General features: G+C 38.3%; 8 protein-coding genes across 8 annotated transcripts in view; 3 read left to right on the plus strand and 5 right to left on the minus strand.

Moving 5' to 3' along the window:
- Positions 1–7723: 7723 nt before the first annotated feature.
- On the minus strand, positions 7724–11176 carry LOC104438421 (class V chitinase CHIT5b). The gene is made up of 3 exons (XM_039310001.1): positions 11126–11176; positions 8277–9354; positions 7724–8178 (listed from the first exon to the last, which is right to left on the minus strand). The coding sequence occupies exons 1-3, from the start codon at positions 11174–11176 to the stop codon at positions 8150–8152; spliced, it is 1158 nt and encodes a 385-aa protein (XP_039165935.1). The 3' UTR covers positions 7724–8149.
- Positions 11177–11285: 109 nt separating this feature from the next.
- LOC120292107 lies at positions 11286–11624 on the plus strand. The gene has a single exon (XM_039310002.1). The coding sequence runs from the start codon at positions 11286–11288 to the stop codon at positions 11622–11624; it is 339 nt and encodes a 112-aa protein (XP_039165936.1).
- Positions 11625–18334: 6710 nt separating this feature from the next.
- LOC120291107 (receptor-like protein EIX2) lies at positions 18335–21515 on the minus strand. Its single transcript, XM_039308059.1, has 2 exons — positions 18693–21515; positions 18335–18590 (listed from the first exon to the last, which is right to left on the minus strand). The coding sequence occupies exon 1, from the start codon at positions 20141–20143 to the stop codon at positions 18746–18748; it is 1398 nt and encodes a 465-aa protein (XP_039163993.1). The 5' UTR covers positions 20144–21515; the 3' UTR covers positions 18335–18590; positions 18693–18745.
- Positions 20174–21535, minus strand: LOC104428669 (receptor-like protein EIX1). The gene has a single exon (XM_018866307.2). The coding sequence runs from the start codon at positions 21533–21535 to the stop codon at positions 20174–20176; it is 1362 nt and encodes a 453-aa protein (XP_018721852.2).
- A 17525-nt stretch (positions 21536–39060) lies between these two features.
- LOC104438425 (nod factor hydrolase protein 1) lies at positions 39061–40694 on the minus strand. The gene is made up of 2 exons (XM_010051570.3): positions 39531–40694; positions 39061–39432 (listed from the first exon to the last, which is right to left on the minus strand). Exons 1-2 carry the CDS (start codon positions 40642–40644, stop codon positions 39404–39406), a joined length of 1143 nt encoding a protein of 380 aa, XP_010049872.2. The 5' UTR covers positions 40645–40694; the 3' UTR covers positions 39061–39403.
- Positions 40695–49768: 9074 nt separating this feature from the next.
- Positions 49769–53868, plus strand: LOC104438420 (two-component response regulator ARR12). Its single transcript, XM_039308383.1, has 6 exons — positions 49769–50204; positions 50619–50771; positions 50855–51259; positions 51372–51448; positions 51879–52985; positions 53497–53868. The coding sequence occupies exons 1-6, from the start codon at positions 50060–50062 to the stop codon at positions 53566–53568; spliced, it is 1959 nt and encodes a 652-aa protein (XP_039164317.1). The 5' UTR covers positions 49769–50059; the 3' UTR covers positions 53569–53868.
- A 313-nt stretch (positions 53869–54181) lies between these two features.
- Positions 54182–58435, minus strand: LOC104438419 (calmodulin-binding protein 60 E). Its single transcript, XM_010051565.3, has 7 exons — positions 58068–58435; positions 57390–57465; positions 57118–57176; positions 55954–56447; positions 55467–55627; positions 55150–55353; positions 54182–55033 (listed from the first exon to the last, which is right to left on the minus strand). Exons 1-7 carry the CDS (start codon positions 58178–58180, stop codon positions 54332–54334), a joined length of 1809 nt encoding a protein of 602 aa, XP_010049867.2. The 5' UTR covers positions 58181–58435; the 3' UTR covers positions 54182–54331.
- A 9971-nt stretch (positions 58436–68406) lies between these two features.
- LOC104438417 (receptor-like protein 3) overlaps positions 68407–70889 on the plus strand; it is a 2701-nt gene continuing 218 nt past the window's right edge. The window contains exons 1-2 of the mRNA XM_039308467.1: positions 68407–70094; positions 70209–70889. The exon at positions 70209–70889 is cut by the window's right edge and continues 218 nt beyond it. Coding sequence (XP_039164401.1) covers positions 68663–70094; positions 70209–70849 — 2073 coding nt within the window. The 5' untranslated portion in view covers positions 68407–68662 and the 3' untranslated portion in view covers positions 70850–70889. The remainder of the gene's footprint in view (positions 70095–70208) is intronic.

The following is a 70889-nucleotide window of genomic DNA, read 5'->3' on the forward strand; positions in this document are numbered from 1 at the left end:
AAAGTACGAGAAAGCAAACTCGATAGGAGTCGAGTAAAGAATGTACAAAGCATTGTTATTGAACCTCGAGATAAGAACCCCGTGAACTAAATTCGAAGTCAAATTTACGCCAGACTAAAGAGAGCTAATTTAATAAAAGAAAAATCACTAAATGATGTTTAAAACGAAGACATGCGTCCAAAGACTTATGTACTCATCATCAACACGCACTACCTGACACAAAAAAGAATGCAATTTAGAAGCATACAGCCCAGATTCACCTTCAAAGCATATATAAGCATGTAACTCGCAAATGATTAACAAAAGACCATTGGATCGAGGTCGGTCCGTGACACGCCGAGAGAATACAACGACAGTCAACACGATATGTCCGTATTCGGAATCAGCCTGTACTTAACGTTGATAACTCCGATGTCTGAAGCAATTATGACAGACAACTTACTGTGAATTTGTTTGCCGCTCCCAAGTTTTTCTTTGAATAAATCGCGGCGTGACACTTGCGAATATATTTTATTTAAAATAATTTTGATTTTCAAAACAGTAACTATACATAATAAGCTTTCTTGATTATTTTTCTTTTTTGGAACGAAGAAAGGAGATGGAGAAGGATAAAAAAAAATGGAATTACGAGAATTCGAATGATTAAGGGGTTAATTTACGGCTTAAGTTCCTTTTCCTCAAATGATCAAATTATAGGCAACCGAATAATAGAGGACCAAGATCAAGTCATATTACTGTTTTAACCTTAGTTTTATCCAAGTGCCATCTATTTAACAAAAAATAAAAATAAAAAAGGCGTGCTGCAACCTAAATATCTCTCACTCTGACATACGCAAAAGTTCTCCATGACCTATGAGTATGTTTACTTTACACAAAATTAGTAATTTGAAAAACATCCCTAAGATGATCACTTGTATTTCACATAAAAGTGAATTAACCAAAAATATTTGTTGATCTATAATGGATACATTTAGGGATCGATTGTTGCTGTTAATGAAATTATTTTCCATCAACTAATTTTTCATAACAACACAAACAATCATTTTAAGAAAACATCTCCAAATTATTAATTTTCCGAGATAGATATGCACTCACTTCCCGCTATTCTACCGATATAGCTCTGGGCACCATGTCAACAATGAATACAAAAGTTTTGTCACGTAAGTATTACTAAATTAACATGTTTATGATGGTGATAATAACAAGTGGCAAAATGACTTGATTGCACCGACTTGATTGCACGGACTAAATGAGTTAGAAGACTTAATTACGGATATTAAAATGATTATAAAAACTTGATGGTACAGAGAAGTTCGAACATCCAATTTCAGTTTCACAGGAGTTATGGAACCAAAATGGTACATCACCTAAGTTTTCTTTGGTCAATTATATCATCCTTTCTCTTTGTCACGATCAATGGCGGATTTAATCTGATGTGTCCTCCAAAAGTTCACAAATTTTCGTGATAGGTTTCATTAATGAAAATCGTCCCCTCACGTTGTCTGACGTCTTCCCAACACTTTATTTTGGGTGTGTTTAATAACGTTTCTATTCCCCGGAACAGTTTTTGTTCAAAAATATATAATTTTTATTTTTGTTTCCGAGAATAATTTCTGAGCATTTTAAGGCGTTTAGTAATTATACAAATTTTTTATTCCCGAAATAAAAAGTGTTTGATACGAGCCCAAATATTTTTGTGACTTAAAATTTATTTTAAATTATTAATAATTTTATTACATTTTTTCTTTTTTTTTTCTTTTTTCTTTTTCTTTCTCCTTTCTCTAGCTAGTTGCTAGCCTTGGCCATGGCCAGCTGAGGTCGCCGGTCTTGAGGGAGCCTCGTCAGCCACTAGCAAGGTTCCCCTGAGCCTCACTGAGGCTGGTGACCAGCTACGAGGAAGAAGAGAGGAAGAGAAAAAGAAGAAAAGAAAAGTGTTTGTTGCTTGAGTTGCTCCCGAGAATAAAAACAACTTGTATTTGTTTCTTTTTTATATTCCAAACATGTTCCCGGTAACAAAAAAACTACCAGACGTGTTTCTATTATACATTTGTTCCCGAGAACAAAAAATCAGAAACTCTTGTTCCCGAAAGCGTTACAAAACGCACTCTTTAAGTAGTAATTGCCCAATCCGGACTTTTATGCCACAAAAATGTTGATTCATAACTTACAATTTATCAAATATTTATCACTTTCAAGACATGAGTTTACAAAGCCATAGAAGAGATAGCACCACTTACCTGGATTTGTCCCAAATCAAATAACAAGGCTCACTCGATCCGATGAACTTGCATTCCTATCATATAAGTGAGAAATAGCATCAAAAACCAAATAAAATGCTATCTCAACTATGGCTAAGCTAAATTAAGCTTAAACGCTTATAAAATAACTCTCACACCTTAACTAAATGAGCTAGTATTATCACCTAGAGGGGGTGAATAGGTGTAAAAACAGATTTTATCAATAGAAACAGTAAAAAAGTTTTCTTCAAACTGAATTCGACTTATACTAGACTTCTGATATAGATTCAAAATAGCAACACTTAGAAAATATCACAACAATTAAATTAAAGGAGTTAAGGGAAGAGAAAATTGAAAACAAGATTTATAATAGTTTGGCTTAGATCAAGCCCACGTCTACTCTCTCACACTAACAGCCTTCTGGTTGAATTTCACTATGAATCGAAAGAGAATTACAACAGTATGAGTCTAATTGCTCAGTGAAGAGTTTTTTTTTTTCTCTCACTAAGTCACTACTTGTGTTTCTCTCTCTCGAGTATGAATATGAGCATTAGCGATGAAGAACAAGTGATTTGAGAAGTTTCAGATTTTAGAATTCTAATTTTTACGCATACTTCAAATAACCTGAATGACCTCCTTAAATATTCTTTCATGCCTTTATGACCGTTGGCATTATCCAAATGAATTATTCCAATCATCTCGTTAGACATAATCAATTAAAGAGATCTTGTAGCCGTTTGAAGATTGAGGTGAAAATATAATGATCATGGTCGCCCATACAATCAGAATCTAAGTTTCCATAAATATATTCTTTCCAAAAAAAAACTTGTATTCGAAATTGATTTCACTAATCCGTGATTAATTTTATCAATATTTATAAAAGATAAGTGACATTCTCAACCAGAGAGCCAAATATATCTCGTTTGTACTAAATCCTTGTTGAAGGATCAATAATCCTGAGTCCGATTATATCTTCGTTCTTCACTTGGGTTTAGTCCGAATCTTCATCAGAGTGGGACAGACTTCTGATGTAAAATAGATTTTGATAAATTTCCACAAAAGTCTAGTATTCTTCAGAATAAGAATAAGAGAATGAAAGTTTTGTCAATCTTCAAAATCTAATAGGAGTTTTCTCAACATTAACAAATCGCATATCCAAAGTGATTATTCAACCTGTCCACAATGTGGAGCTTGAGCACGAAATTTGATCATGCCATAACTCTTTCCACCGAACCTCATTTCAAACGTTCTTACAGTTAATAAAAAGTTCTTTCAACACACTATAAGGACCCCAACTTGACCATTCCAAAATCGAGCTAAAAACTAACAAAATATGGCCTCAAATTGGCTAGGCGTGCACTATTCATAACATGTGTTCAAAATTTTATTTCGGGTAAATCATAAGCTCAAATCAAGAGCCGTAAAATTCTATGACTCCACAACACCCTAAACTACCATTTCTATATATATATACGTAGCTCAACGACTCAAAAATCAGACTATGCAACTCAAATTTCCTAGAATTTTTTAATGTTAGCCCAAAATCCAAAAACTACTTTGATTGAATGAACGACTGGTGCGAGTACTTACCGAGCATTGTGGATCAGAGTAATTCCGGCTTGGCGAGGCTCTGGTAGTGTAGACATGCAAACTCTTTTTCCTTTCTTCCTTCTCCTTCTTTCTTTCTTGCTTTTCCTTTCTCTTTTTTCTTTTATTTTCCCCCTACCCATGCGTGTGCTCTCGGCCTTATAGAAGGGCTTAAGCATATCACTGTTCTCTTTTTGCTTTTCTTTTGTTGACCTTTTCAACATTTCTCTCTTTTTCCTTTTCCTTTTCCTGCCTTTCCTTGCTTTTCCCGTTCATTGACGGAGCCCTTCTTTCTTTTAAGCAGCTCCCAATCGTCCATTTTGAGGCAGTGGTTTTTTTTTTTTTTTTAAACTCTTTGATTGGTCATCTCCCACAACTATTACATTTTGGGTAATTCTCCGCAAATTATGTCGATGACTTGGATTGATCGAGGTCCCTAATAGGTTATGTGTCCGGTTTTGCGAGTTGTGCAGTCGGTGAAAAGTGCAATTACAATTGGTAAGTTGCTTTATCGAGGATTGAAGCAAAGTTAATGGAGCAACTAAGGAAGTTATTTTGGCTTAGAGATGGGATTGTGACAAGAGAAGATTGGGGGTATTGCCACAATCAAAGTGCAATAAATTTGATTGTAATCAAATGTATCACGACCGGATGAAAAACATTGATGCCACACACCACTTTATTTGTCATATTATGTCACAAAAAACCACATCCATTGAAAAAATGAATATGTTAGATATTATGGGATACAAGAAAATGAATCATATCCTATTGAACAAGTGACGACATTGTTCAAATTACGCAAGCGTTTGTAGAGGGTGAAGAACCCCGAGGGGCTCAGGAGAGACAACAATTAATAGGGATGGAGTTAGACTTCTCGCCAAGGTGGAGATTTGTCGATTATAGCTCAAAGTCAATCCTGATTGATTTAAAATGCAAGCCATAGCTAAATTGTAAGGAAACCCGGCCATATAAGGAAAGTCCAAATTTGACCCTTGCCAATAGGATTGTGGGTGGTGCTAGAAAGGACGATTAATTTCTCATGAGACTTCTTTTCCTCATGGAAAATGAAGTCCATGTTGAGGGCTCATGGTATTTTTGCATATAAACATGTTGTCCTTAAGTTTGGTCTTGTGTGCACGGTGAGTTTGTTTATTATGTGTGAAAACTTGGGAGAGACACGTAGGGGCAATGTGAGTCGTCACCCATGATAGTTGAGAATGTGAGAATACTTCTTTTTTGTAATTGATTCTTATGGGTTCCAGTTTAATCTACAATTGAAAAACACTATAAGTGGATTGAGCGATTATAGTTCATGGTGCAAGAAAACAAATTTGATATAAAAATTAAACATGATAGCACTAGATTCCACAATTAATCTTGAAGAACTGAACGACTAGATGGATACAAAAATATCAAAAAATATTCGAGAGTTTAGCTAAATGATATGTTTAAGTTAACGGCTTGTGAATGTACCTAAGCCTCTAGCCAGTAGTAAGTGGCTTTTTGTGTCTGGCACCTTGCATTGGAGTAAAATTCATGATCTGAAAATGGACAAGCAAAAGGTTCAAATAGTGCAAATACAAAGGGATGATGTAGTGTTCTTCTTTCTTTTTTTCAATCAAGTCCTTGTACTTTTATTTTTCTTTTAGTCAAGTTCTTCTACTCGTATAAATCATTTAATCGATTTCCTCGGACACTACATTTGTCAAATCCCGCAAGCATGGCTGTCGGCAACACTTGAGGGTAACGGGAATAACATTTTGCTGTCATGAGCACTATCATGGAAAGGGAAAAGCTAAAAGAAAAATAATCTTCTTCTTCCACTCATAATCTCTCTCTCTCTCTCTCTCTCATGCACTTCTTTTTTGACCTAAAAATATTATCCATGTCACCCTTGGGCATCATCCAATGACCAGGCCTCAGTAAGGTCCCGACAACGATGTTGAGATTTCACGAGAGAGAGAGAGGTCATGTCTTTATGGTGGCGATGGTAGCGGCAACGGAGGTGGAGGTGAGCGATGGTTGCATAATTGGTAATATTAATGCAAAGCATATAGATAAGGGTTTATTTGTTTAATGGAAAACAAATAATTTGGAAAATATTTTCCTAAAATTAATTGCTTGAAATAATTAATCAATAGAATTTTTTTCATCATTTACAACATTTTATGTCCAAATATTTTCATGGACAATGAAAATACATTTCATTTTCTCATTTCATTTTTAGTAAAATGTTTATGAAATCAATTATTATTCGCAACCAGAGCCCAAACAAACAACAATTTGTCCATCTGCTTCGTGGGCTTATCTTTTGTAGCTATTGTAGGCCCGATCAACCAGCCCATAAAGTCCATGATCCCCTCAAAAGTGTTTGTCCATGTCCCCCTCAAGTCTTAAAGCCCCATGCAGTATAATAATTACTAGCAAGTTACACACGTGAATCATGAAATGCAATCTTCACATCTAACCAAGAAAATCATGATTGCGCCCTGCTGAGAAAGTCGTGCTTTCTCCACGGACGGATTCTTCAAGCCATTGGAATTTCGGTTAGGTCGACCCTTGACTTGTAGACCACCAATTTCCCACGAAAAGTGGAAGGATAATGAGGGCCTCTTTTTGCCTTTCCTAGCGCTTTAGCAGCTGGCAAGCCTCAAAGCCTTCTTCAGTTTTGTGCCAATTTTGCCTAGACCAGAGCCACTGGATGCCCCCTCTCCATCACCAATACATCTCCTATTCTGCCTCCTTCCCAAGGAATCAAAGGTGGGTATTAGAGCGGAGGATTTTCCGCCCTCGGCGATTCAAACTTCCTACTTCACTCATTTTCTACGCTTTTGTCCAGCTCGACCTGTCGAGTTACGAAGTTGTAATCACAGACGTGGACAAGAAATGGACGAAGAACTTCATCGCCACTCTTCACGCCAATAACCCCCCGGCAAAGGCCCACCTGTCGGTCGGTGGTATTGCTTCAAACTTGAGCATATTTGCCGCCTTAACCGTGAATTTCAAGAATTACAAGGGGCCTTCCCTAGGTCCGTCATTGGTGTGGCTCGGGACTACAATTTCGATGGCATCGATTCCGATTGGGAATTCCCCACCAGCCCACAAAACATGTCGAACCTATCCCACCTCTTGGAGGAGCTGCAAATCTCCCTAGAGAAGGAGCACATAGCTTCGGGCAGGCAAAAGCTCCTCCTGATGGCTGCCGTGCACTTCTCCGCGGAATTCTTCCTATCCAATGACCCGACAATGTCTTACCCAGGTGAAGCGGTGAGGGATTACTCGGACTTCTGAATGTAATATGCTTCGACTACCATGGGACCTGGGACAGGACGGCCATGGCCGAGCACGCGCTGCTCTACGACAAGGCAAGCAACGTAAGCACAAGCAATGGGATATCGACGTAGGATATCCACCGTGGTGTATGATCCTGAGACCATGTCCACCTATTTCTATGCTGGAACGAGCAGGATTGGACATGATGGCCCGACCTCAATAGAGAACAAGGTCAAGTTCGCTAAGGAGCAGGGTCTTGGAGGCTACCTTTTGTGGGCAGTTGGGTATGATGACCAAGATTGGACTCTTTCTCGGACAGATAATTAGTATAGTGCATTAAAATTCTTTGCGGAACCGAGATTAATGCTGCCAGAGGACTCAAATAAAGCAATCGGATAGCTTCTTTCTCATCATGGAGAGCATAGTTATGTGCCTTGCCATTTTATATTGTTGGGAAGTCGATTGACTTGTATCATGTTTCATATTTTGCAGCTTCAACTACAGGGGGAAGTGGCAATTGACAGACTACAATGTCTACGGGCGGGGTACATGGACGGCGATCGATATTGATAAGCTTCATCCTGAAGCCTGTACTCTCTTATTTACAGGATATGACTACGCAATACCGAGAAATGCCATGTATTAATCATTTTTGCTGGAAGTTGCTTACTGAACAACCGGATAAGCTGAAACGCGGAACTTTTAATTGACCATCATGAGCGTTACCATGCCATTTAACATACATGTTCTGTTGCTCGATCAATAGTTTTATTTTACAAAGATGTCTTAAGATCAGAATGATAGTCATCCTTACAAGTGCATTCACGTAGTCGTAATGACTATACAGAATAATCTTCATAAGATCAATTTATTATATCCTCTCTATCCATTCCGTTATTTCAATAGACATAATCAACATTACCTAAAACTTAAACTAATGATTCTAAATGCATTATGATAGGGAGGTTCTGTCCTATGTTGAGCTCCCACTAGACATTAGTCTGTCCCAAGCTCCAGTGAGGCCTCCGCACTGTCTTTCAATTTCCAATTCATTTTCTATAGATCCAAGCCCTAGAAGCTGCAAAATACAAATCGAATGAGCTTAGCATATTTTTGTAGAGCGTTTCCACTAATAAACTTTCAAATGTAGTCAACTCCTTGGAGAGAGTAAATTACCTTGGGTCGATATCTTCCATCCTTCGTCATAACTGAGAGCCCAAAAGAAGTACCCTCTTATCCCAAGGGCCTGAGCGAGCCGAACCTTAGTGGCCGTCGAGACAACACCGTCGTACCCCACCCACGACGTCCCTTGGAAAGAGTAGGTCGACACAGTGGTCGCATCATACTTCACGGTGGCATTGTTCTCCTTGTTGAACGTCTCCACTTGGGAATAGAGGAGCACGCCATCATCTCCCGGGCCGAGCCCGACAGCCAGCGCACCGATGCCATGAACGTTCGGATCCTTGAGCTTCCAAGTCCTTCCGTAAAGTGGCAAGCCCATGACCAACTTCTTTCTCTGCAACCCGGCCTTGATCCATGACCTGAGGCCATAGTTTGAGCTGATGTTGCTATTCGGGTCGAAGAATGCGGCTTGCGCCCCCGTGGCCGATGTGTCCCAGGAGCCGTGATAGTCGTAGCACATGGCGTTGATAAAGTCCAAGTTCTGATTGATCGAAGCCACGGGATACATGCGATACGTTCCCGAGAGGAAGAAGTCAACGGCGAAGTATACGGCCGCCGTGAGAAGCAGCGGAGGCCGAGCCGTGGCCTTGGCCTCCCTATTTATCGTGCTCCGCCACTCTTGGAACAACAAGCCCAAGTCCGCCATCTGTTTCGGGTTCTCGGGCATTTCCCAATCGAGATCGAGCCCATCAAAACCGTACTTCCTCGCGACCTCAATGGAGGAGTCTATGAAGAGCTTCCGCGTCGAAGCACTCGATGCAATGGTGGCAAACAGAGTAGGGCCATCACTCGCGCCGCCGATGGATATAAGGGTCTTCACGGGCGGGTTCTTCCGGCGGAGAGAGGCAGTGAAGTTCGAGAGCAGCGGGGCTGTCGAGTCTGAGATTTCGAACTTGTAAGTCGAATTGCTTGGGGAGAGGAAAGCGTAGAGGATGTGAGTGAAGAGCGATGTCTCTATGGACGACGGAGGGAAAGAACTCGCGACCCACGAAGGATAATAAGCGCCTTTTAACAGCTGCTGCCGGAGTCGAAGCCGCGACAGCGACTTCCACGGCTGCCGCTGAGAAAAGAACTATGAAGAGCAAATTCCAGAAGCTGAAATTTGCCATGCTTTGCAGGAAAAGGGTTCAAAATGTCTAAGGCATGTGTGCAATTAAAAGGGTTGGAGCCTTGCTTATATACAAATCAGATGTCTCTTAGGCATTATTCAGATCAGGTTATTGAAAAGAAAATTCTTGGGACCGCAGAAATGATTGATTTTGTCCACAAGTTGCGTGCTTTTGGAACCATATTCTAGAGAGGATAAGGAAATGGAGGACATGTTAGTGAGTGGTGGTTTTTGTTTTAGTTGAGAGTCGCCGGCCTTATTGGTAAAAGAGCATTAAATTATGAATTTGGGAATATATCTAGAGGGCTGCCTTTCTTGACCAGCTCCATTATTTGGGCCAAAGGGATCTGTCCATTCTGTCTGGAGCTGAGTTGATTGGCATCATGCTCATCCCACACAATTCACTTATCCAATGCGTAATTGAACTCAACGCTAATGTGATTTGAACTCAAACGGTAATGTGATGAATTACTATTTCATTTGTGTAATTGAGTCGAACTAAATGGAATTAGTGAATTAATTGAAGTACTTTCGAACAACATCAGGGGCCATTCGTGTTATAGCTGGGTTAATTTTGCGCATATAATTTCGAAGACTGCATCGTCAATGGAACATTCAAAAAGGCGAAGATTGACTTTGCCCAGTAGATAGGAAGAAGTCAATGATTTTGTAGCTTTCAACTTGAGAGTTAAATGCGCTCAAGCCTCAAGGTCAAACCAGAACACGTAGAAAGTTGGCCACTCAATTGATGTTGCTAAGTACCTAATTGCATATTTGATTTGGCTTGCAATCTGGAAAGCGGTGCATGCCGTAATCGATGCTCAAAGGATCAAAACCGCAAGTGGCTCGACTTCATGAGTTGTTTACGTCACGTTACTATGTAGGTTCATGCAATTGGTATATTTTGACAATTTTATATTAATTATCATATGACTCGCCTAGGTAAATATCTCCTTAATTTAAAATTAAAGTAAAACTTTAAAATAAATATGTTATTAAGTTAAAAATACGAACAAATAAATAATATAAATATTGTCAAGCTCATAGCATGGTGATACTTTTAACAATTTTTTAGAATGTGAATAAATATAAGATATCATAATTGATAGTTTTTACCAAAATTCTAACAATTGTATGCTTCTAATATATAATTTGAAACTTTATGGAATTATTTTCCTCACAAGGACTCACCCACCTTCTCGTGTTCCCCGCCTGTGCTCATGAGTGAGAAAGAGAGAGAGGTTTAAGACTGAATTAACAAAAAAAAAAAAAGATTTATAATTGAATATTTAAGACTTTTTGGTAATTCTCCTCAAGTTTAGGGATGATATTAAATAAATTAAAAATCCATGGACTACATTGCACATTGGGTTAAAATTCAATGATCATATTGAACAAATCAAAAGTTCAAGAATCAAATTGCATATCGAGTTAAAGTTTATAAACTGTTTGTGTTATTATCTTTTTTGTTTTCAACGCCACTAAAGGCTATGATAGCATTCTTTTGGAGTGACAACTTGGAAGATATCAAATGCTGAAGTAATATCCTACATCCCTCGACAGCATGAACATATCTCTATACCTTAAGTTTAAGTTTTTAGGTTGGAATTTTTAACATGATATTAAGGATTTCATTTCTTAATTTTTAATCTCAGGTCATTATCTTGAAAAAAGAGACCAAAAAAAGTAACAATAATAATTGGTCCCACGACCCGAGTATCTGATAGCGGCTTACTGATTCAGCGATCCAACGTAGCACGCCCTTTTGCTCCTTTGTTTTGGCCATGCATGCCTCAAGTTATAAATAGACGGCCTCATAAATCGCTTCCTGAAATCTCTCCAAAAGAAAAATGGGCAAAAATTTTCAAGTTTCGATCTTTATGCTTTTGTTCGTCATGACGGCATTGGCGACTGGCTTCATTCAGGAAGCGAGCGCTGTGGGAGAATGCGGGAGGATCCCGATCAGGTCAGCGTTCGCCAAGCTGAGTCCATGCCTGGGGGCAGCTAAAGACCCCCAGGCTAAGGTTCCACCCGCCTGCTGCGCCAGAGTCGGCGAGCTCGTTGGTGCCGGTGATCGATGCCTGTGCGCTGTCCTTCTCTCCCCTGCAGCGAAGGAGGTCCGGATCATCCCTGCCGCGGCTATCTCGATTCCCAAGAGATGCCACATGAGGAAATCTAGAAGCGAATGCCGTCGTGAGTACAATCTTTCCACTTCGCCGTCCCCGAGGCCCTAAAGCAAAGGAGCAGGAGGAGGATGGCGACACGAGGATGGCGAAGCAATGCCCGGAAATGTCTGCCCATCAATAGGAGACCGTTCTTCCTTGTCTTTTTGAATTAATTTGCACTTCCGGTCCTGTTGTGATATCTGGTGATTCTATCTTTCGTCTGATTTTACATTTCATCCAATTATTCCCCTTTGTCGAAAAAGTATCATGTCTCCAACTGCCTCACATCTATTCTTGTGAAAAGAAGGACAAGCGATCGAATAAAAATAAATGGGATTAAAAATCAAACAATTGCATGGCAGCCAATTAAGTCTTAAACTTTTCAATTTGCTGAATGTAGTCTTAAACCTTTTGATGATTTTTAAATTTAATTTATCAGGTCAATTTAAATCGAAAATTGTTGACATGACAATCGAGTCGGTATCAAATACCCTATGTAGAACAACCGGCAATTGACGTGGATGATCTTAAATGACACAATTTCATTTTGCAATTTTTCTTTTTATGGATTCTTTGATTCTTTTTGTTTTGATGGACTATTCATCTTTTTTGTTCTTCGGTCATCAAAGCCTTGGCGATGGTTTGCGAAGGTCATTGGGCACAAGCGAGGCCAACCCTGGCATTGGCCACCCCTGGCAAGGGCATCACGACCTCGCCAAATCTAGCAAGGATTACCTTACCTTATGGTCGGCAGCTTTGCCCAGATCTGGCAAGGGCTATGACCCTCACTTGTGATCGGTAGAGGATAAAGATGAACAATAGAATAGGAACAATAAAAAGCTAAAAATATTGAAAAGAAAAGAAAAGAAAATTCAGATATCCTTGGTTCAATGTAAAGCGATGTTGTTTCATATAAAATTGTCCATGTCAACTATCGGCCGGGTTTTAATAAAACCGTTATGTCGCGATTTCTAACCTAAGGTTTAGGACTACATTAATTAAAATTGGCAAGTTTAGGAATGGATTTATTGTCGTATAATGAACTTATGACTTTTTAGATAATTTTGGTGTTGATTAAGTGGTGTACTAGACATGAACTTATCATGTCAATAAAATTATTGATTACGTGGATGGCGATAATATCTTTTAATATTGCAAATGGAGATAATGATCTCGCCTAATAATTGCAGGTGGTATGACGTAGTAGGTGATTGTGCGCCCGTACGTGACCGCAGCACCTTATCATACCATAAAGATTCAACGCTTTCTAGGACCCAAAGTCACTTTTGATCACGTGACCACATTCGTTGAACTAAAGTTAATATCGCCTAAATGGAATTTGGATAAAAGGATTTTAATGTGCTAATTATACTAAAATTGATTGACGTAATTGATATATTAAGTGATGTAATATTATATTTATCCATTGTGTCCCACTTATTTAAATGCATACTTACAATTTGCTATGTCATTTGGTATATCAATTTTGCATATCACATTTTCATATAGTTTAGTCGTACAAATATCAATTCGATACACCTATGATGATATATTTAATCAATGTGAAAGGAATTAATTAGGGGACAACATAGGTCACTAATCAACATATGTTTCGGTATATGAGGGCCACAAGTTGGCAAAGTGCGTGTCAAACACTCCTAAGTGTAATTCAATCACACACAACCTCATCGTAAAGTAAGTGGCTTTTGTATTTTCTATTATTGAGTATGATAGCGTACCTTGTTGTCCATGCCTTTAATGAAAAATTACTAAAAAAGGTCTAAATATGTTGTACTAGTACTAATTTAGTCGTAAATCTTTTAATTGGATCAATTTAATCATAAATATTTTCATATTTGTACTAATTTAATCCATTTGGCCAATTTAGTTAAAAAATTACTGATGTGGATGCTAGTCAGCAAACATGGTACATGGACATTTTTAATGATATTTTAACAATTTTCTTGCATTTATTGAAATTTCAAACTATTTATTGGATTTTGTTTCCTTTTTTTTTTTTTCTCTCTCATTCCCCCTTTCTCTTCCTTTTTCTTTTTCTGGTGGCCATCATTGGCCATCAGCCATAGCCATGGCCGGCGAGGTCACACTTGCCGGCCATAGGCAAGGATTGGCCTCACCAAGTCAAGGCCAAGCATCGGCCGTCTAGGCGTGACTAGGCAAGGGGACTAGGCAAGGCCCCCCTTGCCAAATCTGGCAAGGTTGATCCTTGCCTAGGTTGGAGCTACCTTGTCATGCCTTGCCAGTCCTTGCCTAGGCAAGGGCGAGATCTGATGAGCCCTGATAAGCCTCGCCTTGGCCTTGGTGAGGTAAGTCTCACGTCGAGAAGGTTGACCCTTGCCCAGGCATAATATCGATTTTCCTTCCTATTATCGTTGTTTTATTGCTAGAGATTGATTATATATTGATTTTCTATATAGACATGTCTTCATCCGCATTAATTATTTATTGATGTTATATATTAATATGTCTTCATTGACATGGCAATCTTAGATAGCTAGAAAAAGTTAAACTAAACAGGGTGTAGCTTACATTTCTACTTGAGTGATAAGTTAAAAGGGAAAAAGTAATTTACAACACTTTATACAATCATCTAGCCATCTAGAAAAGAATAATTTAGTCAAAATAATAGAGGGGCAAGTTTATTGAAAGCACCAAAACTTGTCACAAAAGTATAATAAAGTTTTAAAACTTTCAAAAAGTACAATCCACTCTTAAAATTTATCAAATTAGTCTAATTAAATCATTTCGCTAATTGCACATTTTAAAAATTTTAGAACTTGATTATATTTTTTTAATATATTTTAGAAATTTTCATGCACTAATCGTGATTATTAATCAATATGAAGTGAGAATAAAAACGAAATTTGCGATAGTAGCATATTGAACTTAGTATTTAAGTAAGTAAAGCTAAATTTGCTGCGAAGAAAATTTGACTCTAGACATTAGATAAAAGCGAAGACATATAACAGGGAAAATTTCTTCTGACCCTTACCTGTACCAAGAAGCTATGTTCTAGGAGCAATTACACGACTCTCTGTTGGTCATCAGGATATGTCGAATGTATTAGCTTATGCTAAATTAAAGAGCCTGGTACATTCTATGAAGATCTCGGGTGGAGCGATGCATACTCTAAATGTCGAAGGATTGGGATGAGTCGGTTCACAGCTAGATCTCCACTTGGCCAATTTGGGCAATCCTACAGATGTCAAGGGGATAACCATCGATCCATCTATTCATGGAGTGACCTCTTGCCATCCCCCACCCCATCTTTTTCACACACCCCTCCGCCAAAAATGGGGGACAGGTGGTTTCAGATCGATCCGCGTATCCCTTTTCCGCTGTAAATGCCAACATTTCGGGTCTTTATATCGTTTCCTATGGCTAATCAAGGCTTTAATTTAATGATATGGTTGCGCTTTATAGAGTAGCCCTTTCTTGACCGTGATATCAGCATTAACCTTATCGCAGATTGCATGCGTTCCTAACATGCGTCTCATACGAGAACATGCGAGTAGTGTACCCTCGACATCTAAACTCTCCTCCCAGATTCGTTCGATGGTATTTGCAATTGAAATTTCGTGCGCCAAATTGCTGGAGAGCTCTCGATGTGAGCAGGCTCGGTTCGAGGTCGATTGTTGAATTATAATATGAGATGGCCACTTGATGGGAAAAGAGCTGATAAGAGCCTCTAACAATTATCCGGCAACTGTGGAATCATTGGTGTTGCTATATATTGTATTAGCAATTGGTATATGCTTCGCTTTTGGCTTTAGTTATTTATGTGATCTCTTTCTATAGCGGGAGAAAATTGTTCATAAAATCTTAAGTCTATTACACTTTACCTAATTCAATTTTAAATCTTTTAATTTTATCAGTTAAGTTGTATAATTTTTCTGATAATTTGATTATTGAGTCTATTTGGCCAATTTTCGTATGTGGCACCGCTAGCATGAAAGTGGACAACTTTCACAATTTTTTATTTTTCTTTTTCTTTTCATTTTTTCATTTGCTACTTGTGCAACTTTTTGACAATTTGCTAGTTGAATCTATTTTGGCATCGTGGTTGCCCACCTAGATTTGGCGAGGGCCTTCGCACCCTCACCCGCAGTTGACAAGGTGATGGCCTTGAGTGAAGCCTTCATAGTGGGCGAGGGTTGCTGGTGACCCTCGAAGATATAGGGAAAAAAAGCAAAGAAAAATAAAAAATAAAAAGTAATTATTTTTTAAAATATTACAAAAATTGTCTATGTTGGCATCACGCTGGATGACTAGTATCTATGTCAAAGAATAACCCGGTTGGCCAAATGAACTTAATTGTTAATCAAAAGTTTAAATTCAACTAGCAAAATTGTCTAGACCGAAATAATATTAGCAAAATCAAAATGTTTAATTGTTTGGTCCATGAAAATCCTTTAAGTCTTGATGGTAAAAAATGTCGTCTTGTTATTATCGATGATTTTTCTATATACACAGTTTTCTTTCTTGCTGATAAAGCTGAAGCTTTTCATGAATTTGCCCATTAACAAAAAGGTTCAAAAAGAGAAAAATAATCAAAAAGAGAAAAATATCTCATTTAAATTCTATTCGAAGTACCGACCAAAAAAAAAATTCTATTCGAAGTGACCAAGGCAGTCAATTTGAAAACCAACTTTTGTAGCACAATTGCAAAGATCATGGTCTTGATCACAAATTTTGGCCCCCAAAAGTCCTCAACAAAATAGAGTAACAGAAAGGAAAAACCACACTCTTTAAGAAATTGCGTGAACAGTACTTTGTGAAATTCTTTGCCAAATTGTTTGGAACCAAATCTGTAAAAAACCGCTGGTTATATTTTTGATCGTGTTTTTATAGACCTGTTTTGGAGAGAACCCCTATGAACTCTTTAAAGAAAAGAAATCTAATTTTGCTTATTTTCATGCTTTTACTTGTACCAGCTTTATTCTTAACAATGGGGAAAAGAACTTTATTAGTTTGATGCTGAGAGTGATGAAGATATGTTTCTTGGTGAATCTTTGCATAATAATGAACTTCGGTTATTGAGGAATATACTAATGTTATATTTGATGAATCTATTTCTATTTAACAAAAGCATTGATGATGATATAGATCTTTTGGAGCATGCCTTTATGGATTTCCCCATCTACATCAAGAGATTTGCCTAAAGATCAAAGGTACGTGAAATATCATCCAAAAGATCTTTTATCGGAGATCCATCAAATGGAATAATTACTAAGTGTTTGTCCATACATTGTTTTTATTTCAGAAATAGAACTTAAAAATGTTCGTGACACCCTAGATGATGATGATGAGTGGATTATAGCTATGCAAAAATGGCTGCTTCAATTGGAGAGAATAAGGTATGAAAATTGGTTCATAGACCTATGAATTGTATGGTTAGATCTAAACGGTCTTTAGGAAAAAACTGGATGATCATGGTGATGTGATTAGAAACAAGGCTAGGCCAATTACTAAGGGATACTTTCAAGAGGATGGAATTGATTTTGATGAGAGAATTAACGCTATTCCCTTGTTGCTTGGTTTTGATTGTTCTAAAAATATTAAACTTCACCAAATAGATGACAAAAGTATATTTCTAAATGGTTATATTCAAAAAGAGATTTATGTTGAACAACTTCCCAAGGTTGAGAATCCAAAATTTCCTAGTCATGTTCAACCTTGAAAATGTACTTTCATGATTTGAAACAAGTATCGTGAGTTTGGTATGACCATCTCATCTCTTTTCTCATTTAAAATGTTTCAACTAAAGGTTAATACTACTCTTTGTCAAATGCAAAGATATGGATAAGTTGGTTATGCATATATATGGAGAAAGACATAATTTTTTGTTTTCCGACGAGTTAATGTGTGAAGAATTTGCCAAAATTATGAAAGGTGAATTTGAAATGAATGGCCTCGCTCAATCTCAGCATGCGTTGACTTCGCCGAGAGAGCGAGACAGAACGAGCCATGGACAGATGGGTTATTGTGTTAAATAAATGGGCTTTCTTTGTTTTTCACTTGGATGGGCTCTTTTTGTTGAAAATTCCAAGTCAGAGTTCAAATGGGCTGTGAACTCATTTGAGTTTTTCTTTCGGACCAAACAGACTGAGTCTCTATTTGGGCCTGAGTAGTATGGGCCGCCTGAGCTAAATAGCTGGGAATCGCATGAATGGACCGAAATGCAAATTCACATTATTGACAAAAATTCAAGTGTCAATAGTCACCCATCAAGCTTCCTTTCAAAGACAAAATATACCAAGATTTTGTTGACAAATGCAAAGGGCGAAGTAAAAAAATTTGAAATATTGTTTGTCAAAAAGAAACCTGCATTTTTTTTTTTTATCCCCAAGACTTTTTTCTTTGGTTCTACATTCCTATCCCAAAATAATAAATTGAGTTCGTATAAGCATTTCGGACGCCGCTATTAAAATAGCCTTTCTGGCTATATTTTCTGCTACTCCACCCATTTCATAAAGTATTCGACCTGGTTTAACGACAGCTAATGATATTTTCACTTCCGTCCCCTGTATCATTTGACACACTAGCAAACACCTTGCTAATGGTTTAACTTTTCTTCCTTTTGTCTTTTTTTTTTTGGATTTTTTCAATGCTTATGTGTCGACAAAAATTTAAGGGTCAACAAAGTTACCAACTAAAATTTTTGTTGTTAAACACGTTTTGATAGTTATCAACGGTTTTCACATGCTAGTAGCACCAAGCGGTGTTTCAAATATGGAATAGTAGGCTTGTCTAATTTCACATAATCTGCTCATTTCACATTAAACATATACATATTATTTTATAGGACAAAAGCAAGAGAATTTTTTTTTTTTAATCACCAAACGGAAAGAAAGAGAGAAATGTTGGACAATAATGAGCACAACTTCTTTATTACTTGACGCTTCAATAGCAATCTTCCATCATAAAGAAAGGAACTATCAGTTTCATAGCAATTGTAGTGGCACATGTCTCCAGAATTGGATTAATCAACCTGTACTTTCATAAAGGTGTCACCTGCGGCTCACAAATGTGAGGACAAAATATAGAAATAATTAACAACATGTATAAAAAAAAAATGAGTATAAGGAAAAGAAAATATAGATCATGAGAGATAACCTCTTAATTGCATAGTTGAAATTGAAAGACTCTCTTGAACCAAAGCATAGTAATCATCCTCGAGAGCAAATTTTTTGAATAATCATATCCACTCTCTGAAAATAGGAGGTCCTCCAAGTTTGATTGATATGTAATATACCACAGAATCCCATTAATGCCATCGCAAAACCCCATCCCAATCCTGAGTAAAACCAATTAAGAACGAAGTTACCTTCGTTAGATTCATCTTCACTTGTATTGTGACCATATGGTCTATCCATATTATTATCCTCATCACCTGGACAAACTTTCAAAAGAGGAGCTCCGCAAAGTCCATTGTTGCCACGATAAATAGATTGACCCTCCAGAGTGCGTAGTTGATTGCTCGATGGAATGGGACCAGACAAATTGTTATATGAAAGATTCAAACGGCTTAAAAAGTCTAAATTGGATATGCTAGGAGGGATTTCACCCAATAGCTTGTTATTGGATAAATCCAATGATTCTAAATCTCTCAATTTGCCAATATCTGAAGGGATTTTTCCAATCGGCTTATTTTGAGAGAGATTCAAATTCTGAAGTCGAGCAAGCCTAGTCAATCCTTCTGGTATTTGTCCGTCTAATGCATTGCTTGAAAGATCAATGGAAAATAAATATAGGAGTGTCTTGGTGAATTCTAGGCTTCTTCCTTTTATATTAACCATAATAGAAACCCCCAACACAAATCCCCCATATGGATAAAAGGTGGAATTAGCCCACATCTGCAAGAAGTTGTTGAAACAACGAGGAATGCCTCCAGAAAGGTTGTTATGTGCTAGGCTTAATTGCTGGAGGATAGGAAGATGGCATAGCTCCAAAGGAATGTCTCCAGTGAAGTAATTTTTCTCAAGATCGATTATCCTAAATGATTGAGAGTGTTGTCCAAACTGAGGTATTCTACCAGTGAATTGATTATCACTAAGATCGAGGACTTCTAAATTTAGCTTCAGTAAACATTTTGGAATCACTCCATTCAAGCCATTTCCATGGAGGCTTAGAAGTTCTAATCCCTCTAGATAGCATAGAGAGTTTGGAATTTGACCATTTAACCGGTTGTCTCCCAATAAAATCCAATGCAAATCTACTTGCGACTTCCTCCAACATTGTGGAAGTTTCCCAGATAGTTGGTTCTTAGAGAGATCAAGAAAAGACAAAAAATCTGACATGCATAATGAATTTGGAAAGCCACCGCTAAGGTTATTTCTAGAAAGTGACATTAGTGTTAATAGTGGCATCTTTTTCCCTATAATTTGGGAAATTTTTCCTCTGAGCATATTGCTTGAGAGATACAACTCTTCAATGTCAGATAAAACGTTAGATAACCAATAGGGAACTTCATCCGAGATGCTAGCATTTGACATGTCTAATGCTGAAAGGGTCCTTTGTGTTCGAAGCCAGTTTGGGAATTTCGGTCCCACTTTGCAACTTGACATAACAATTTCTTAAATTTGGAAAGGAGGAACCTAAGATGCACTAACATTTATAACAAGCTCATTCCCCCAAAAGTACAACGAGGTCAAGCTGGTGAGACTAGAAAAGTGAAGCTCGTTGACAACTCCATCTAATTGATTATCACCAATGTCCATTACCTCTAGATTGGATAGTTGCCCAATACTTTTTAGAATATTTCCGCTCAATTTGTTAGAAGAGAGCTGCAACTCTCTTAGAGATAATAGTTGGCCCACATTAGTGGGAATTGGACTTGAAATTGAGTTCCATGAAAGATCAAGGATTTCAAGATATTTGAGATTCCCAAATTGATTGGGCAAGTGACCATTGAAATTGTTGTTGGAAACATCAATAGTCTTCAAGTTGCTTTGTCCACAAATCAAAGCATCACCTTTGATGTCAAAAATCCTCCCACTAAATTTGTTATAACCCAAGCGCAGTACTTGTAGATTGCAGAAAATGCTCAAATTTTTCAAAAGTTCACCTTCTAGCTTATTTCCAGAGACATCAAAGAATCTAAGCCACGGACTATTTTCAAGGATGACAGCAGGGAATATACCTTGGAGATCATTATTACTTAAATCAAGATGCTCGAGTTTGCTGAAGTTTTGAAACCAAAGAGGAATAGATGAATTCAAGGAGTTGTAACTTAGATCAAGGAATCTAAGAGAAGTGAAATTGACATGCTGGGAGGCTGGAACATCTTCCAAACCACATCCACTCAATCTTAAAAACTCCAAGGAGGAAAGCATGTTGATAGGACTTAACCATTCTTTGGTATCTAGACCATATGTATTAGAGAGATCCAAGTACTTTAAGTTAGAAAATGTGGATAGCCATTGAGGATTCTCTATTTTTTGCACCAACCACCCACTACTAAGATCCAAGTACCGTAAATTGGAAAGATTACTCAGCCGATGAGGAATATCTCCATAGAAACCTCCATTTGAGAGGTTGAGATACTCTAGCTTTTTAAGAGAAGCTAAAGATTCTGGAATTTGTTGGGTTGAAAAATTGTTGAAGCTGAGGTCTAGATACTTCAAATGTTTCAGTTTGTTTGGAGCAATATGTATCTTACCTCCCAAAATGCACTTCTCTAAGTCATCACAAGGATTATGGAGATCGAGCTTCGAGACGTGACCAGTCTTCTCATTGCATGTAACTCCTTGCCACTTGCAACAATCCTCACCAATCCATGACCATAGACGTCTGGAAGGATCGGTGAGCTCCTGCTTGAACTTGATAAGAGCTTTCCTCTCAGCATCAATACAACTTACATTTGTTGAGACCTTGGAGTGACTAAACTCCGAGGCCTGAATGACAAAGAGTGCACACAAAAGTATGGGCACAAAGCTAATGTAGAAGTAGGTAGCCATTGTTTTTAAAAATCAACCTGAGAACTTCTGTTTATATAACGGCAGAAAAGTACACATTCCTTAAGGAAGATAAAATTTTCGATGTTTTAGTTATACGAACTTTGACCTTGATTCACAAAAAAGAAAAAGAACAAAAAAAGAGGACATTGATGTATCGTTAAATTTCTTTTCTCTGATCACTGGTCACCTAAAGCCACTCAATATCAAGTCATGCCTTGCATGACCCGTTATCAAATGGTCAAGACGTCAAATGCAACCAATAATAACTGAGTCCATCGCGTCAGGAGCACAAAGGCAGTGTAAATGCAAATTCATTTCCATGGTTTGACAGCGAGATGGATCTCGGGGGGGCTTGATTGATTTTCACCGGAAAAAGGATATTAATCATTCCTCACTTATCTTAATGGCTGAGAATGGGTTTAAGGCTTTGTTCATTTTACGAAAAACATAACATCTCTAAAATTTGTTTTCTAGAAAGCTATTTTCTGGGAAAATAACCATATTTTTCAATGTTCCAGTTAAAATTTAAAAATGGATTAGAAAATATTTTTTACCATTTGGTAAGGAAAATCTTTTTTTGCATACACTTTTTCAATAAATTTTTATAATTTTAAAATCAATTTTTCATTTTTTAATTTTTCTTTTTTTTCTTTATTTCTTTTTCTTCATTGGTCTTGGCCGATCACCGACTAAGGTGACAACCGGCAATTGGCCATTGGCGAGCTCCGGCCTCACCCCAAGCCGGGCAAGGCCGCCTAGCTTGGGCCTCGCCAAATTCGAGGAGCTAAGGGGGCCTTGAGCCTTGGTCCGGAGGTCGACGAGGCTCTAGCGACCTCGGGCGAGGCCCAAGCCTCACCTAGCTCCCCGGATTTGGTGAGGCCCGAGCTTGTTGACCTCGGGTGACCTCAACTTCGCCAAATCAAGCGAGGCTTGACCTCATAGAAATCCGGCGAGCTTGAACCTCTTTGACCTATGGCGAGGCTCGAGCTGGCTTGTGGCTAGTTGTTGGCCATTGCCATGGTCGGCGACCATCCAAGGAAGAAGAAAAAAAATTAAAAACTTGATTTTTCAAAAAAGAAAAAAAAAATACAACATAAAAATAAAAGAAAATATGTTTGGTGAAAGAAAGTGAGGTGGAAGAAGTAATGAAAAATAAGTGAAAACTTTTGCCCCACTTTTGAAGGTTTCATAACAAAAATGTTTCTTTGACTGATTCATTTTCCAACAAACGCTAGAAAATTTGGAAAACGTTTTTGTGAATTTTTTTTTTTTCATCATGAAACGAGCGGGATTCTTGTTTTTCTTTCTCACTCTTATATGCTTTTTCTACGAACCTTCCTTAACAGCTCCAAGTAACAACTTCCAAAAAGTTGTGTTGTTGTCGTCGTCGTCATCGTCGTTTTTTTCTTTCTTTTTTTTCTTTTTTTCGTGTGTGTATATTTTGCGGTTGACTTGTCATTGTCACCCTTTCGCAGGATATCTAGAGTCACTGAACATTCAAAGGAAGCCATGAAAATCATAGTCTGCAAGTATGTTATTTTCCTACCATCTTCATATATACCATATCATATTTCACATAATTTTATTGCGAATAAATTGCTTACGAAGTTGCTTTTATGATACTAGGGCTGTTAACGTTTTTTTTTTCTTTCTTTCTTCTAGAGATGAGCAATGAATTGAAAGTGATTAAAGTTGATTTTAGGAAACTCTGAAAAAAAAATTACCAAAATACTTGATTTACCAAAGCCTCTACATGACTAACATCTCGAAGATGGCAAGTGTCATGCTTTTCCAACAAATCGAATGTCCTAATTACGATTATGCAATTATCCACCGCTGGGTTATCTAGCTCACGGAAAAAAGAAAAGAAAAGAAAAGAAAAGAAAAGAAATCAGAAGCTAAAGAAGCGGCTAAACTTGGTGTCGAGTAACTGAAATGGCAGGACGGTGTCGGCGTTAATGCTGTCAATTATAGCGAAATGCAACTGTACCGAGATAACTTTCATCGTCTTACTGCTGAATGAAACTTCAAGATATGTATGATGAACTTCGGAGAAGCCAGGCCATCAAAATCAGTTCGTCGGAGGATAAGAACGTGGAAGATTAAACATGTTACATTAGCTATCTTGTTTTCTGAAAGGGGTCATGAGATGCAAATACGCACTTTTTGTTGGAAAAATATTAGAATACATAAAAATAATATAACTATTGGAAATACATTGCAAAAGATTAAAAAATAATAATAAATGTTTGAGGCATGTAAACATTGTCCTTAAGGATAATTCCGCCATTTGGAGTACGGAATTTAGTGAGTAAGGTTTCAGTGGCTATCCTCCCAAGATATAATAAATTTCTTCTATACAACAGACTTTCTCCTATACTCCGTACTAAATATTAAAAGGAAACAAAAGAACGTTATGTGTATAAAAAAAAAAAAAACATAAAGAGAAACAAGAATATTGTTGTTTTGGTATATTGATATTTAAGAAGATAGGAAAAGAGAAGTAATGATATTCTGGTTTTGGTATGTTGATATTACTTTTCAATTACGCTCAAAGTAATTATTTATCTGTAAAAGAAAGAGAGAGCCATTTAGAAACCGTTATAAATTCGTTGATAATTAATACATGACCGTTACAAATAATGGGGGTTTATAAATAAATCAAATGTTACAAACATAGGGCCATTATAAAATGTTACAAAACCATTATTTATTAATGATGGATAAAAACGGTTACAAATTGATGATGATAGAAAACGGTTTCAAAAATAACAGCATTTGAAATTTCAAAAACTATTGAAATATCCAACACTTTTAGCAACTCTGGGTGGTGTCGGGAATGAGTGGATGATGTTTATGATATGTAAGAAAAACACAACATTATGTAATGCGCATACGATATGTATTTTATTATGATCAAAATGTTCTATTTGCAATTATGATGTTCTTATTCGGACTTTAGGGAAATTTCAAATCAGAAACTGTTCATTTATGTAACTAAAAAGAAAGGGAAGAGAATCATCTAACCAACGTAGTTCGTTAAGTCCGGCTTTTATCTTATCCTTGAAGTATAATAGAAAAAGACTACAATCGGTCGGAAAGAACCGAAGAAATTTCTATCCTCCCGCCTTGTTTGGAATTACTTTCAACTCTAAAGTCTGAAATGTCGGACAAATGCCAGTTTCAGTTCAGCAAGTAAAAAAATGATTAATAAATATAATAGAATAAAAGATTATGTACTCTTGATCATTGACGTAAGGAAGACAAGTCAAGAAATAAATTGAAATTATTACTGGACATCAAATGTTAAATCTATATGAATTTGAAATGTGAAGACTATATAGATCGCATGTAAATTATCTTGAGATTTTCAATTCAAAAGGTTTTTCTGTAATGTAGAAATATTTATTAAAATACATATAGAAAGCATTAGTCTTCATGAGATTCTTGTGCAAAAGTATATTGTTGAAAATCCCCATTGAATTTGCCTCATAAATAACAGATATAAGTTTAGCCATGAGCCATTCAAATATATCAACTAAAAGGGTAATTGACTGTCATTGACCATGTAACGAAGAGAATAGCTAAGAAAATTTACGCTATACAAGTAGCAGCGGTATTACACTGATAGCGGCTATAAATGGGAAATTCCTCAATTTTTTTTTAAAAAAAAGGACAATTTTCTATTTTTTAGACATCCACTATTTAAGTGTTTAGTATTTTAGGTTCAAGTAAGTGGGGTGGGAAACTCTCCTTGTTCCGTGTTATGAAAGCTAGGATTGGATGAGGAGGTCCAAGTGGAACATATATTGGCCATGGCAAGAGTTGGTCTGGGATATATGCCAGTCGATGCGATGCGATGAGTGCCATTTCCATGAACGACGACCAATATGGTCTTTGTTTTGTAAGAAAAAGAGTACCCTACAATCTTTTGCTATTTTGTCTAAATAGGTCTTCTTTCTCCATCTATCAACCTAAGTCGAGGTACATGCAAATTGTTCAAAACTAGCCAAATTTGGGAAGACTACTTTTCAGGTACATTAAATAAGGTTGACATGAAGACAAGGTACATCAGATAAAGTTGGTTGAATGGAAAAGGGCAACCACCAATTTTCCCATTTTTTCCACCATGACTTTTGACTTACTGAACCTATAAGCAATTATGGTACCATCAAATTCCATGTTCAATACTAGCCACTGAATTTGGGAAGACAATAGATCCAATTTCTGCAAAAAATTTAGAAATAGCTGTCATAGGACATGACTCTTTTTGTAAGAATTGACTCTAGAGGAACTTTCTCAACACGAACAAGAGGACAACGATGACATTGTATCATCCGAATCATGATAAGAGACATGGCACCAAAGATACCAAATTTATTAGACATTCTATTTTTGTGTAGTTTCTGCAAAATCATTATTAGAGCACCATCACGAATAGTTTCTTTTAATTAAGTGAAGTTACACTATATTTTGATTTGGTTTAGTTTAATGAGGTTTCAATGCAAACCCAAATGTAATCATATTTTCCATGAATTTTTAATTTTAAGTAGATTATTAGTTGTATGCTGTACTTACTTTATTCTATTTTTAATTAAAGTGAGCCGTGAACTTCATGATGGAGGTGTGATATGTTTCATTTACTTGAATAAAAACTTCGGAAATATTAACGTGATGATCAAGCAAATCATTGATTAATTAATTGGTTAGGAGTGTCATATGAATATATTAGGAAGACTTACTTTTAGAATTCAAAATAGTCTACCTTGGATGGCGATAGGATTTTTTAGTTAATGCGTTGGAAATTCTTTCTAACAAGAAAGAACGCTTTTGGTGGTGGATAGGCCATGGGAGCCCAGGGTTGGGGAGCCCAGGCCATGGAAATTTCCCTACATCGATGCACTAATATAAAATCATTTTTACTACAACAAACACACCATAATTTATAGTTCCATCACATCTGTTAACAACAATGTAATTTTCATGATAATAGTCGTCCATAAATATTAACTCCATTGAAATCGTATAGAAGGCCTTTAGTTCCGTAAATCCTGTCCCTTAAAGTATAATGTAAAAACTATCCTGGTGGGTTGGCTAAGTTATTCAATTCGTTGTGGAAGAAAATGATTCCAACTTCTCTATTTTCAGTTTATATATCTGCTTCAAGCCTCTGTTAGTAAATTAAACTCATATCTTTGCTAAAAATACCCATATGTATGTAATTGAAAGAGCAATTGACTGTTATTGATCACGTAACATAAAGAACAGCGGAAAATATATGTTGCGCAAGTAGCACTGGTGTCAGAACAATAGTGGCCAAGAAGGCAAAATTCATCAAATATTGAAAGATTATTCCGCCTGTTCGTTTGACATTCATTGTTTTGGATTTGAGGTTCAACTTGGAGAGGCTCAAACTCTCCTTATTCCTCACCAAGAAAATTTGAGACTGGGAGAGGAGGTCTAAGTGGAGCAAATGTTGGCAATGGTGATGAATTGGTTTTGAAATACGTATGCTGCACACGTCAGTCGATTCGATACCACGAGTTCCACCAACGTACAGAGATCACATCTTCATCGAGTAATGTCTAGAAACATATTTTGGTCTTTATTTCATAAGAAGAACGCTCGACAACCACCGAAGAAGAACGCTCCACAACCTGTCGGTGGTTCTTCTTCATCTACCAATGAGTCGGAGGCGTACCTGGAAAAATTATTCCAAGTACATTGATAAAGTTAGCCAATGCGACATTACCGTTCTAAAAATGATGGAAAAGGAGATCCACAAATTTTCCTATTCTTTTCACCATGGGTCATGACTTATTGACACCATCACAATTACTAAAGGGAGAAAAGCAAGATAATTTTTTTCTTTTATAATCAAATAAAAAGAAAGAGCACAAGTTCTTTATTCCTTGAAGCTTTAGTAGCTATCTTCCATTATTATGAAGAAAGGAGGAACTATAATTTCATAGCAGTTGTTGTGATGAATGTCTTTGAAATTAGATTTTCTAGAATGAGAGTGTTAGTACCCATGTTTACCAAACGTAGTTTTAAGAGGTGTTTAATGGGTAGAGGTGGCAAAATGGGTCTTAGACCCATATATAACCCATTTAAATCATAAATTGGTCATATATGAGTCACTTATTTTTTGAAGAAACTAATTAAATGGGTTTAACAATTAAAAAATTAAGATAAATGGGTCTTAAGTGGGTCTTCAATGGGTTTGATTTAGAACCAATTTTCAACCAAAACCTCACAATCTCTATCTTCCCTCTTTAACTTTAGAAAAATATTTTTTTTTTATAAAAATCAAAATTATAATTATTTTTTATTATAATTTTCTTTTCTTTCTTTTTTTTTCCTTTTTTTCCTTTCTTCCTCCTCCTTCCACGGTGATGGCCGGCAGTTAGGTGAGCCTCAAGTTCGCCGGATTTGGCGAGGCGGAGGCCTTGCCGACGTCCGACAAGGCTTGAGCCTCGCCGATCTAGCGAGACTCGAACTCGCCGGAGTTGGGCAAGGCTCGAGCCTCACCAGATCCGACAAGGGGCAAGCTTGAGTCTCGTTGATCTAGTAAGCCTTGAGCTCATCGATGTCCGGCAAGGCTTGAGCTTCATTGATCTAACGAGCCTTGAGCTCGCTAAGCTTGAGGCTCACTTGTGGTCAATCGCCGACCGTCGTCTTGGCCGGTGGCTGGCCAATGAAGAAGAAGAACAAAAAAAAAAAAATTAGATTCTTTAAAAATTAAAATAAAATAAAAATTTAAAAAATAAAAAATAATTAAAATTTGATTTTTTAAAAATAATTATTTTAAAATTATAAATTAAATTTGTCCATTAAATTTTTTAACAATACCATTTTTTGAATATATATATAATAAGAAATAAGCTTTCTTAGGTTTAATTAAGTTGGTCGGGTATGGGTCAAATATAGGTCCGATCAGGTATGTGTCAAAAAATTTGCACTGCAATAAATGGGTCATAAACGGGTTAAATGGGTTAATTTGGGTTGGACCATTTATGACCCAACCCAAACCTAACTCGACCCACCCGTTTAATGAGGGAAAGTACCCAAAAAATTCCCAAACCTATTTCTTTAATATTGATTCAATTATGAACCTTTCAATTGTGCCAATTTAATATCAAATCCTTTCATATTGGTACCAATTTAGTCAATTCAATCAATTTAAGCTGAAAACCATTGACGCGGACTCTAATTATCTTATGTGGCATAGCCAATGTTAACATGTATGTTTTTAAATTTTTTTATTTTATAAATTTTTTCTTTCCTTTTTTTCCCCTTCATACTAGTGACTCTCGTCAGTCATAGGGTGAGAGCCAACAAGCCCTCGCCAGCCACCCTTGCCAACTTGGGGTGAGGTGACCCTTGCCCAAATTAGGTGCGAGCCTTCGCACTCTCACCCACAAACAGTGAGGCCAAGGCAACCCTCACCCAAATCTAGCAAGGGAGGCTGCCCTCATCAGCACTCAGTGAGGGCCAAGAGGCCTCGCCGGCCAACATGAAAGAAAAAAGAGAAAAGAAAAGAAAAAGAAGAAAAAGAAGAAAAAAAAGAAAAGAAAACAACAGAAAATTCAAATATATTATGAAAAGTGTTGGTTATGTCACATAAGACAACGTGTCTACGTAGCAATTTTTTGCCTAAATTGACTGGATGGACTATACTTGGTATCGATGTGAAAATATTTAAAACTAAATTGTCTCAACTAAAAGGTTTACGAATAAATTAATGCTACTACAATAGGTTTAGGGTTTTTATTTTTATTTTTTGTATTTTTCTCAGCGTTTAATGTAAATGTGAGTAACATTTAATATATATATATATATATATATATATATATATATATATAACTCACGTCTTTATATTAAAGTACAATAAATCAAAGATGGATCAAAGCAAAGTTGCACTTAAAAAATGCAAAGCTAGGTCGAAGAGAAAGGAAAGTGAAAACAGAGGAGAAGGTCGAGGTCGAGGCAACAAATTTACAAGCCTGCAACATAATTGGGGAAGTTGTCACTCCAATACTTTTTAATTTCATCGTAATTTACATTTCTTGGAACTTGGATTCATAGATTCATCACTCTATCTAAGCCTCATTCACATATTTCTTGTCCAAGGGTGGAGTCACGGATATCCTTTAACTTGGGTAAAGAATATACAAAGCCGAGAATGTAAACAATCACAACCAATCCGAGTTAAAGGTAAAGTATGAGAAAGCAAACTCGATAGGAGTCGAGTAAAGAATGTACAAAGCATTGTTATTGAACCTCGAGATAAGAACCCCGTGAACTAAATTCAAAGTCAAATTTACGCCAGACTAAAGAGAGCTAATTTAATAAAAGAAAAATCACTAAATGATATTTAAAACGAAGACATGCGTCCAAAGACTTATGTACTCATCATCAACACGCACTACCTGACACAAAAAAGATTGCAATTTAGAAACATACAGCCCAGATTCACCTTCAAAGCATTATAAGCATGTAACTCGCAAATGATTAACAAAAGACCATTGGATCGAGGTCGGTCCGTGACACGCCGAGATAATTCAACGAAGTCAACACGATATGTCCGTATTGGGAATCAGCCTGTACTTAACGTTGATAACTCCGATGTCTGAAGCAATTATGAGAGACAACTTATTATGAATTTCTTTGCCGCTCCCAATTTTTTCTTTTGAATATATGCGGCTTGACACTTGCGGATTATTTTATTTAAAATAATTTTGATTTTCAAAACAGTAACTATACATAATAAGATTTCTTGATTATTTTTCTTTTTGGAACGAAGAAAGGGGATGGAAACGGATAAAGAAAAATGGAATTACGAGAATTCGAATGATTAAGGGGCTAATTTACAGCTTAAGTTCATTTTCCTCAAATGATCAAATTATAGGTAACCGAATAATAGAGGACCAAGATCAAGTCATATTACTGTTTTAACCTTAGTTTTATCGAGGTGCCATCATATTTAACAAAACATAAAAATAAAAAAGGCGTGCTGCAACCTAAATACCTCTCTCTCTCTGACATACGCAAAAGTTTTCCATGACCTATGAGTATGTTTACTTTACAGAAAATTAGTAATTTGAAAAACATCCCTAAGATGATCGCTTGTATTACGCATAAAAGTGAATTAACCAAAAATATTTGTTGATCAATAATGGATACATTTAGGGATCGATTGTTGCTGTTGATGAAATTATTTACCATCAACTAATTTTTCATAACAACACAAACAATCATTATAAGAAAACATCTCCAAATTATTAATTCTCCGAGATAGATATGCACTCACTTCCCGCTATTCTACTGATATAGCTCTGGGCACCATGTCAACAATGAATACAAAAGTTTTGTCATGTAAGTATTACTAAATTAACATGTTTATAATGATGATAATAACAAGTGGCAAAATGACTTGATTGCACCAACTTGATTGCACGGACTAAATGAGTTAGAAGACTTAATTACAGATATTAAAATGATTATAAAAACTTGATGGTACAAAGAAGTTCGAACATCCAATTTCAGTTTCACAAGAGTTATGGAACCAAAATGGTACATCACCTAAGTTTTCTTTGGTCAATTATATCATCCTTTCTCTTTGTCACGCAAGCAATGGCGGATTTAATCTGATGTGTCCTCCAAAAGTTCACAAATTCTCGTTATAGGTTTCATTAATGAAAATCGTCCCCTCACTTTGTCTGACGTCTTCCCAACACTTTCTCTGCATGAGGATGGAAATGTCTTCTTATGAAATTTGATTTAGCACGTGTTTATTACTATGCTTAATCTTTGTTGCGGTCCCTAATCAGATGATCACCCATTTTCCCCTTAGAAATGGGAATGATCAAAGGTAAGTTTTTTTTATTTTGGGTGTCTTTGATAACGTTTCTATTCCCGAACGGTTTTTTTTTAGAAATATATATATATATATATATATATATATATATATATATATATATATTAATTTTGTTTCCGAGAATAATTTCTGAGCATTTTAAGGCGTTTAGTAACTATACAAAATTTATATTCCCGTAACAAAAATGTTTTTGATACGAGCCCAAATATTTTTGTGACTTAGAATTAATTTTAAATTATTACTAATTTTATTACATTTTTCTTTTTCTTTTCTTTTTCTTTTTCTTTCTCCTTTCTCTAGCCAGTTGCCAGTCTTGGCCATGGTCAGCCGGTGAGGTCGCCAGTCTCAAGGGAGATTCGTTAGCCACCAGCAAGGTCCCCCTAAGCCTCACTAAGGCTGGTGACCAACTACGAGGAAGAAGAGAGGAAGAGAAAAAGAAGAAAAGAAAAAGTGTTTGTTGCTTGAGTTGTTCTCGAGAATAAAAAGCAACTTTTATTTGTTTTTTATTTATGTTCCAAATATGTTCCTGGTAACAAAAAAAACTACCAGACGTGTTTCTATTCTATTTCTATTCCCGAGAACAAAAATTCAGAAACTCTTGTTCTTGAAAACTTACCAAACGCTAGTATTATCACCCTTTATTACCAATTAGGATTGGAGTTTGTTGAGTTAAGTAGAAATTGCCCAATCCAGACTTTTATGCCACAAAAATGCTTATTCATAACTTACAATTTATCAAATATTTATCACTTTCAAGACATGAGTTTACAAATCCATAGAAGAGATAACACCACTTACCTGGATTTGTCCCAAATCAAATAACAAGGCTCACTCGATTCGATAAACTTGCATTCCTATCATATAAGTGAGAAATATCAAAAACCAAATAAAATGCTATCTCAACTATGGCTAAGTTAAATTAAGCTTAAACGCTTATAAAATAACTCTCACGCCTTAACCAAGGAGCCAGTATTATCACCTAGAGAGGGGTGAATAGGTGTAAAAACAGATTTTATCAATAGAAATAGTAAAAAGTTTTCTTCAAACGAGTCGACGATACCAGACTTCTAATATAGATTCAAAATAGCAACACTTAGAAAATATCACAACAATTAAATTAAAGGAGTTAAGGGAAGAGAAAATTGAAATAAGATTTATAGTAGTTTGGCTTAAATCAAGCCTACATCTTCTCTCTCACGTTAACAGCTTTTTGGCTGAATTTCACTATGAATCAAAAGAGAATTACAACAGTATGAGTCTAATTGCTCAGTGAAGAGTTTTTTTTTTTCTCACTAAGTCACTACTTTGTGTTTCTCTCTCTCTCTCTCGAGTATGAATATGAGCATTATCGATGAAGAACAAGTGATTTGAGAAGTTTTAGACTTTGAAATTCTAATATTTACGCACACTTCAAATAACCAAAATGCCTGCTTAAATACTTCTTCATGCCTTTATGATCGTTGGCACTATCTAGAGAAATTCTTCCAATCATCCCATTAGGCAGAATCAATCAAAGAGATCTTGTAGCCGTTTGAAGATTGAGGTGAAAATCCGATGATCCTGGTCACCCATACAATTAGAATCTAAGGACGCACATAACAAAATTTCTATTTCTTGATTTCTTTGTTTCTCTGTTCCCGGAACAGTTTGAAATAGAAATCCGTTTGGTAATACATTTGATTTCTCTATTTCTGAAACAGAATTCTATTCCGAAAATAGAGAAATCAAAGAAATCGAAGCTGAAATTTTTAGCTTATCGTTTTAAATAGAAATCGAACCTGAAATCAAACCATATAAAAGAACCTTGCACTTTCTTGCTAACTTAATTCACTCATAACCACAACTTCACAAATTATTGCTAATTTTCTTTTTCTTATTTTGCTCGTGTTTTTTATTATTATTTTTTCAATTTTTTTTTTTTGATAACTTCCTCATTAGGATGAAAAGCAATCTAATGGGTTCCCAATTTTCAAAAATGACCAAAGTTCTTAAGTGCTTACCTAAAAACAATGGGGCTATTTCCTCCTAGAAAGGACATGCGCATGGCCAGTTGAAGAAAAAGTTTTTACGCAATGGATGAATAAAAAATGTGCCTAGAAAATTTAACCTTGTTTCTTTATGGATTCAAAAGTCTTGCAAAATCAAAATAATTAGATTGTTACACAATCTTGAATTTTAATTCGAAGGCAAGAGATTCGAGAGAATCTCTCTTTGCAATGCAAGGGCCATTAAAGGTTCATTGAGCAACAATAAAGAAATTAGGGATGAGCAACTAGACTGATTCAATTCAAGAATCAAAATAAACCAACCTTCCCCCAATTGGTTCCAAACCATAAACGTTACTCCAAGGTAGAATTTCCATATATTTCTTTACCCTATCAATTTTATTTTGTTGATAATCTTGTATAATACTAGTCTTTGATAAAATGACAGGGCTATATAGGCGCCATTGATGGCACTCATATTCATGCTTCCATAGTACTTGTCTGAACCTACACAGAATGAGCTTGCAAACGATATATTGACCAAGGAGGGAAACCAAATAAACACGTTTAGGAAAACCATTGGCAAGGGATAATAATATGCTGGAAATTCCATGAAATTGTATCTTCAACTTTTGTAATGTATTAGTATTATTTCGACTATTATTTTGTATATGAGGATTTCCTAAGTTGTTTTAATATTATTTCGACTATTATTTTGTATTTGAGGATTTCTTATATTGTTATCTAATCAATTTCTATTCCTAGAAATAGAAATTTTATTATGTTATCAAATGGATTTCTGTTCCAAAAATAAAAATTTTGAGTCGTTATCAAATGGGTTTTTGTGCTCGAAACCTGTTCGGGAATAGAAATTGAGAAACCAATTTTTGGCCAGAAATCAATTTCTGGAATAGAAATTTTGTCATGCACGCCCTAATTCTCCATAAGTTGATTCTTTCAAAAAAAAAACTTGTCTTCGAAAATCCGTGATTGATTTATCAATATTTATAAAAGATAAGTGAGATTCTCAACCAAAGAGCTAGATATATCTTGTTTGTACTGAATCCTTGTATTGATCCTTGTTGAAGGATCAATAATTCTTCACTTGGGTTCAGTCTGAATCTTCGTCAAAGTGGGACAGACTTCTGATGTGAAATAGATTTTGACAAATTTCCACATAAGTCTAGTATTCCTTAGAATAAGAATAAGAGAATGAAAGTTTTGTTAATCTTCAAAATCTAATAGGAGTTTTCTTAACATTAACAAATCGCATATCCAAAGTGATTATTCAACCCGTCCACAACATGGAGCTTAAGCACGAAATTTGGTCATGCCATAACTCATTCCACCGAACCTCATTTCAAATGTTCTTACAGTTAATAAAAAGTTATTTCAACACACTATAAGGACCCCAACTTGACCATTTCAAAATCAAGCTAAAACAGACAAAATATGGCCTCGAATTGGCTGGGCATGCACTATTCATAACGCGCGTTCGAAATTTTATTTCGGGTAAATTATAAGCTCAAATCAAGATCCGTAAAATTCTATGACTTCACAATACCCTAAACTATCATTTATATATATACGTAGCTTAACGACTCAAAAATCATATTACGCAACTCAAATTTCCCAGAATTTCTTAATGTTAGCCCTAAATCCGAAAACTACTCTGATTGGACGAACGACCGGCGCGAGTACTTACCGAGCATTGTGGATCGGAGTAATTCCGGCTTGGCGAGGCTCCGGTAGTGTAGACATGAAAACTCTTTTTCCTTTCTTCCTTCTCCTTCTTTCTTTCTTTCTTTCTTTCTTTTCCTTTCCCTTTTTTTCTTTTCTTTTCCCCCAACCCATGCATGTGCTCTCTGCCTTATAAAAGGGCTTAAGCATATCCCCGTTCTCTTTTTGCTTTTCTTTTGTTGACTTTTTCAACATATCGGTACCAATTTAGTCAATTACAATTGGTAAGTTGCTTTATCGAGGATTGAAGCAAATTTAATGGACCAACTAAGGAAGTTATTTTGGCTTAGAGATGGGATTGCGACAAGAGAAGATTGGGGGGTATTGCCGCAATCAAAGTGCAATAAATTTGATTGTAATCAAATGTATCACGACTAGATGAAAAGCATCGATGCCAGACACCACTTTATTTGTCATATTATGTCACAAAAAACCACATCCATTGACAAAAGGAATAAGTTAGATATTATGGGATACAAGAAAATGAATCATATCCTATTGAGCAAGTGACGTCATTGTTCAAATTACGCCAAGCGTCTATAGAGGGTGAACAACCCCGAGGGGCTCAGGAGAGACAGCGATTAATAGGGATGGAGTTAGACATCTCGCCAAGTTGGAGATTTGTTGATTATAGCTCAAAGTCAATCCTGATTGATTTAAAATGCAAGCCATAGCTAAATTGTAAGGAAACCCGGCCATATAAGGAAAGTCCAAATTTGACCCTTGCCAATAGGATTGTGGGTGGTGCTAGAAAGGACGATTAATTTCTCGTGAGACTGCTTTTCCTCATGGAAAATGAAGTCCGTGTTGACGTCGGAGAAGGGCTCATGGTATTTTTGCATATAAACATGTTGTCCTTAAGTTTGGTCTTGTGTGCACGGTGAGTTTGTTTAATATGTGTGAAAACTTGGAAGAGACGCGTAGAGCAATGTGAGTCGTCACCCATGATAGTTGAGAATGTGAGAGTACTTTTTTGTAATTGATTCTTATGGGTTCCAGTTTAATCTACAATTGAAAAACACTATAAGTGGATTGAGCGATTATAGTTCATGGGGCAAGAAAACAAATTTGATATAAAAATTAAACATGATAGCACTAGATTCCACAATTAATCTTGAAGAACTGAACGACCAGATGGATACAAAAATATCAAAAAATATTCCAGAGTTTAGCTAAATGATATGTTTAAGTTAACTGCTTGTGAATGTACCTAAGCCTCTAGCCAGTAGTAAGTGGCTTTTTGTGTCTGGCACCTTGCCTTGGAGTAAAATTCATGATCTGAAAATGGACAAGCGAAAGGTTCAAATAGTGCAAATACAAAGGGATGATGTAGTGTTCTTCTTTCTTTTTTTTTAATCAAGTCCTTGTACTTTTATTTTCTTTTAGTCAAGTTCTTCTACTCGTACAAATCATTTAATCGATTTCCTCGGACACTACATTTTGTCAAATCCCGCCAGCATGGCTGTCGGCAACACTTGAGGGTAACGGGAATAACATTTTGATGTCATGAGCACTATCATGGAAAGGGAAAAGCTAAAAGAAAAATAATCTTCTTCTTCCACTCATAATCTCTCTCTCTCTCTCTCTCTCTCTCTCTCTCTCTCTCTCTCTCTCTCTCTCTCTCTCTCACATGCACTTCTTTTTTGACCTAAAAATATTATCCATGTCACCCTTGGGCATCATCCAATGACCAGGCCTCAGTAAGGTCCCGACAACGATGTTGAGATTTCACGAGAGAGAGAGAGGTCATGTCTTTATGGTGGCGATGGTAGCGGCAACGGAGGTGGAGGAGCGATGGTTGCAGACTTGGTAATATTAATGCTAGAGAGACAGAGAGGGGCTGTGTCTTTATGGTGGCGAGGGCAGTGGCAACGGAGGTGGAGGTGGGCGGTGGTTGCATAATTGGTAATATTAATGCAAAGCATATAGATAAGGGTTTATTTGTTTAATGGAAAATGAATAATTTGGAAAATATTTTCCTAAAATTAATTGCTTGAAGTAATTAATCAATAGAAATTTTTTTTCATCATTTACAACATTTTATGCCCAAATATTTTCATGGACAATGAAAATACATTTCATTTTCTCATTTTAATTTTAGTAAAATGTTTATGAAATCAATTACCATTCGCAAAACAACCAGAGCCCAGACAGACAACAATTTGTCCATCTGCTTCGTGGGCTTATCTTTTGTAGCTCAGGGCTTTGTAGGCCCGATCGACCAGCCCATAAAGTCCATGATCCCCTAAAAAATGTTTTTCCATGTCCCGCTCAAGTCTTAAAGCACCATGGAGTATAATAATTACTAGCAAGTTACACACATGAATCATGAAATGCAATCTTCACATCTAACCACGAAAATCATGATTGCGCCCTGCTGAGAAAGTCGTGCTTTCTCCACGGACGGATTCTTCAAGCCATTGGAATTTCGGTTAGGTCGACCCTTGACTTGTAGACCAACAATTTTCCACGAAAAGTGGAATGATAATGAGGGCCTCTTTTTGCCTTTCCTAGCGCTTTAGCAGCTGGCAAGCCTCAAAGCCTTCTTCAGTTTTTGTGCCAAATTTGCCTAGACCAGAGCCACCGGATGCCCCCTCTCCATGTCCATCACCAATGCATCTCCTTTTCTGCCTCCTTCCCAAGGAATCAAAGGTGGGTATTAAAGCGGAGGATTTTCCGCCCTCGGCGATTCAAACTTCCTACTTCACTCATTTTCTACGCTTTTGTCCAGCTCGACCTGTCGAGTTACGAAGTCGTAATCACAGACGTCGACAAGAAATGGATGAAGAACTTCATCGCCACTCTTCACGCCAATAACCCCCCGGCGAAGGCCCACCTGTCGGTCGGTGGTATTGCTTCAAACTTGAGCATATTTGCCGCCTTAACCGTGAATTTCAAAAATTACTGGGGGGCCTTCCCTAGGTCCGTCATTGGTGTGGCTCGGGACTACAATTTCGACGGCATCGATTCCGATTGGGAATTCCCCACCAGCCCACAAAACATGTCGAACCTATCCCCACCTCTTGGAGGAGCTGCAAATCTCCCTAGAGAAGGAGCACCGGGAGGCAAAAGCTCCTCCTGATGGCTGCCGTGTACTTCTCCGCGGAATTCTTCCTATCCAATGACCCGACAATGTCTTCCCCAGGTGAAGCGATGAGGGATCACTCGGACTTCTGAATGTGATATGCTTCGACTACCATGGGACCTGGGACAGGACGGCCATGGCGAAGCACGCGCTGCTCTACGACAAGGCAAGCAACGTAAGCACAAGCAATGGACAGGTAAGGAGCAGGGTCTTAGAGGCTAAGGAGCAGGGTCTTAGATATGATGGCCCGACCTATTTCTATGCTGAGACCATGTCCACCTATTTCTATGCTGGAACGAGCAGGATTGGATATGATGGCCCGACCTCAATAGAGAACAAGGTCAAGTTCGCTAAGGAGCAGGGTCTTAGAGGCTACCTTTTGTGGGCAGTTGGGTATGATGACCACGGTTGGACTCTTTCTTGGACAGGTAATTAGTATAGTGCATTAAATTTAATTTGTGGAACTGAGATTAATGCTGCCAGAGGACTCAAATAAAGCAATCGGATAGCTTCTTTCTCATCATGTAGAGCATAGTTACGTGCCATGCCATTTTATACTGTTGGGAAGTCGATTGACTTGTATCATCTTTCATATTTTGCAGCTTCAACTACGGGAGGAAGTGGCAATTGACAGACTACAATGTCTACGGGCGGGGTACATGGACAGCAATCGATATTGATAAGCTGCATCCTGAAGCCTGTACTATCTTATTTACAATATATGAATACGCAATACCGAGAAATGCCATGTATTAATCATTTTTGCTGAAAGTTGCTTACCGAACAACAGGATAAGCTAGCCTGGACATCTCAAGTTGAAACGTGGAACTTTTAATCAACCGTCATGAGCGTTACCGTGCCATTTAACATACATGTTCTACTCCTCGATCAATAGTTTTATTTTACAGAGATGTCTTAAGATCAGAATGATAGTCATCCTTGCAAGTGCATTCATGTAGTCATAATGACTATACAGAATAATCTTCAGAAGATCAATTTATTTCATCCTCTCTATCCATTCCATTATTTCAATAACATAATCAACATTACCTAAAACTTAAACTAATGATTCTAAATGCATTATGATAGGTAAGGTTCTGTCCTATGTTGAGCTCCCACTAGGCATTAGAATGTCCCAAGCTCCAGTGAGGCCTCCGCATTGTCTTTCAATTTCCAATTCATTTTCCATAGATCCAAGCCCTGGAAGCTGCAAAATACAAATCGAATGAGCTTAGCATATTCTTGTAGAGCGTTTCCACTAATAAACTTTCAAATGTAGTCAACTACTTGGAGAGAGTAAATTACCTTGGGTCGATATCTTCCATTCTTTGTCATAACTGAGAGCCCAAAAGAAGTAGCCTCTTAGCCCAAGGGCCCGAGCGAGCCGAACCTTAGTGGCCGTCGAGACAACACCGTCGTACCCCACCCACGACGTCCCTTGGAAAGAGTAGGTCGACACGGTGGTCGCATCGTACTTCACGGTGGCATTGTTCTCCTTGTTGAACGTCTCCACTTGGGAATAGATGAGCACGCCGTCATCTCCCGGGCCGAGCCCGACAGCCGGCGCTCCGATGCCGTGAACGTTCGGATCCTTGAGCTTCCAAGTCCTTCCGTAAAGTGGCAAGCCCATGACCAACTTCTTTCTCTGCAACCCGGCCTTGATCCATGACCTGAGGCCATAGTTTGAGCTGATGTTGCTATTCGGGTCGAAGAATGCGGCTTGCGCCCCCGTGGCCGATGTGTCCCACGAGCCGTGATAGTCGTAGCACATGGCGTTGATCCAGTCCAAGTTCTGATTGATCGAAGCCACGGGATACATGCGATACGTTCCCGAGAGGAAGAAGTCAACGGCGAAGTACACAGCCGCCGTGAGAAGCAGCGGAGGCCGAGCCGTGGCCTTGGCCTCCCTCTGTATCGCGCTCCGCCACTCTTGGAACAACAAGCCCAAGTCCGTCATCTGTTTCGGGTTCTCAGGCATTTCCCAATCGAGATCGAGCCCATCAAAACCGTACCTCCTCGCGACCTCAATGGAGGAGTCTATGAAGAGCTTCCGCGTCGAAGCGCTCGACGCAATGGTGGCAAACAGAGTAGGGCCATCACTCGCGCCGCCGATGGAAATAAGGGTCTTCACGGGCGGGTTCTTCCGGCGGAGGGAGGCAGTGAAGTTTGAGAGCAGCGGGGCTGTCGAGTCCGAGACTTCGAACTTGTAAGTCGAATTGCTTGGGGAGAGGAAAGCGTAGAGGATGTGAGTGAAGAGCGATGTCTCTATGGACGACGGAGGGAAAGAACTCGAGACCCACGAAGGATAATAAGCGCCTTTAACGGTTGCTGCCGGAGTCGAAGCCGCGACAGCGACTTCCACAGCTGCCGTTGAGAAAAGAACTATGAAGAGCAAATTCAAGAAGCTGAAATTTGCCATGCTTTGCAGGGAAAGGGTTCAAAATGTCTAAGGCATGTGTGCAATTAAATGGGTTGGAGCCTATGTTTATATACAAATCAGATGTCTCTTAGGAATTATTCAGATCAGGTTATTAAGAAGAAAATTCTTGGGACCGCAGAAATGATTGATTTTGTCCACAAGTTGCGTGCTTTTGGAACCATATTCTAGAGAGGATAAGGAAATGGAGGACATGTGAGTGAGTGGTGGTTTTTGTTTTAGTTGAGAGTCGCCGGCCTTATTGGTTAAAGAGCATTAAATTATGAATTTGGGAATATATCTAGAGGGCTGCCTTTCTTGACCAGCTCCATTATTTGGTCCAAAGTGATCTGTCCATTATGTCTGGAGCTGAGTTGATTGGCATCATACTCATCCAACACAATTCACTTATCACATGTGTAATTGAACTCAACGCTAATGTAATGAATTACTGTTTCATTTGTGTAATTGAGTCAAACTAAATGGAAATAGTGAATTACTTGAAGTACTTTCAAACACCGTTACGGGCCATTCATGTTATAGCTGGGTTAATTTGCGCATATAATTTCGAAGACTGCATTGTCAGCGGAACATTCGAAAAGGCAAAGGTTGACTTTGCCTCGTCGATAGGAAGAAGTCAATGATTTTGTAGCTCAACCTGAGAGTTAAATGAGCTCAAGCCTCAAGGTCAAACCTGAACATGAAGGAAATTGGTTATTCAATTGATGTTGCGCAGTACCTAATTGCGTATTTGACTTGGCTCGCAACCTGGAAAGCGGTGCATACCGCAATCGACGGTCAAAGGATCAAAACCGCAAGTTGCCCTTGACTTTCATGAGTTTTTTACGTTACGTAACTATGTAGGTTCATGTACGGTTGACCAAATCTCATTTATTTTGATCATTTGACCCGATTGATCAATAGATATATTGTTCCAGAAACATGTAGTATAGGCAATTGCAAAGTCTTGTGCGGACATTTAGACCTGTATCTAGTTCCATTCAGGTATCTTTTCTGTCATGATGGTGTTCCATTCGTGTGACGGTCCACCACTTGTGTTGGTGTTGTGCGGTCCAATATTCGTTCGTTCAACTTTCCAATGGGCAATCGCTCCAGTGGAGCCCAATGGATAACACACATAAGTAATGGGGATTGAGGTCCCGGGCAAAGTGCCAATGAGGACACAAGTCAACCCACAACAAAGGATAGTATTGATGGTGAGGTGGAGCTCACAAAGATGGTGTAGTCTATAGCGACAGATAGAGAATAGAGAGATTAGAGGAACCACAAATGTGCAGTTTTATTGTTTAAGTTACTTCTAAAGTGTAGTTTATCCTTATCTATTGCAGAGGAGACACTGGGTCCGCTCTCATATCAAGAGGCGGTATGAGGTGTAGAGAGAAGATAGAAGTCTATTCAACTAAATCAGACATCACAGTTGATAGTATCTCCAAAGGGGTAGAAGATGGTGGGATGCAAGTGGCCTTCAAGAAGCAGCATGGCAATCTTGGCTTAGAGGCGGCTCAGTATGAGGCATGCCTTGTAGCGAAGAGCATGCAGATGTTAAGTCACTTTTCTACACAAGATACATGCAACAACCGGAAGGTTGTCACTTTCAGGCCCAAGAAGACAAGTTATGGTAGCTTAAATGATCCCTTTATGGCGTTAAGCAATATCCTCGGTAGTTATACAAATGGTTTGACTCATTTATTACTTGTCAGTAGTATAGAAGGAGCGCCATAGAAGGTTAGAGGACGTTATCTACAGTTATTTGTTGTATGATGATGATATGTTGATAGAAACCAAGAAAATGCGTAACATTGATGAGCTGCAACGATAATTGAGTAGTGAGTTCATGATGAGAGATTTAGATGTAGCAAAAAAATTGCTCAAAATGGAGATTTAGAGGAATAGGTCTGCAAGGATGCTTCAGCTATCGCAGGGTGATTACATATGTAAAGTGCTAAGATGGTTTAGCATGCATAAGGCCAAACAGTGAGTAACTTATAAGTTACACTCTTAAAGCTTTCAGTTGTCATTGGACCACTATCAGAGAGAGTATATGTCTCATGTTCCCTATGCTAGCGTTGTTACTTGTTGATGGTATTATGTATGAAATGGTGTGCACTAAATTATGCATCTCGCATGTTGTGTGTTATGAGCAGGTTTATGAGTAATCTTGAAAGAAACACCGGAAAATGGATTCCAATGAATTTGAGAGGACAGTAGATGGCGGTTTGACTTTTGGGAAGAGACAGGCTCCATGAGGTATAATTATTTATGAGGGTTTGGATTTTGTCGATGACATGGATGGACCGAGGTCCTTGACAAGTTATGTGTCCAGTTTCGCAAGTTGTGCAATCTGTGAATAGTGCAATTACAATCGGCAATTGCTTTGTCAAGGAGTCAAGCAAAGTATGTGGGACAACCAAGGATGGTATTTTGGCTCAAATGTTTACTCAGTGATCTATGATTGCAACAAAAGAAGATAGTTGGATATATATATATATATATATTGGTAAAGGTACGAATATATTGAGCTTTAAATCAAACAATACAAGAGGGTTCAGTTCCAAAAACTTACATTCATAAAGACAACAAGTCAGAACGAGTGGAAGGGAGTCGAAGAAAAATGAGGAAGACCCCAAAACAAGCAGACCTAACCAACAGAAGAAAAAACAGCCAAAACAACAGCCAGATACGCCCAGCACAAGAACGGCAACAAGGGCATCACCAGGGCCGAAGCGACGCAGGAGCAAGCAATCGCCAGACCGCATCTGCCAGTACAAAACAACCATGTCGCCAACAAAAGGGGAAGTCCCGTAGGAGTTGCATCGGGTAGAACCCACCGACTGAGCCACTGAAAATACATCGCGTCCACCATGGAAGGAGGCAAACTGCATGAAGAGGAGGCTCCAGGCATTGAGAACACCAACGAATCTACCGCCGAACTAAAGCAATAGAATCTCTAGCAGAGAAGATGATTGGGTCAATACCCCAACTACGAAGATTGTTGGATATTGCGACAATCAAAGTGCAATATTTGGTTGTGATTAGATGTATCATGACCAGAACAAAAACATTGATGTTGGACACCACTCTATTTGTAATATTGTGTCACAAAAAAACCACATCTATTGAAAAGGTAAGCAAGGTAGATGATATGGTATACAAGTTAACGAATCATATCTTGTTGAGCAAGTGACAATACTATTCAGATTACGAGAGCGTCTCTAGAGGGTAATCTATAGGGATGGATGGAGTGGACATTTATTGGTTATGGCTCAAAGTTAACCCGATTGATTTGAAATGCAAGCCATAAGTAAATTGTAAGGAAACCCAGGCCATATTAGGAAATTCCAAATTGGACCCTTGCCAATAGGATTGCGGGTGGTGGTAAAAAGGATAATTGATTTCTCCTGAGACTTCTTTTCCTTGTTGAAAATGAAGTCCATGTTTGCGTCGGAGAAGGGCTCATGGTATTTTTGCATATAAACATGATGTCGTTGGGTCTAGTCTTGTGTGCACAATGAGTTCGTTTAATATGTGTGAAAACTTGCGAGAGACACAGAGCAACGTGAGCCATCATCCAAGATAGTTGAAAGTCTGAGAAAACTCCATTTTCATGATTGTTTCCTTTGGATTCGAGTTTAATCCACGATTGAAAAACGCTTATATGTGAGTGGATTGAGCAATTATAATTAACGATGCAAGAAAACAAAATTGACATAAAAACTGAACATGATAGCACAATGATTCCATAATTAATCTTGAAGAACATATCTTAAAATATTAAAGAGTTTAGCTAAATGATATGTTTAAGTTAACGGCTTGTGAATGTACCTGAAGCCTCTAACCGGTAGTAAGTGGCTTTTTGTGTCTGGCACCTTGCCTTGGAGTAAAATTCATGATCCGGAAATGGACAAGCAAAAGGTTCAAACGGTGCAAATACAAAGGGATGATGTAGTGTTCTTCTTTCTTTTGACCTTTTAAAACTCAACAAGCGACCGCATTACGATTTATAACAAAAAAATTTACCTATCCTCGAGATTTCAAATTTTTTTTAATCAAGTCCCTGTATTTTATCTTTTTTAATCAAGTCTTTCCACTTGTACAAATCATTTAATAAATTTCCTCCAACACTACATTTTGTCAAATCCAGCTGACGTAGTTGTCGGCAGAGCTTGAGTGTGATACGAAATAACATTTTGATGTCATGAACACCGCCTCGGAAAAAGAAATGGTAAAGGAAAAAGAATGTTCTTTCTTCCACTCATAATCTCTCTTTACATGCCCTTGGGTTTTTAGACTTGGAAAAATATCATCCATGTCACCCTCTGGCATCATCCAATGACCTTGCCAGCTTGAATTGGTCGGATTTAACGCTGGAGGGATTAAAATTGGCAACATGTGCAAGAAGCACAACTTGATTAGAATACTTCAAAATAGGATGTCATAATTAGAAAAAAGTATGAAAGTGCAAGGACAAAAAATATAATTCTTCTACTATAGGATTAATCTTATTTATATGGATAATTTTTTACACATCTCGTATCCTCCACAAATGATGATAGATATAAGATGTGTAGAATCTTGGTTACACTCCTTATGTAGCAAGTATACATCCTCTTTATGACTCAATGTCCAACCCTCAACTTCCATCACCCCCCACCCCCTGGTTAATCCGCCCAATTGGTTTATTTTGACAATTTTATATTAATTATCATACGACTCACCTAGGCAATTATCTTCTTAATTTAAAATTAAAGTAAAAATTTAAAATAAATATGTTATTAAGTTAACAATACCAACAAATAAATATAATAAATATTGTCAAGCTCATAACATAGTGGTGCTTTTAACAATTTTTTTTAGAATGTGAATAATTGATATCATAATTGATAGTTTTTATCAAAATTCTAACGAGTGTATGCTTCTAATATATAATTTGAAACTTTATCAAATTATTTTCCACACAAGGACTTGCTCGCCCTATCTCGTTCCCAGCCTGTGCTCATGTGAGAGAGAGAGAGAGAGAGAGAGAGGCGTTGAGGCAAGGTCTTTATGGTGGCAATGGAAGCAGCAACAGAGGTGAAGGTGGGTAATGGTTGCAGACTTGGTGATGATAATCCATAAAGTGTATCAATAAGGCTTCATTTGTTTCATAAAAAAATGAATGATTTGAAATACATTTTCCTAAAATTAATTGCTCGAATTAATTAGTTAATGAAAAATGTTTTTAATCGTCTACGATGTTTTATGTCCAAACATTTTTATGGATAATGAAATACTCTTCGTTTGTTTATTTCAATTTTAGGAAAATGTTATTCAAATCATTCATTAAATGCGGAACAAACGAAGCCCAAACAGCAACAGCTTTTTAACTGCTTGGTGGGCTTATTTTTGTAGTTCAGGGCTTTGCAGGCCCGATCAGCCAGCCCATCAAGTCCATGTTCCCCTAAAAACTGTTTGTGCATATCCCAAGCACCACGCAGTATAATAAATTACTAGGAAGATACACACATGAATCATGAAATGCAATCTTCACATCTAACCAAGAAAATCATGATTGCGCGCTGCTGAGAAAGTCGTGCTTTCTCCACGGACGGATTATTCAAGCCATTGGAATTTCGGTTAGGTCGACCCTTGACTTGTAGACCAACAATTTCCCACGAAAAGTGGAATGATAATGAGGGCCTCTTTTTGGCTGTTTCTGTCCTTGCTTATCATTAACTCGAAAACCAGCTGGGAAAACAAGAATATCTAATTACAACCCCTTTGAACTTTAGTGGGATCAGTCAGTGGTTAAGCTTACATAAATCCATTGAATAGTCATCTCAAAGGATTCCATTCCTTCGGTCCTTGATTGCTTTCCCATATCTTTTTTTCTTTCCACTAGTTTCAGTGCCAAAATCCCTACATGAATCCATTGAATATTTGGCTTCGAATCATATGACTTTTGTCTCGTTCGTGAAATGGCTGTATGTTTCCCGGGCAACACGTAATACAAATGAGCAATCTTTGACTGAGGCCGGATGATGACCGACGGGACCGAAGCATCATCGACTGCCGACCTCGTAACATGTTTCATTTCGATCGATGGTCCCTCCCTCCATCCCCTTGGAATCTCAAGTGGGTCCGAGTATCAAATTGCCCCCCTCTCGGAAGGTTTGACCATTCACGTGAGGACGGGACATTTGCGAGGGATTATTACTTTATATCCTGAGACCTAACCCTAGCGATACCGAGTACGAACCAATTTCTGGAGACGATCTCGGCGTCTGTCGAGATGCAAGATCCCGACTATTTTTTGCAGCTTGACTAATCGTCGGGTTTCGTAGGCAATTCCTTGGTCCGATCTAGTTTGTGTTGACAGCTTTGATTGTAATTACCAAGGCTCTTAACCTAAACACTCTCCATCCTAAGTTTTGACTCTCTAAACCTTTGTTGATATAGGCAATTATCATCGTCCCCATTTTTATTTTCCCTCATGACTTTCAATTTCATTTAATGCAAATAACCCTAATCCCTGGACTTTATGGCAAATATATGTTTCTCCTTAAATCTTGGCAATTATACGCTCCAAATTTTTGCAAACTTTGCAAATAACCCTAAGCACCTTTATAACTCATTTAATGAGTGTGTTCCTTGCGTATAGCCTAGCTCCCAATCAATTCGAAATGTTAAGCAGGCGTGTGTGTACATTGAGTTTCCACTGGAAAAGGATTAATAGTACTCTCCATTCCGCATTGAAGATGATGTTATTCTAATTTAATTTTGCATGGTGGAATTCCCTTTTTGCCTGACCTATTTACACTAAGATCGGTTTTTAGGAATGGTCTGATGTGGCTTTAAATGGCTCTGACAATTCGTGTTAATGTGTCATAATCATGTTTGTAATTTCATGCTTAAAATATCTTCATTCCGCTTCTACACTCCAAAAAATAGGATTACGAGAAACCCATCTTAGTTTATGTTAATATGTAAAACTAACCATATCATGTGATGTCATATTTGGGATTTCTCTTTATAATTTGGGTTTTATCATGTTTCATATAAATGTCGTCCAAATGGATCATGTCTAGCATTTTCGTATTGGATCATAAAAGTAAGAAAAACAAAAACTGTTGACAAAAATATGTTGTATTTTGATGTTTCACAGTACAAATTCCATATTATGAATTCTCCGAATGTGAAGTAATAATGAAAGACGTTTCCTTTTTATGAAATCTTCGATAAAACCTTTGATGCGAACATCTTTGGTACACTTGCTAATAAAGAAAGACCATCTTTGGTTTGTTCCACGCTGAATACAATAAATGAGGTCGCTAAAAGACATTAACTAATTTTCCAGATACACCCTTTTTTTCCTTAAATTCTCCAAATAAGGCAATGCAGGATGTAATTTCCCACATGGTCATTTCTTTATTATTTTTCTTAATCTAGCCAATCACCAAAAATACATCATTCAACAAGAGTAAAAATTTAATCAATTAGGTCCAGCTGTGCACGATTAATTAGGGCAGAATGCTCCTCTAATTCGATGATTAATTAATGATCCAAAAATCACGGGCCATTCTTAGAAAGGATGACTAATTTTGGGGATAAATGCCAGATTGGAATATATCATTGGCATTTATGGCCTTAATAATTGCCAGATAATGGATCGATAATGTCGAAACTAGAAACTTATGATAACAAAATAATTAATCCTTTGACAAGGACAACCAAAAAGAAAATTGTCTGTTTCTTTTTTAGCCGTACGATGGGGCCAACAGTTCATCATTCCTTCAACTTGTGCAGTCTTCCCGCCGTACGTTTTTCTGACTTTTTCTTGGTCAATAAAATGAAAAGGTTCCATGAAGCCTAGGTAAAAAGAGCAGGACAGAAAAGGAAGGAAAAACACAAACCACCATGAGCGGAAAAATAGTGATTTACAAAATAAATTATCCATTCAACATAAGGAAACAATGATTATCTCCAAACATTTAAAAAAACTTAAGGAAATAATGCTAGATAAGACACAAATTCGTGGTTTGATATTTCAGTGCAAGGGGAAAAAAAGCATTATTCCGGGATTAAATTATTTTTCTGTTTATAAAGAAAAGGAAGCGAAATAAATCACATAATACAAGACTCAATGTTAACATTCGAGATAGGCACTTAGGTTTTAACGGAATACCAAATTCAAGAATAAATTAGGTCAATCTTTTCTATTCATGGCCAGTGGATATGTGATTGAGTATTTGAAAGAGGTGTGCATTGCTAATTTATTCTAATGAAATTTCGCGCTACTAGAATGGAAGTATTTAGTATTCACGTGCATACTTGTATGCGTTTGGATTGGACCATTGGCTTTTAGATCTACACGTTTCGCAAAACCGTCAAGGGAAATAAATTTTGCCATCGCGAAAAATCCGGAGAACATTTACGCACACTAACATAAAAGTGCGTTAAACAGCAATCAAGAATTTATCGGAAATATGACCGTCTAGATGCTTAGAGACATGCATAACAAAATTATCTGTGCTAAAAATTTAAGGAGGAGGATGGATTGGATCAGAAGCTAAATTGGCTGTGAGTTTGGTTTCTGTCCTTAAAACTTGTTCAACCGAGGTCATATTGAGAATATGGAAAAGGCTTATTCTCCTTAAAAGTAGTCTCCCTTTATATTATATCAGGTAGGGTTATGTACTATGAACTGGGATTTATTAATTCTGGGGAATCCATCAAAATTCAAAAAAATGGCCATGAACCCATAAAAAGGTAACTTCTTCTTTATAGGTATGAGCCATAAATTCCATAAAAGGTAACTTTTTCTTTTAAGCTTTTGTCATGAGAAAGGTAACTTTGACAAAGTGAGAGATATAGAATAAAGTGTGCTTACACACAAGAAGAGTATGTTAATCAATTCTACCATGGCAAAGGAGGAGACCATGATTAAGCTCTCCCCGGGGGGTGAATGGAGAGTGGGGATTGAATGGATGCCCCCCCAGATGGTAAAAGTTGAAAAAGCAGGGGTCTGATAAGGAAAGAAAAACAGACAAACGTTGAAAAGCCAGTCGCTCTGTTTCTTTAAAAACTCCCTCCCCACACTGAAAACCCAATGAGGGAAAGTGTTGTCATTGCCATAAAAGCATCGAACGGAGGGGGAGGGGGAGAGGAAGGACATTATAAAAAGGGGGCAAGAGCTCTCGTGGAAATTTATAATTCAGAAATGCTGAGGAAGCTTGACAGGACTTGGCTTCACTAAAACACACGAGCAAGTTGTCTGTTTTATTGGTTGTATGTTGCTCGCTTTCAAGGACTGGGTTTTGGAGCGTTCGCGCACGAAAGTTTGGATTTTGTTGTTCCGTTCTTGGTGGGAGTTTTAGCTTTTTCCTTCTTTCGGGGGCTTTTTGAATTGTGGGAGAGGCCAATGACTGTGGAGGACAAGAAGAGTGGCGTCCTGAACGAGGATGGGAAGGACCCGTTCCCGGTCGGGATGCGAGTTCTGGCCGTTGATGACGATGCGTCTTGCCTCAAAGTGTTGGAGGGTATGCTTCGGAAGTGCAGATATCAAGGTTGGATCTTTGTTTTCAGTTTTGACAGCAATTTGATAGTTCTGACACCCTTGTTCATATGACTTCCTAGTGTATTCGAGGATTGTCTGTTTGGGTTGGTGTTCTTTGTTTGTCATGTGTGTGAGGGCCAATCGAGTGTCGGTTGATTTTATGGTCGATTCTTTGCGTCGTAGAATGGCGTTAGATCAGTGGAATTGTGGTACGGAGTTTTGGATTTTGGCTTGTATTTAGAATTGCTAGACAGTTTGGGGGGCGTTGGATATTGTTTGTCTGCATTTAAGGATGTGTTTTGGGGAATTCCTTCGTTGAAATGATGATTGCAACTTGTGATGTTCTGGTCTTGAATTTGGAAATGGATCTGAAGTCTCATCACAGTTGCATCTCTTTCTTGTTTAATTCTTTGATCTTTTATAGTTACTACGACCAGTGAAGCAACCGTGGCGCTGAAAATGCTGAGGGATAAAAGGAACAGGTTTGACCTGGTGATTAGCGATGTGAACATGCCTGACATGGATGGTTTTAAGCTTCTAGAGCTTGTGGGTCTTGAAATGGATCTGCCTGTCATCAGTAAGCCAAAATCCCCTGTTTTGCTTTCCTTGAGATAACTTTGTTGGCCTCGATGTAATTTTGGTCCATTTAATTGTTTGCAGTGTTGTCTGGGCATGGTGATACTGAACTTGTGATGAAGGGGATCACTCATGGTGCTTGTGACTATTTGTTGAAACCCGCCAGAATGGAGGAGCTCAAGAACATATGGCAACACGTAGTGAGGAGAAAAAATATTGAACCAAAGGAGAGAAGCAAATTTGCCAATGTAGTTAAGCCTTTGGATGGATCTGGGGCTGGTGAGCAAGGACCTGCATCAACATGTAATGTTGATCCGAATGGAAAGCCCAACAAGAAGAGGAAGGACCTGACAGATGACGAGGAAGAAGACAGTGAAGAGAATGGACACGAGATTGATGACCAGTCGAACCAAAAAAAGCCTCGAGTTGTTTGGTCTGTTGATCTGCATCGCAAGTTTGTTTCAGCTGTTGAACAATTAGGATATGACAGTGAGTGCTTCGTGATTGCATCGTAGTTTGGTTGTTCAACCTTGTTTATGCTAATTCTTGCAGAAATCTTCTCCTTTGAGTGAACCGCCTTTTGTTGTTACTGTCAATGCAGAGGCTGTCCCTAAGAAAATTCTGGACTTGATGAATGTTGAAGGCATTACAAGGGAAAATGTGGCTAGTCACCTACAGGTCAAGCCCCTGCTCTTTGCCCTCTTATGGATTTTCTTTGTCACTATTAACGATTTTTATCACTAATCTCTTGATTGAGTCACTGCGGGGGCCTTGCTTTCATATAACTATTCATTCTTTCAACTGTCTGACAGTATTTCACAGATTCTCTCTACACTAGTTTTATCCTTCATTTCCTATGATGGGACTATTATTTTACAACGTAGGTGATATGGAGATGCATCATTTTATTTCCTAAATAATGCTTTAAACGGAAGGCTGGTTATCCATCTCCATATATGCTAGGAATCTTTGCTTAGTACACACGGAGATTCTTCTATAATGACTATTACTATGAGCTAAGCCCCTTTGGCATGACCTACAGTGTCTTCTAGTGTATATAATTTGTAACCGAAACGATCCATGGTCTGATGCTGTTGCTTTGATACAGAAATATCGGCTTTACCTGAAAAGACTCAATACCAACGGGGCAAGCCAGGCTGCATTTGGAGATTTTCATGCATTAGCTGGTTCAGGAAGGCTTTCTAGCACATCTCTATCCTCTTATGCTGCAGGCGGGATGCTAGGTAGGCTAAGCACACCAACTAGTTTAGGGTTTAGGGGGATCACATCCTCTGCAGCGTATCGGACAAACCATATTCAAAAATTTAGCAGCTCAGTCAATGCTGTTGGTGCCCGGACTGCCAATCCATTTCAAGGAATTCCGACATGTTTGGAGCTTAACCAGTTGCAGCAGGGAAATGTAAAGACCCCTGTAGGAGAGTTCAATATCGATACAACAAATGCTAGTGTTGCCACTAACCTCTCAGATACCAGGGCAGTGACTGGTGTCTCGAGCAATTCTCTATACGTTCCAAGAAGCAATCAGGCTTTCTTGCGGGGGAATCAGGCACAAACCCAAGACATTGGAGGTTTTGTATCCGGACCCAGTTTTGTTGACAAATGTAGGTCAAATGATATGTGGCATGCTTCCATGCAGTCATCCAGTTTTCCTTCTTCAAATCCTCTGCCACTGACGGGGACAATGAATCTCGATCAAAGGTCAATGGGCAGTTCTTTGGCTACCTCACAATTACATGAAGGCCGAATTGACTTCTTGTCAACTGGCGCAGTGGCAGGAACTATGGATGAATATAGAAGTGACATTCAGTGTGAGGCGGGGTTGGTCAATACTGTGCAGATTGTGAATTTTGGACAAGCCCAAAGATGGGAAGAACAATCCCAGAATTACAAACAAAATCCGAGTCAAAATAGTGCAATGAACTGTCTTGTTCCTGCTAGTGGTTCTTCTGGTTCCATCAGCCATATTATGGGGCAAACTAATGCACACTGCAGTCCAAATGCTGAAGTTTCTCTGTCTAGCCTACTAAATTCAGGTGCTCGGTCTGCTGTTTGCCATGCCGAAGTTGATATATCTTCTATGGACTCAATCATAACATCTGGTGACAACAACCCCTTTGAGCAAACAAAGGTGCAGGATTGTATCTTTGAAGCTAGTTACGAGTCATTGGATGAGCTAATGAATGCCATCAAGCGTGTAAGTCTATCTGGTCAGGTCTTTTTGTACTAATGAGAAATACATAGATCTGGTTAGCTGACGTGTTGTTGAATACTTAGATTGAGAACACTTATCGGATTACCTCAGTGTTAGCCACTTCTTGGTGGTACAACACACCTCAGCATGTCTTCTGAGAGCATCTGAATGCCATTATTGATGCTGGTACCATGTTTAATTCTAGAAATTAGACTACAATTTTCATAAAAGAACGATAGGGAGATCAGTATACTTTGGGTCTGTGGTACTTGCTCTCTTAGCAGGACTCACGTATTTCCAGATAAACAGAACTTGACAAAATGGAGTATTTTCACCTTTTATGTAATTACCTAATCCTGGTAAACATAGTTTTATTTTCATACCTTGAGAGTTTGATATACTAGTGACTCGTGTTTCTTTCTCCTTCTCTTTCCCTCGCCTTTTGACTACTTCAATAAAACGTTTCCACAAATATTATGGTTTTCTTGAACTGGAATTTTGTGTATATATGCAGGACCACAATGGAACGCCGCTGATGGATGCAGATTTGGGATTTGACCCCTATCCACTTGGGTCATGCATATGAGAATTCTCCGCTGCGAATTTTCTGAAGAGCTCTCATCGTGCTGTAATTTAGTTCTTTTTCTTCTTTTTTTCCTGAGTATAGTTTTTTCTTCTGAGTCGTCATTGTCTAGATGCCTGTTATGAGTTCTGCTAATCGCAGTTCTTCTTCATTCATATTGTTTGATCTCTGCCTTGTTCATACCATAATAATGGCACTAGAAACTTGCAATGTTATGTTTCCATATGATCAATCTCCTTCCGCTTCTTTGCTGATATGATTGAGACAATGCACATAATGATAGTTTAATTCGGCATTGAGTTATACGTTTGCTTGTGCTTGTTTTTTAATCTATTTTGCTCGACAATTAATCAGAGTTGGTTATGTGTATTGGTCTTTCTGTCATTTATACACTATTTAGATTTGATAACTCGACAATTTTCATGTCCTTATAGAGCTACTGAAAAAAATCTCAATATGCTAGTTGAGAATCTGATCAACTGCTTCAAAATTGACCACTCGGATATCTACTATGCTTCTCAGTTCTCTCTATGGCACAAAATTGTTTCTTGACTTTGATATGCCAAAATGCAAGTGAAAGTAAAAGCGTAAAAAAAAAAAAAAAACAGAAGAAAAAGAAGTTAAAGACCGTTCAAGCCGTTTTATTATGCTAAGATATCACCATTTTAAAGTCGACAAAAGAGGAGTTAAAAATGCCCGAATATCTAACAGAGGCTAACTGGGAGAGGCAGAAAAATAAAAAGAAAATCAAACAAAGATAGGCAGTCTAGGAGTCATCAAGCTCTACAAGCTGAGCTCTTCTCTCTGCAGCTTTCTTCCTAATGAATATGCCCCATCTCAAAGCGGCCTTCAGCTTAAGCCAGCCCACAACGGCTTTTCCTGAGCTCTGGCTGCACTTCTGCTGGAGCTGGCAATCCGTCCTACTGTCATACGGAACACCATAAGTGACGCTATCCTCATTCGAATGGTGGAAGCTGGGTCCAGTACTGAATGACCTGAGCAGTCTCTGCATATCATTACTCTGCAGCATCTCCATGCTCCTGAGCCGGATTTCCTCCGCAAACAAGTCTCCAGAATAATTAGTCCCCCCCATCCCTGGAGTGCCGGTGGACAAGTAATCTGTACCGATGCTGGGAAATGCTTCTTGTGGAGCATCTAGAACCTGAGTTGCAGCTTGAGGAAGTCTAACATTCGGAAGTTCCATGAGTGGAGAAATCGGTTGGTAGATATTCTGATCTTGGCAATGCGGGTCTCTTTCTTCACATTGTGATGAATATTGCTGTGAGTATTTTGTGGTCGTTGTGTAGTGCTGATCTCGAACACTAGCATTCTCGGTTACAGCCTCCAGGAAAACTGAGGATGTCGTTTCTTTCCTTGTACCAGGGACGGAGCTTAGAACTTTGCTGTCATATTCTACGACTTGGTTCCAGTTCTCGTAGGCTCTCTTCACCAGGGAGTCTACTGAGATCTGTGGACAGAGAAATCAGGAAAAGATGAGTTGCATATGAAAGAAACTGTACTTTGTCATTGTCATTAAGTTGTTTAAAACCCTCTCAGAAACTTTTCAATAGTAGAGGAGCAAACCTTTTGCTTGTTGGTCAGATTTTCCAGAGAGAAGAACTGCCCATCAGTAAGAAAGCCTATGAGCTCATAGATATCGTTGAAGACCACGCCAGTATTATGATTGACGTCAGTGTAGTATATGTACACCTTCCCACCCATGACGCACGTCTTTGCATGCTCGACCGTATTCTCCCACATTCTGTTCGACATTCCGCTCCCTAGGATCTATAGTTTCGTCATGATTATCAGTACACACACAGAATAGTCATTGTCTAAGCAGATCAAAGAAAAATTTAAAAAAAAAAAAATACCAATTAACATGCAAAGGAAGTCCTTACTTTTCTTAACTTCTGAGGGTCCCTGACAAGAAGCCGTAGAAAATCTTCAACCGTTACAATTTCAGCGTTAATTAGCTTCTTATGCAGAGCTCCATCCTTTGCAATTCTGTCCAGTCTCCATACTTCGTCATGTAAAGCAGGTGGGTAATGTTTTTTATACACTGAAAAATACAATCCATGTCATTGTAACTAGATCTGAACCTGCATCAATGAGCAATAACGATATAGCAGAACCGAAAGGACTATCAAGCGGATCATTACAGTTTGTCTACAACTCGTCTTACTAATTTAAGATCCTTATGCTTTTCCACTAAACTTAATGATCTTATTTCACTAATTCAAAGTGAAGTAGATCATCCAAGTGATTATAAACTGTAACTTAATATCCAAGAAATTTCTCACTAAGACTGCAGGAATTTTGCAGCTGTAGCGTCTCTATCTGAACTTGTTAAGTAGGGTCTAGAGAAAATTTTAGCTATGAACTCACATTCTCCCCTGTGATCTTTAACAGCAAAAGCCTCAGTTTTAGCCTCGCGAACACGAATCCCTTCACAACATCCGGTGGCGACCTTCACACCGATCCTGAACTTTCTGCTTCTTGTCCAGCTGGAATTATCGGTGAAACTAAGTTCCCCAAGAGTTCCAACCCCTTCCTTCAGTATAACCTGGAGATCACCTGTGAGGAGTGGCCTTTTGCCCTCCCGCTCTTTCACTTCGAGACTCTCAAAGTGCTCCTCACTCCAATCACCTTGAGTTTCGTCGTTGAAGTCTCCTTCAAGCACGACGACATTTAGCTTGGCATTTGATGAAGGACCATCTTGCACCACAAGACCAGTGGCTCGGTCTATCAACACGACATGAATGGCTGCACCTTGTTCACCCTCGACCCTCCCTCCAGTGAATAGATGGGGTGGCATCCTGGTCTTAAATTGAAGCTGCATACCTTTCTCTTCTGGATATTGTATTCTAGGTGGGGATGACCTGTAGAGGGAAATCTGTAAGTACAAACCATAATCAAATGACCATAGCTGAGAAGTTTGCTCATTGTGTCGTCATTTACAGTTGCAATGTTTTGCACATCTGTTATCTAATTTCAACATGATATTGGATGTTAGAGAATTGATTTTAACCATGGAGAGTGAGGTTTTATATAAAACAGAATTGCATATTAACTAGAGTAGATTGTGTTAGAGAATTTCAGAGAAAAATTTGGACAGCAGTTAAACAATTGCTTGCAATGGATGAAGCACACTAAGCCTTTTTATGGGATCTAAGCAGCCGAAAACAACTTTTGTGCCATCTAGCAAAGTCTTCCTCCTCTCAGACCCCCAAAAAACAAGGTGCATTTCATCTGATACTTCCGGTACTGCACGCTTCCAGCAGTATAGAGAAGTTGTAGCATTCAGAAGCACTCATCATTTGATTTCTATAATCTTTCAAAGATTGGATATTAATTAACAGATTCAGGACGTTCCTTTCTGCCATGCAAGTATAACTAATCATTATTTCATCCCATTGTGAACTTGCTCAGCACATGCACGATAAGTTCTCCATGTGAGCATGCATATCTCTGTTTCCATTTGAATAGTTACGAACACATGCCGGTATTAATAACTGGGGTCTTTGTCCTTCATTTAACTTAGCGACATACCTTTCAGCCAGCATAGCATGGCCTAATCTTGTCAATGCCCTCTCTACTTCTTCGCTCACCTGTTTTATAACCAGGAGATAGAATATAAAAGTTGGAGTGAGTGATGTTTACCTCCATTTTCACAACTGGCATGCTCAATGAACTAGTGTAATTGAAAGACAAATATCTTTTAACATAAGAACATGTGAATAACAATGGAAGACAGCCCGCATATCATGAAAGAGACCATTTCTCAAGTTGTCCATTGTCTAAACGAAGAGGTGATGACTCACAATTCTTCGCAGGAGAGGCTCCAGCGATGAGCAAAACCTTTGCAGGCTGTCCACCTTCAAGGCTTCCACAACAATGCTGCACAAACCATACTCTCGATTATCTCAAACTGCCTCCACCTCAAAGTGAACATATTCATTAAGCTAAACAATAAAGTCATCAACTAGCCTGGACCTCAAGACTTCTATCAACAGAACGCAAGTTTATAGATTTTGGCCATGTTTCTTGGCAATGTTCTACCAGCACATGAGACACATACAGAAGCATGTCGATATGTCAAATTGATTGATCTGCATTCATAATGGCACTCTCTCTTAATTGTAATGTCTCCCCAACAATATGCCAATGCCATTCTCAAGTATCTCCAACGGCTTGCACCTGATAGATTAATCCGGCACAATTTCTCCATTTTTCTCCCTTTTAATAGGACTCTTCAGATCATCTTCTAATTAAAAACTACAAATTGGATTTTAATACAAGAAGTCCACTTCCAAACAAGTTGAGGAGTCAGCATTAATAATCAGAAGTAACTGAACCACAACTCACAAGTGCTCACACAGCTCTCTGTACCGCTAAATTCAATTCCCTCGATATCACCAATAAAGAATGAGAAATCGATATCTAACAAATACCCATGATTGGAAAAGCATCAGATTACTCGGAAATTGAGATGAACAGACCTTCCCAAAGTGGGTATTTTCTGCTTCTTCGCTTCCCCGACGATGAATGCGTCATCTTCCAAAACACCAGTCCCATGTTCGTATCCTCTCTTCTTGTTCCCTGGACTTTCCATACTTAGCAACAGTCGACACTCGCTAGTACATTTTCCCCTTTTAAGTAACCCCGCTCCTGAAGTTTTGCTCTGGGGAGCCTCTCAGAAAGAACAATAATGGATTGACCAAAAATGTCGACCTATCTGGAGACTCCAAGGTTATCAGATCCGAAAAAAGGCAAAGACAAGGTGCATTTTTCTGCGACCCGTTTGGATACTGAAAGATCTCGTCTCAATGCAGCTCGGCTTAGATCTACACGAATATATATATTCAATAGTTTAATGCCCTCTAGTGATGGATATATGTATATTTTATATGCTGGTTGCTGTTTTCAGTGCGCTGTCTGAGCGCATGAACGTTGGACAGAAAACGTGAAGTTTGAGAAACCGCGTTCTTCTGAGGGGAAAAGTCTAAGTGATGATGAAAGCCATCTGCATCAGGAACTTTATGATTGCCCTCCTGAAAATCACATGATTTGTTGGAACACATCGTGTGGAATAACTCCATCGATGAAGTCAATCAATGTTTATCACCTGGAAATCTGGTGCATTTGCGTTGACTTTGTCTGGGAGTGAGTAAATAGGAAGCATGTGCATTTAATTGAAATTCGTTGCCCAAAATACAAGAACAATGGGGGATGGATTGCCAAAAAAAAGTATGAAACCTAGGGGCATTAAAGAAAAATCGACTAGATCGAGCCAAACTATACGAAAACATTCTATCTCTTTTGGTTTGATAAAGTCAAGTTTGATATTTCCCAAACAAAATCAAACCCATTAACCATTTGTACAATTGTTCATGAAATCATGTAGACTTAGATTTCAAAATTGAATGAAATGATGGGTAGTTGTTGATTGGGCTGACATTTTTGTCTGTGAAGAATGAAACTCATATTGTTATATATTAAGATTGCCATTTATCGAACACACAAGAACATATTAACCTTGAAATAATTTATTTTAAGCAATACGAGAAATCCACATTATTTGGACGGGAGGTTTAGCTTTATCAATTTGCTTTCATTGCTGTATGAATAACCTTTCAGATCCATGATTTAGGAGTTACAATAAATTAAGGACGATCAAGCAATTTGAGATATGAGAATGACAACTCTTATCTATTTTAATACATAGAAGGAATCCATCTGTGTCATTAACGAGGGCAATGAACATTTTCTCAAACTAATTACGTCCTCATCAAGAATTCTACAATGTCGATGATTACTACCTTGCTTCTTTAGTTACACATCTCTTAGTCAACCCCTTGTTCACATAAGTGAAATTCGATCATTGGCAGGAAAGCTTTCTCTTTATTACTCATTAGTTTGAAAAAATTTCCAAAAACCCGCTAAAGTGGAGTTTTTTTTTTTTTTTGTCAGTAATACTATCCCAATGAGTTCAAGTGCATAAAACGAGATTCCGAACACAATAAAACCCAAAGTGCTTGAGGGGGTTTAGACAACCAATAATGAGGTAGGGATCTACACCAATAACTTTTACAATCCAGTCCGCTGCCCGATTCAAAGTAAGATCAACTCATGTGGGAAGTGAAAACTCTTATCAGCAAAGCCAGAAACTTAATCACGGGCCTTTTTTTTTTTTAAATACCTGTGAATGGGGTTGTCACAAATACAGTTGGCAACATGAATCTAAAACTCTTCTTTTCTTTTCTTTTTTTATCTGAATATTCCATGGGCTGGATCATAAATGGGTTGCCTAAAATTTTAAAAAGATGTTCGAATGGGCCCAACAAATGAAATGCCTATCTACATAGTATGGGTATGAAAGGACTGGGCACATACCCATTTCAAGCCCATTTTTATTGCCGGGTATCAAGCTTTTTCAGTCTCTTGGCCCTGCGTACACCCACTTCTTACCAACATTCGGTAAAATTACTTTTATTTAATACCCTTTCTCTCTCTTTTAATGTATTGTTTCTTTTTATTCGGCTAACCAACAAAAATTACTTTATTTCTATCATCTCTTTACCCCATTAGACCCAAAAGATATCATCTTACCCTACATCCGGTTATGAGAGAGATTGTTAATTTTTAAAGGGTTAATACCTTGAAAAACCCCAAACTGGTACATATGTGACAAATTTACCCCAAATTGGTATACCTTTGACAAATTTACCATAAACTGATACACTTGTGACAAATTTACCCTTTGCTAGTTTTAATTAAATTTTCTTGTTAAATTATAAAGTTAAATAACACGTAACAATTGACCGATATATCAATTTGGGATTTTACACTCTGTTTGTCACACTTTATAATTTTTGTGATTTTTTGTGGTATTAATCTAATTTTTCGAAGGGTATATTAGTCACAAATTTACCAGTTTGGGATTTTTTGTGGTCGAATAAATTAGTTTGGGGTAAATTTGTCATAAATGTACCCAGTTTAAGGTTTTTTATAGTTAGTCAAGGTAAATTTGTCACGGGTGTACCGGTTTTGGTTTTTCATAGTCACAAAAATAGTTTGGGGTAAATTTGTCACAAGTGTACCAGTTTTGGGTTTTTTAAGGTATTAACCCATTTTTAAATATGGTCTCATATTTTTAATCACAAAAACTATATAAAAAATTAGAAATTCTATTTTTGACAACTTAAGAATACACCATTGATTGCCTATCTTTTATTCCAATAATTCGAGCAAATGTATATCTAAAAATTGAAAATTAAATTTCAGTATAATTATCAAGTAGATTTTGACCTTGAGGGTGTTTTTCCAAAATAAGATTGTAGGTTTCTAAAACTAAGGGAAAATTCTAACTAATGGCCTAAAATGCCTTCATTTTCTCAAATAAATGTCTGAAGTGAATATTGTTTCAAACAATAGCTTGAAGTGCTATCATTTTTTCAAATAAGGGCTTTAAAATAATCTTGTTTAAAATTAAGGTCTAAAGTAACTATATATGTTTCAAATAAGGGTTTGACTTTTGGGCTGGTTAAGGGCATTTTAGTAATTTACATTTGTTTTTGAATTTTTTTTCTCTTTTCCTTTCTTTTTTTTTTTTTTTCTAGTTTTTCTTTCTTCTTTGGCGATATCGGAAAAGGGATGACCAAGGGTAAACCTCACCTAGGGTCAACACCACCCTCGTGGCTATCGACGAGGTCAACCCTTGCCAAATCTAGGCAAGGGTCGCCTCCCGTAGCGGCCAATGAAGGACAACCTCACCTGGGCATGGAGACCCTCGCCATAGCTAGCAAAGGCTAGTAGGCCCTTGTCAATCCTTACCAGTGGTCAATGAGGGTCATTGAGCCCTCACTGCTCTGCTGGCCCTTGCCGGGAAAAAGAAAAAAGTGAAAAAAGGAAAGGAAAGGAAAGAAAAGAATAAGAAAATAATTTGAGATTAAAATTGTAATTGGATGAAAACGTCCTTAAGGCGCGTTTGGTTGTGTTTTGTTTAAAAATTGTTCCAGGAAGAAATAGAAAAAAGTATTTCATTCCGAGGAACAATTTTTGAACAAAATACGCGTTTGGTAAACTTGTTCCGGAATAAAAAATAAACAAAACATGTTTGGTAAATTTGGATAATTTTTTTATTTCTTTTATTTTTTCTATTTTTTTCTTATTTTTCCTTTTTTTCTTTTTTTCTTTTTCATTTTTTTCTTCTTTTGCTCTGGTCCGGCCAAGGCCTTGGCCGGCGACCCACGCCGGGGGGCCGAGCTCGCCCGCGGCGGGCGGGCGCGGCCTCGCCGGGCCACCGCCCGCGAGGCCGAGGCTCGCGCCGCCGGCGAGCTCGGCCTCGCCGGCTGGGCGAGCTCGAGGCCGGATGCGGGCGAGATCGAGCTCGCCCGGCCGGCGCGAGGTCGGCCTCGCCTTGATCCGGCGAGGCCGAGCTCGCCCGGCCGGCGGGCGAGCGCGCCTCGCCGGGCCACCGCCCGGCGAGGCCGAGGCTCGCCGGCCGGGCGAGCTCGGCCTCGCCGGATCTGGGCGAGATCCGGCGCGGCCGAGCTCGCCTGCCGGCGCGAGTCGGCCTCGCCATGGTCTGGGCGAGCTCGAGCTCGCCCGATCCGGCGAGGCCGACCTCGCCCGGCGGCCGGCGAGCCTCGGCCTCGCCGAGCCACCGCCGGGTCGGCGTCGCTGGCGGTGGCTCGGCGGCCGAGGCTCGCCGGCGGGCGAGGTCGGCCTCGCCGGATCTCGGGCGAGCTCGAGCTCGCCCGGCCATGGCGAGGGCGACCCTCGCCCGGCTCTGGCGAGCCTCGCCGTGGCCGGGCGAGGCCGCCGGCCCCTCGTCGACCGGTCGCCGGCCGTGGCCGGGCGGCGACCGCCTCGGCCATGAAGGAAGAACAAGAAAATAAAAAAAAAAAGAAAAAAAAAAAAGTGTTTCGATTTGTGTTCGAAACAAGAAACACGAATTTTGTGTTTCTTGTTTTTCGTTTCTTTTTTTGTTTACGGGAACAAAAAGAACAAAAAAGGAGGCACGCACCCAAACGCGTTTTTTTTTTTGTTCCCGGAACAAAAAAAAAAACTGTTTAAAAACAAAAAAGAAGTGCAAACAAACGGGGCCTAACTTGTCACAATATTTAGCCGGTGGATGAGGTAAAGTCCCTATTTAAAATGACCATGAGCATTTTAGGCTCTTATTTGAAATAGCCATAGCCACTACAGCTCTTATTTGACATAAAGTTCACTTCGAGTTTTTATTTGAGAAAATGATGGCACTTCAAAATCTTATTTGGAATTTTCTCAAACTAAGGATTGCTTATTTCACGCTTTCTTTTATTTTAATCTAAATTGCAATATGAGGGTTCAGAATCCAGTTACACCTTCTTCACTTTTAAACTCACATTGATTATAACGAAGGAAAGCTTTAGGCATATTTAAAGTTTTCATCTACTTGTTATGAGATTGAATTTACAATATAGTAATTAGTTTATTTGTGGTAGAAGTAGATTAGCAAGAAGTTCCTTTTTCTTTTCTCTTTTTATGCTTATCTTTTATTAATATTTAGAAATATGATCTAAATATATACATGTTTAACGCTTTGATCATGCTAATCTTTTCCATATTTTACTCAATTTTTTTTTCCATTTTTATCAAGATTGACTAGATAATTAGATTGAAATCTAATTTTCAAATTTGAAATATAGCTTTTTGCTCAAAACTATTTTACAAGAATTAGGCAAGTTATTGTGTGTTTATAAGGCATCATAAACAGGACTTTCTATGAAGCTTTTGTGACTAAAAATGTGACAACATCGATTAAAATTAACAACCTTCTCTAGGCAAAGTGACAATGGGATGTAGGGTAAGATGATACCTTGCTCGGTGTAATGTAGCATTTGTGTTGTAAAATTGAAGAGAGAGATGATAAAAGTAAAGTCAGTTAAATTGAGGAAAGAGAGATAAGGGTATTTTGGTCAGTCAACTAAAAAAAGAGTGTCTTAGTTAAAATAGAGATAGAAATAGCGAATCCACCTTCAAAATATTTATTGGATGCAATTGTGATTTTGCTTTATTTGAGATTGAGGATGTTGTGTTTAAAAATCATTGTGGAGCAGTTAAATGAGAGTTAGTATTTTGATGAGATCCATGGTTATGACTGAGTTCAAGTGAAGTTTGGATTTGGAAGATGTTTGCAATAGCTGAGCCCATGAGAGGCAATGGAAGAGTAGCATATAATTTCGAATCTTCAGATAATCAATTATGACTTCGCTTAAATGTTGAGTCAAAGTGGAAAATATTGAAAATTTATCTCGGGTATGAACTGGAAAAAGAAACTATCCTAATTTGAATAATTTTCCTACTTAAAATTGGTTCTTATTTGAGTGGTTACCTGAGTAGGTTTCCTATTTTGGATCAAACCCTTGTCTATTTATAAGAAATAAGTCTTCTTTGCAAAGAGCATCCAAAAAGAGCTTGTGCCCGTGAACCAGGGGTGAGCATGGTTCCAAGGTAGAACCTGAAACCCGAGAACCAAAGTGATGGGAACATGTAGGCTCCAGATTCTAAGGTATGCGGGGTAGGTTCCAGGTTCCAAAAAACGAGGAACTTGCGTAGGTTCTAGGTTCTTAGTTGGAGGAACTTGTAACATGGAACTTGGAACCTAAAATTTGAAATAAGTTTTAATGTTTTTCTTAGTCCATGTCTTCATGTGATCCTCCATTATAGCGTTCAATGATGAGTGTGTAATCTAGAAGCACTAGTCCAAGTTTCCATTTTATGCTTAATAATTTTACTTTATTAATGTTCATATCTTTAATTTGTCTAAATATAAGTTATGGTTAGTAAATTGTAATCATTCAAATAATAATATAGGTGAAATCCAAGTAGACCTTGAAACCAACCCTAGAACCTATGACAGGATAAGTTTTAGGTTCTACAATATGCAAGTAGGTTATAGATTCCCAAAAATGCGGTACCTGTTCCAACGGATAGATTCCAAGTTTTGGCTAGAATCTGTACGAAACCTGAAACCGCTTACATCTACTTTTATCTAGTTGAGTTCCTTGCCAAGGATTCATTTTCCTCTATTGATAGTTTTGTTCGTTTTGTGTTCTCTTTGATGAATGACAAGCTTAGTTATTATTGTTGCGTTCATTTTTATTTTGTATGAAAAAATATATAATAATAAAAAAAAAAGAACATGCTGGACTGAAACTAATCTTAGAACCTGTAACAAGATAGATTTCAATCAGAACCTGTAAGGAACTTGGAACCACTTACCCCAATTGTAAACCATGTAAATTTAGTGTCCAATTTATTTTCTTATACTATGTAATTTAGTATTCGATCGCTTGCTTTATGCAATATAGATAATATAATAATGAGGCAAACTTTATTATTATAGTAATTGCAATAATATTACTAATACTTATCAAGATAATATAAAAGTGTAAGCATAATTGTTTGCCCTACTAAATAAATCTTATGAGGCCTTAAACTTGCATGACACATTTTAAAGCCATCCAAGCGCATGCTGGCGTGCGAGAAGAACTGCCTATAGTGGTTTCAAGAGTGGTGATTTGGGATTTAGATATCTTTTGATCCGACGTCACCTTAATGTAGGTTGTTGCACTAGTAGATAAATCTCGCACAACTATAGGTTAGAATAAGTGAGCCACGATCAGAGCAGATAATATCATGTTGGCACTTAGATGGGGCTACTTATATGATCCGTTGATAGCAACAAGATCCAGAGGCCTCTCTCCCCTTGATCTGGCATCACCCTCAAATCTCATGAGATCTCTATGGCGATGGCCAAATCTCAGCATCACTTGACAGTGGTGTCAAGACCTCCTCACAGAAATTGAGTGAGGGAAAGAGCATGAGGGACAAGTGTGGTGCACGGCCGAGCGAGAGAGTTGGAGCAGCGACTTGATGGCGACGGCCACAGAGGTGGGTTGTGTCCGGTCATGGTGGTCGCATCGATGCGGCGGTGGCGGCAGGCAGATCTTGTGCGTGGCAAGCCCTGTGAGGGTGGTCAGCATTGCAATGACATTGGCACCGAAAGTTAGGTGGACCTAATGCCAATAATGTTGAACAGAAACTTTTTTTATTTTTTCAGACGAGGGGGCACTAAGCCTTTGCGGTCACTCTCTTTCCACTTCTTCTGTCAACGCTAATGTCTTCGCGCGCATGGCTGAGTGCTCCACTCCACGTCCAGTTCATCTGAGGACCACCCTGCCCCAATACGACTCGCATTTTCCCTCTACAAGCAGCAACACAACTTGTGCTTTGGCACTATCAACTCTCGCTATAAAAAAAAACCTGAAATTCAAGGGCTCTCTGAAGCCCTAAATCGTGACGTTAGGGCTTCTAGGTGATTGATGGCCTCTATCTAATGGTCCCCACGGTTCGGGTAGGTATGAAACAATTTGATTCTATTTTTAATTATTTTTCTTGTCTGTTGGAATTCAATTGTTTTTTTCTTCTAATGTTAACGTCCATCAACCAAGTCGTAAAGTAGAGGTATACACCCGTCACTCATTTTCATCGTGTGAAAGTGAGATACTGCTGGTTGTAATCCTTATCAAAGAAGACCAAATTAATTTTGAAAGCGAACCTTATTAAATACCTTTTTGACATTTGGAACAATTAGGTGAAGTTATAATTGGTTATTGTTAAAAAGAAAATTTTAAATAAGGGCCTGAAATGCCTTTATTTTTTCAAATAAATATCTGAAGTGGATATTGTTTCAAATAAATGCATAAAGTACATTTATTTTTTTAAATAAAAGCCAAATAAGAATTTGAAGTGAATTTTGTTCTAAATAAAGGATTGAAGTGCATATATTAGTTTCAAAGAATGGCCTAAACTCACCAAATGTGAGGGGCAATTTCGTCTTTTTAATTTTTTTTAAATTTCCTTTTTTTCTTTCTTTTTTATTTTTTCTTTTCAAAAAACAAAAAAAAAAAAATTATATATATATATATATAAACAAGTGGAGGGTGTGGTCGTTGCCCCATTATCGGTGGGGTAGCAACAAAGGCTAATAGGTCACTAACACATAGGGGAGGGCCAACGACTTGGCTGACCAAAGGTGAAGGCTTGGCCCTTGCTAGAGGCATGAGAGGGTGGCAACCCTCTTCCTGATCTGGGCGAGGGTTGCCAACCATCACGTAGGCCTAGCGGCCCTCGTCCACTAACCTCTGGGGATGTCAGGTGAAGGTCACCCTTGCAAACATTGGGCATGGGCATCCCTGTTGGATCGAATGAGGGCATCCCTCGCCCTTGCTGGATCTAGTGAGGTTTACCCTCGCCCAACGCTAGTAAGGGTGACCTCCATTGGCCATTGATGGCTATGTCTAGGGAAAGGAAGAGGAAAAAAAGAAAAGAAAAAGAAAAGAAAAAGAAAAAAGATGACAAAAATAAAGAAGAAAATTAAAAATATAGTTACAATTTTTTGACCAGAATACCCTTTCTTCGATGGCTGGAAAAGTCACACCAACCAAAGGCCCTTATTTGAGATGATGTAGCCACTTCAAGTTCTTATTTGAAACAATTTGGTCATTTCAAATTATTATTTAAAACAGTATCCACTTTGGACCATAATTTGAGAAAACTAGAGCACTTTAGGTCTTTTTTTGAAATTTTCCCTAACTAAAAATAAAGAAAAACCCATTGAAAGAGAGAAGATAGGATTAAATATGATGATGATTACTTTCACTAGAGGGCAATTGCACATAGATAAGCATGTCTATCACCTTGTCTCTTGCACATACACAAGCAAGTGTGAGCTCCACAACATATAAACTATTGCGATCCATTTCATAAAAATTTTCTCCAACAATCTTCACAATAATCAACTCATAAATCATTCCGATTAATGCTTTACCATGCAATTTCAGAATAATCAAAATAGTAGTAAATGCTCAAATAAAATTTATGTAATAAACATGCTAAACACCTCTTACAACTTCACTCCAGTCACTAGTGCTGCCTTCGACATCTCCTCCTTTCTATTAAGGTAATGACTTCTGACATTTTCAAATTTTGCAAATATCACGTCCTGCTGTACATCTTTCTAATTTATAGCATAGCTAATTCATGATATTGTCAAGATATAAGTTTATAATTTCAAAGCAGAAATGAGCACTCCACTCGCTTATCCTAAATCAAACAAAAGTGATTATTCAAGCTGACGAAATTGCAACCTATCAAATAAGTGAGAAATGATATCAAAATCAAGTAAAACACTACTTCAATTACGAATAAACTAAACTAAGTTTAATCGCTAGTAAAACGACACCTTTAAGCAACAACATGTTCGATCAAAGCAGTAATTTGTTGCCGTTTTCTCTGCACAGCTCAAGCGCGAAACTTAGAATATTTATTCTGATCAAGCTGTAACTTGAAATTGATTTTTGTAAAATCTCATAGGTCCATAATATCCTGAATTATCATTTCAGTATAATTTCATAGTTTAACAATTCCTAAAGCAAATCTTATCGAAAATTCTCCGATTAAATTAACAAATGATTCGAATCTTCGACCGGCACTGCGGAACGGAATTAATCTGGGGTGGCTGGGTTTACGAGACGCGTGCACTCATGTTTTTGTTTGTTTTCTTCCTTTTCTTTCCTTTTTCTTCTTACCTTTTAACACTGCCAACTTTGCTCTTTCTTTTTTCCCTTTTTTTTTTTAAATAAAGACCAAATATTATAGAAAAAAGTGCCACGTAGAATAAGATGCTAAGCCTTACGGTCACTATCGGCTGGTGAAACACCACGCTGAGAATGATGGAGTAGATACCTCACATGTTCGGCACTTTCCTGCAATTCCCTCACTACATTGTCTGTCACATCATCCCCTCTCCTACCCTTGCATAGACTCCAAATTGTTAAACCCCTACGTAGTTTTCAGTAGCACGTCATCTCCCATGCAGCTTGCTGAAGACTTAGCTTTCATTTAGCTCAGCTATGTCCTCCTTGTCAACGCCTTCACCCGTTTCTTTTCCTGGCCTTTTCGTCGACAAAAAGTCCCGGCACACTGCCAAGCAAGCTGCTATAAAGCTTGACCGTGTCATCTCTCACACCGAGATTTGTCCAAAATGATGGAGATGACCGTGGTCCTAACCATCATCATATCACTCACACTCAGTTTCTTTCCTTCAGCCATCCACGCTTGCGATGAAGTCGATGCCAACTCACTCCTGTCCTTCGCCTCCAGCATGTCATCTTCTCCATCTCTGAATTGGTCTAATTCCATCGACTGCTGCCTCTGGGAAGGGATCACGTGCAACTCAGACCTGAATCGAGTGACTCGTCTATGGCTCCCTTCTAGAGGCCTCCACGGTCCCGTGGCACCAAGTCTTGCTAATGTCAACCATCTCACCCACCTCAATCTGTCTCGCAACTCTCTATTTGGCTCCCTTCCCTCAGGATTCTTTTCGTCATTGAATAATCTGCAGATCATCGATTTTAGCTACAACGATCTTTCCGGCAAACTTCCTTCATCATCTTTGTCGTCTAGTCATTTAGAAAATGTGAATTTGTCAAGAAATCGAATGTGGGGAGACATCCCATCTTGGTTCTTGAAAGATGCCTGGAATCTGACAAGTTTCAGTGTGAGCAGCAACCAATTTACTGGATTCATCCCCTCTCACATATGGATCAATTCTTCTCGCTCAATCCAGTTCTTGGATTTCTCCGTGAATTACTTCAGGGGGGAAATACCCCAAGGTCTGGGGTCATGTTTGAACTTGAAGGTTTTTCGCGCTGGTTCTAACTCTCTCACAGGATCTCTTCCTCGTGACCTCTATAAGAGTGCAAGTATTAAGGAGCTCTCTGTGCCTCAAAATCAGCTTTCCGGGCCCATAGGTGAAGCAATAGCCAATGTCACCAACCTTAGAATCATCGACCTCTCAGCGAACGGCTTTACCGGCCCAATTCCTGCAGAAACTGGGAAGCTGTATAATCTGCAGCAGCTGCGCCTGCAAAATAATAGATTGAGTGGCTCGTTGCCCTCATCCTTGATGGACTGCACCAACCTTATGCTACTCAATGTAAGATCCAATTCGTTGCTGGGCGATCTATCAAACTTCAACTTTTCCAACCTCATCCGACTAGGAGTACTTGACCTGGGCTACAATGACTTCTCCGGGAACTTCCCCCAAAGCCTTCTGTCCTGTAAGTCACTGATCGCAATCAGACTATCCGCTAACAGAATTGCAGGGCACATCCCGCCCAAAATTTCTCAACTGCAGTCGTTATCTTTCATGGCAATTTCAGGAAGCAACTTATCGAACATCGCTGCAACCTTCACAAGTCTAAGGGGCTGTAGGAACCTCACTGCCATCATTCTGTCCCAAAACTTCATAGGTGAATCGATGCCAGAAATTGACATGACAGTCGACTCGAGGGGATTCCAAAATCTAGAGCTATTGGCTTTAGGCAGATGTCAACTCCAGGGTCGAATTCCAGCTTGGCTTGCTAAGCTAGGAAATCTACGGGTCCTTGACCTGTCTCAGAACAGACTAACAGGTCAAATTCCTCCCTTGTTCAGCAGTCTGCCGTATCTGTTCTACATAGATTTGTCTAGCAACCTTCTCTTAGGACCATTCCCTAAGCAACTTACATTACTCCCGGCTCTTTCAGGAGAGGCGGGCAATATTCTCGGCCTTAGTCCTCTGGTCCTTCCCATCTTTGTCATGCCTGATAAATCGACAATGAGGCTATTCAACGGAAGACGTGTCCTGCCTCCCGCAATATATCTGGATAGCAACGGTCTCAGTGGAAGCATCCCCATTGAGATTGGTCGGCTGAAGTGTCTTAACGTCCTCTCACTTTCAAGAAACAACTTCTCCGGCAGCATTCCAGATGAAATAGCACAGGTCACCAATCTAGAACGACTAGATCTCTCTTCGAATTCCTTGACAGGAAAGATCCCTGCATCACTTATCGGTTTGCATTTCCTGAGTTACTTCAGCGTCGCCTTCAACGATCTCAATGGAGAGATACCGTTCAGAGGTCAATTGGATACTTTTCCTAGCGCTAGTTTTGAAGGAAATCCAAAGCTGTGCAGTTCGATTCTGCAACACCCTTGCTTTACTCAGGAAGAAAATGATGCCACTGGGCCTGAGCATGCGCCTGAGCCTGAGCATGCGCCTGAGCCTGAGGATAGAATTGTTAGACTGGCTGCTGGGATAAGTTTTCGATTCATAATAGGGTCCACTTATGGGTTCTTCTATATGGACAACTTCCGAAGGTTCATCGCATGGTTCACCAAGTTCTTTTGAAGGCTTTTCTCTCGCTGTGGAGGAGATCGAAACAGAAGCA

The sequence above is a fragment of the Eucalyptus grandis genome, chromosome 3, assembly GCF_016545825.1.
Source record: "Eucalyptus grandis isolate ANBG69807.140 chromosome 3, ASM1654582v1, whole genome shotgun sequence".
NCBI lineage: Eukaryota > Viridiplantae > Streptophyta > Magnoliopsida > Myrtales > Myrtaceae > Eucalyptus > Eucalyptus grandis.

Coding starts and splice junctions, on each gene's coding strand:
- LOC104438421 (XM_039310001.1), bottom strand. CDS start 11,176: ATGGCCAAAACAAAGGAGCAAAAGGGCGTGCTACGTTGGATCGCTGAA. Junction 9,355..11,125: donor TACGTTGGATCGCTGAATCA/GTAAGCCGCTAT, acceptor TGCTCTTCATAG/TTCTTTTCTCAGCGGCAGCC. Junction 8,179..8,276: donor ATGGAAGATATCGACCCAAG/GTAATTTACTCT, acceptor TGTATTTTGCAG/CTTCTAGGGCTTGGATCTAT.
- LOC104438420 (XM_039308383.1), top strand. CDS start 50,060: ATGACTGTGGAGGACAAGAAGAGTGGCGTCCTGAACGAGGATGGGAAG. Junction 50,772..50,854: donor AATGGATCTGCCTGTCATCA/GTAAGCCAAAAT, acceptor AATTGTTTGCAG/TGTTGTCTGGGCATGGTGAT. Junction 51,449..51,878: donor ATGTGGCTAGTCACCTACAG/GTCAAGCCCCTG, acceptor GCTTTGATACAG/AAATATCGGCTTTACCTGAA.
- LOC120292107 (XM_039310002.1), top strand. CDS start 11,286: ATGACGGCATTGGCGACTGGCTTCATTCAGGAAGCGAGCGCTGTGGGA.
- LOC104428669 (XM_018866307.2), bottom strand. CDS start 21,535: ATGGCTACCTACTTCTACATTAGCTTTGTGCCCATACTTTTGTGTGCA.
- LOC104438419 (XM_010051565.3), bottom strand. CDS start 58,180: ATGGAAAGTCCAGGGAACAAGAAGAGAGGATACGAACATGGGACTGGT. Junction 57,466..58,067: donor AAAATACCCACTTTGGGAAG/GTCTGTTCATCT, acceptor TGGTTTGTGCAG/CATTGTTGTGGAAGCCTTGA. Junction 55,034..55,149: donor ATCTGACCAACAAGCAAAAG/GTTTGCTCCTCT, acceptor CTCTGTCCACAG/ATCTCAGTAGACTCCCTGGT.
- LOC120291107 (XM_039308059.1), bottom strand. CDS start 20,143: ATGTCAAGTTGCAAAGTGGGACCGAAATTCCCAAACTGGCTTCGAACA.
- LOC104438425 (XM_010051570.3), bottom strand. CDS start 40,644: ATGGCAAATTTCAGCTTCTTGAATTTGCTCTTCATAGTTCTTTTCTCA. Junction 39,433..39,530: donor ATGGAAGATATCGACCCAAG/GTAATTTACTCT, acceptor TGTATTTTGCAG/CTTCCAGGGCTTGGATCTAT.